Source organism: Cucumis melo, chromosome 5 (genome assembly GCF_025177605.1).
Source record: "Cucumis melo cultivar AY chromosome 5, USDA_Cmelo_AY_1.0, whole genome shotgun sequence".
In the NCBI taxonomy this organism is placed as follows: domain Eukaryota; kingdom Viridiplantae; phylum Streptophyta; class Magnoliopsida; order Cucurbitales; family Cucurbitaceae; genus Cucumis; species Cucumis melo.
The window spans coordinates 25,821,600-25,891,642 of NC_066861.1; the positions used below are offsets into that span (position 1 = coordinate 25,821,600).

Below are 70,043 nucleotides of genomic sequence, written 5' to 3' on the forward strand. Positions count from 1 at the left end.
GAAATATGATTAAAAAAAAAAGTAACTTTTTTGTTTTTAAAATTGACTAAAATTTTAATTCTTTAGTTAGGGACTATAAAAACTATGGAACGGAAGGTGTAAGAAAACAAACGCAAATTTTATAAAACCAAAAATCAAATAGTTGCTAAATAGGGTATAAATTTTTCTATATCCATACTTAGAGGGCTAACCATCTCATGAATTTTCTTTGCTTCATATTCTTGCTCCTCATTTTCCTTCCTCTCGTTTCTTATCAGACATCTGCAATCTTATTTTTCCTATTTGTAAATTCTTTCTATCGCTTCTCGATTCTTCTTCTCACTTATTCTTTTTGCGTGCTCATTTTGAAAGTACATATTCGACCTTTGGTCCATTCCTGAAAGAGACCATCCATACAAAATTTTATAAGAGAGTTGATAGTTGTACAAAACTACTAACTTCATTTGAGAGATGAGAACACTCACGTTTTTATTTATTTATTTAGTAAACTAAGTCATTCTTTTATTTCGAAGAAAAGTGAACAAAAATGCACCATCGTCTCTATAAAACTACAATATTACAAAATAAGTTTGAAAACAACTATATATTTATAATAAGTTTGGAAAAAACATGTTAACAAAAGCTTAGCTCAATTAACATCCGAGTATAGTGTATTGATAACCATGAGACATGCAATTTAAACCACATAACACCAATGATTATACTAAAAAAGTTCGAAAAGCATATTATCGATTAAAAAGATCATGGTTGTTGTGATTAAGGGGAATTGCCTAACAAAATAAAAGAAGAAAGAAAATTAGATGAAGAAGGAAACTTTCTCCTTGCGAATTCCTTATGGAAAATTCCCACTCGATCATTGTGAGAAATTTTGCAACGATGAGGAATGGAATGGAGGAGTAGGGAGTGGGAAAGTCATCATCGACCTCTCCTTGCCTTTCTAGATATCTATACTAAGGATGTAAATGTGTTGGGTTGAGTTAGGAATATTTTTTTTACCGACTCGAATTTTTCAGTCGGTTAAGTTGGCAACCTAAATGATCCAAGGATCTTCGACCTAGCACAACTTTTAAATATTCGGGTCGGATTGCGTTGTCGAGTTATTTATATCTTCTTCTTTTTTTTTTTTTTTTTAATGTATCTTGTTTATTAACTTAAAATATTTAAACTTGTCTATAACACATATCAATAACTACAAATTCATAAAACTCAAATGCTTTAAATATCAAAATCCAACATATGTAGTATAAACTTCATAACAATATGTATAAACGGTAATATTTATAAGTTATAATATATATTTCAATAATATTAGAAATTTTGGTTGGGTTGGGTCAACCTAAACTTTAGAAAATGTGACCTCATCCCACCCAACCTGAAAAAAAACATAAAAAAATCAACTCAACCTAATTCTTATAATTTGGGTTAGATAGTTCGAGTTGTTTAAGTTGTCGAGTTATTTGAACATCCCTAATCTCTTACTCTTAAAAAGAATGAAGTTCCTCAATCACATGAAAACTAAAATAAGTAAAACTCAAATGCACACAAATGTGTAGCAATCAATTAAGAAAATACCGAAAGTATGAAACTAAAATTAGAACTATTTTAAAAAATAGCAAAATGAACCAAAATATTTATAAAAATATCACAATATATCTACCATGGATCGATAACTATCAACATCATAATAGATATAACTAATAGTCTACGAAAGATCTCTCGTGGTCTATCATAAATAGATTTTGATATTTTGCTATTCATCTAAATATTTTAAAAGTTTTTTTAATTTAAAATAATTTCTCATACAATTATGATATTAAAAAAATAAATTAGAATAAAATAAAAAATTGTTGTAAATTGAAAATATTAAAAAATATAGTAAAATTTGAGAATCTATTAATTTAAATATTTGGGTTCAATTAGCCCAAAAACAAACATTAATTAATTATGATATTGTAATAAAGTTTAAAATGTACAAAAGTAATTTCTCAACGAGAAGGTAAAGAAGGGAAGGGAACTCCACTCTCTCCTTCGTACGTCTCCTCTGAATTCAAACCTCAAATTCTGTAACCGGCGGCGGGGCGCCGGCGAACACTTGTGGTTATCGCCTCGAGCAATTGGTCTGTGTTTTTTCTCGCCCCCATTTTCTTTCGGTATCATATACCTTCTTTCTTATCTTTCTTTTTATTTCAATCTCTCTGCCTTCATGATTCATTATTGTTGAAGTCTCTTAGTGATTGTTAGTAATTTCTTGCAAATCGAAAAACTGAACCCAGAAATCATAATTGGAAACCCTTTATACTTTATGTAAAGTAAAACACAAATCTTCTAATTTGAAGAAGCCACACTCAGAATATGAAATGTCACAGTTAAGACAAGTGACTTTTGTTGGCATTGTTAATTCTGTTAGAATCTTCCTTTGTAGAATCAAGTATTGTTTCTTGCCTTTAGAACAATCTAGCAGTGGGAATTAGAATCGAATCATCTTTAGAATCTTGATTTAGTGAAGTGATATGATAATTGATGAGTGCAAAGTTTTTACCCTTCATTGTCCATAGTCTTTATGTTTGATCGTACATTGTTTTCTATCGATGGTTTCATTTTGAATTGAGGTGTATGCTCATGGTAATTTCAGGATTAGCTCGTATTCTTTAGAGAAAAAAATGCCTCAAAAGCTCATTTAGCCTCTAAAATTGTTATACCCTAATTCTAAGGATCTCATGATTATCATTTCTGTTGATATTACAAGGTCATGATTAACGTTAGGAACATTGACTCAACTATTTTGGATTGGGTTTGCATTCATTTTATTGTTCCAATGACTGAATTCTGGGTTCTGGACAACCAACAATTGTTCTAAGCTTAGTTTATGAAATTGCCAATTTTTTATCTGGCCCAGGAAATTAGCAGATGGCACTTAGACGATTGTTAGGCTTTTCAGATGGCGAGATCATGAGATCAGATGCTAAGCCTTGTTCACAGTTGATGAAACAGACTGCTGGGTTATGTTCTGTTGAAGGAGCACTTGGATTCTGGGTTCTTTGTAGATTACATTATGGTCTGTCAAGTATTCTTTTCAGCTTATTTGGTTTGATGTGCATATCAAGTTTCGTGTCTTTCCTTTTTCCTGAACAACTTCTAGTGAACTCAAATGGCACTTCAATCAATAATTGTTTTCTAATAGATTCTACTATATTTACTTACTCCATTTGAATAGAAAACACAACGTTCTAGAATTGTCTTTAGATGTACATGGATTAAGTTGAAGCAGTTTTTTGGACCAACATGAAAATCTGGGTTGGTTAGGTTAGCTACCCAAAAGAGGAAAATAGGGTCTCCAACCCCACCACTAAATTTCGGGTTGGGTCCAAAAGAACAGTTGAGTGGGAGTTGAGGGAAAAAAAAAATGAAATCAAGATTAGGATTGTGAAGACTGAAAAAGAAAGGTAGTTGAAAAAAAGGGGAGATGAGAGATTGAGAAAAATAAGGGGGGATGAGAGAGATATGAACGCTACACAAAGATGGAGAGGTTGAGATGGAGAGACTTTGAATGAAACGAGGAGAGACGAGAGAGAGATAGAAATAAGGAACGTATGATTCAAGATGGAGAGAGATGGGGGAGATGTGAGTAGAGAATTGAGAAGTAGACGGGTTTGAGATGGAGAGAAAAAACATGAATGAACCCTAGAAATTTCTCGACTCAAAAACTGAACCAAATTCCGATTCTCCAAAAATCCAACCAATGCAAACTCAAAGAAAATTCTAACTCAACCCATCCCAAACCCAAAAATAAAAAATCTAACCCAAACTACTTTGGGTTGGGTAGCCTGGTTTGCTCGAGTTCTTGTTCTTGGGTCATTTGAACACCCTGGAGTTTTGTTAAGTATCATGACTAAGTTTACCAAGTATGAGTATCTCTGGAAGTACTTTTAAAACAGAAGTTTTTAAAAAATGTCTTTAATTACAACCACCTCAGAAAAAATGAAGTGCTTAATTATCAAACATCTGTGTTTGGTTCTGCATTCTTATTTGTACTTTTAGATTCTTTCTCATCAAGCACTTGGTTCAACTAAATGCACTTTATTAGTGTTTCTCACGAAACATTTAAGTGTTCTGGACTTTGTTACTTTCAAACTCGTGCTAGTAATCTGTGCTAGAAGCACTCTCATATAGCATATGCATGATAGTTCGCTGACATTTCTCACCTAACTTTTCATCCACGGCTTTTTGGCTGCAGTACTAGGAAATTGAAACATTTTTTCATGTTCTATGAAAATAGAAAACCATTGTGACTTTGTTTAAATCAAAACCAATATTTATCCACCCTTTCCTTTTAAAGTGGATTGCCTGTCATCCTAGGGGATTTTAATACTGTACTCGTAAGATGCACATACATCAAACTACTTTTTTTCACATATAAATGCATTTAACTTATTTACTTTAAATTTCAGAGATGTCCATTCCAAAGTCCAAAACTCTTAAAAATGACATGGCACTATGTTTATATTGTATCCATATCCATGCTTCTTTACTCATAGTCAAGCTTGTGTTGTGTGATAGGTCCAAGAATTACAGTACCTAGGAGTCTTCGTTGGGCAGCTTGTGGAGCAGCATCAATGAGTGCAACCTCGGCTTTGCTTGTCCGATTGTTTAGTCCAGAATGTGAACCCCAGAATATAGCTGCTTATGACAGAGGAAAGTTGTAAGGTAATTGACATTTATAGATTAATAACCTTATTGTATCATTAAACACTGTTATTCAGATGTTTCCTTATTAGGAGCTAACTGATGTAATTAGTTTTGGTTAGTTTATGCTCTTGTTATTGTTATGTTTTGTTGACTCTTATCAAGCCAAGGTCCATGTTTAGATTGTATGCGTGGCTTCATGCCATAAAACTAAAAAGGAGCGTTAGGCCTACCTTTGTATTCTTTTTTTCTCAATAAAAGTTAGTTTATGAGAAGAAAAAATGCTTCTAGTCATGTAACAAAGAGCAAATTTTCTAATTTGATTGAATTGGTGAATATTATGTTAACTTTTTTGCTTTCTTTATAGACTTAGCGTTTTGATGAACAAATTTAGGTTAACTTACTTTTTTCATCCCATGGTTTGGACGTTTGTGTATGTTTGTTTGAGCTCATATTTAGATGTTTGTTTTTGTCCAACTTTATAAATGGTTCCAAATCCTTATTTTCTCCACTTAAAACTTATCATTTTTCTCTTTATATATATTACTTGATCTTAAACTCTGATTCGAACCATCGCAGCAGTGAAGGTTTCACTAAATGATAGGAGCTTAAATGGAACAAACCGAACTACATAGATGAAAAGGAACGAAGTAAAGTAGAGATTGAAAGACCTAATAATTAGGAAGCTATTTATACATGAGTAAGATGTCACTGAAATATCTCATTAGTCGAGTGGAGAAAGAGAGGAAGATGATATGGAAACCATATATTATATATTGCTTTTTAGGGGCAGTTCTGGAATTATCTTTAAAGCAACTTCAATTCCATTTGTCGATTAGACATTTTTTTTGTAATGTTCTAAACAATATATCTCTCTTTCCAACCCATACATTAGTTGGGCACATATCAAATATTCCTTTTATTTATGCAAATATGAACCATGGACACACCCTCTCAACTATTATAGTGAAGTTGTTCATTGGCTTTCATTAACCAATCTCATTATTTAGTCAAATTATACACATTGGGATTGACAAACTGATAGGATGTAAGTCAGATTGCGAAACTCAGATTTTTTAATCTACATTCAACCATGTCTATTTATATATATTTGGAATGCAAAACAAATAATAAAAAAAGGAAAAACTTGACTTAAACTGTTTCTATTTGACATCTAACTGTGATTGGTACAATGAAAATTTTAACCAAATAGACACCTAAATTAATGAAATTTTTATAGATGACACAAGTTTTGTTTGTGAAAGAATATTTGGCTATGAACTATAATATGCTTCATTATATCATTCAAATTCCGATTTTGACTTGTAAAAGTTCTTCTCATGGACACAATATATTATTGTTAGAATAACATGTCGATTGAGCAAAGATAAGATAAGGATAGATGAGAAAAAAAAGATTATTTTTCACTTGCACAACCAATATACCAACTTTTAAATCACATAGTTGTCATCTATTTGAGATTACTCCCACCTTTATTCTCATTCTCATTTCCTTCCATCGAAATGATCCCAAAGTGATTTTGAATTTGTTCACGTTATCAATGTGCCAATATAATAGTATGGAACTGAACAATTGATCAATGAAATTAATCAAGTAACATGTATTATGTTTGAAAAATCACCTTTTTTTTTTTTCATTTTCTATGTTCATTTATCTTACTCATTAAGATAAATATATAGTGATGACTGGCGATACACTCATAGTTTCATCCAACCAATCTCCTATACCACCAATTTCCATACTATTTCATATAAAAGAATGCCAACAATATTGTGGATGTCTCTACAACGTAGCCCAATTGATATGAGCTTAAAGTTGTTACTCCCACTCATATATCGATGGATATTAAGACACACACAAGGGAAAAAAATGGATTATATTCTAATTGCACTAAATTATTAACATGAAAAACCCTAATTAAAATCAAATTAGGGTTATGAAAACATACCTTGGTAGCTCCGGTAAATGATTAGTACTCCCTCTGAACTTGAACTAGACCACCACTAGAGTTGATCTACTATCTCTGGGACTTACAACCAAGTTGTGGGACCCAATGAATGAAGTAATCGAGTGAGAGAAACAAATGGAAATTAGGTTAGGGTTGAAAATTTTTGATGTGTTTTTTTTTTCTATTTGTAAATCAAAATGAGTGGAATTATCTTAGCTCACTTGAGAGAGAGCCCAAAAGATCAACCCTTCAAACATTTTGAAGAAAAGAATTTATGGAAAACTAGAGAGAGAGCCCAAAAGTTTACAGGATGTTCTGAATTTTATATCTTTATATGAACGATTCAGATCACATCGTTTGTATTAGCTACAAAGCGGACTACATTCATAATGTCCCCACAATAAGACACTCAACTTTATTCTGTAGACCGTTTAGGTTGAAACTTTAGTTTATTAGATTCAAGTTATAGTATTCAGTTTTAAATTCCTTAAAAAGACAACTTTATTGAATAAAAATATAATTTAAATTACAACCCCGAGTTTTAGAATATAAATTCAAATAATATATAGAAAGGAAAAAAGATGTGAAAAAACATGGTAAAAAGGTGCAAACCTAACAGAAAGTCTAAAAGGAGATGAAAGCACCTAATTTATGTGTTGTTTGTGGGTGGGGATGACATAAAAGGACAAAGGCAAAACAATACCACTTGAAATAGTTTTCTCTGTTAATGGTGGAAGCCAAAATTTCTCCCTTTGTTCATAGCACTGTTCAACCCCACTTGTCTCTGCTCTCATTATTTTTCTCTTTATTCGCCTTGACGTTTTCTCCTCTTCCGTATTCTCCTCCCTCGAACAAAACCTTCCTTCTTATCGCATTTCTTCGACCCATTTCCCCATTTCCCCATTTTCTCGTTCTCCCTCGTCACTTTCCTCACTTTCTATCAATTTCAGCTTCACCCATCACTCTTAACCCTAAATCCTGCTTACCCATCTCCCTCCAATGGCTTCTCACTGTGAAAAAAACCACCTTCCCCCTGATTCTACCCCTCATCTTAACGGTGACGCCAATACCCACTTGCCCAAAAGGCCTAAAATTGCCCCCACTTTCATTTCTGACTCAGAAATTCAATCCGAGTTTGCCCATCATGACCCTTCTGTTGCTCGGATCAACAACGGGAGCTTTGGCTGTTGCCCTTCTTCTGTCATCTCTGCTCAACAACAATGGCAGCTTAAGTTCCTTCGCCAGCCTGATTGGTTCTACTTCAACGAGCTCAAAAAGGGGATTCTTGAATCGAGAACCATCATTAAGGATCTCATCAATGCCGAGCATATTGATGAAGTTTCTATTGTTGATAACGCTACCACCGCAGCTGCTATAGTTTTGCAGAAAATCGCTAGGGATTTTTCTGAGGGGAGATTTGAGAAGGGTGATGCGGCGGTTATGCTTCACTATGCGTATGGTGCTGTGAAGAAGTCAATAGAGGCATATGTTTCTCGAGCTGGTGGGTATGTAATTGAGGTTCAATTGCCTTTTCCTGTTAAGTCTAATGATGAAATTATATTTGAATTTCGTAAGGCTTTGGAGAGAGGAAAGGCTAATGGTAGGAAGGTTCGTTTGGCTGTGATTGATCATATTACATCCATGCCTTGTGTGGTTATACCGGTTAAGGAGTTAGTTAAGATTTGTAGGGAAGAGGGTGTTGACCAAGTTTTTGTTGATGCTGCTCACGCTATTGGGTGTACTGATATTGATATGCAAGAGATTGGTGCTGATTATTACACAAGTAATTTGCATAAGTGGTTCTTTTGTCCACCTTCAATTGCTTTCTTGTATTCCAGGAGGTCCCCAAATCATTCTGATTTGCATCATCCCGTTGTTTCTCACGAGTATGGTAATGGGTTGGCCATAGAAAGTGCTTGGATTGGAACCAGGGATTATAGTTCTCAGTTGGTGGTTCCTTCGGTTTTGAAGTTTGTTAATAGGTTTGAAGATGGGATTAAGGGAATCAAAAAAAGGAATCATGAGGCTGTTATTAAGATGGGAGAGATGTTGGCAGAATCATGGAAGACTCATCTTGGCTGCCCACCAAATATGTGTGCGAGCATGGTCATGGTGGGGTTGCCTTCATGCTTGGGCATCTCAAGTGAATCTGATACTCTGAGGTTGAGAACACACTTACGGGAAGAGTTTAGAGTTGAAGTCCCGATATATTACCGTGCTCCGAAAAAAGGGGAAACTGCCCCTATTACAGGGTATGCACGAATTTCTCATCAAGTGTACAACAAATTTGAAGATTATGTTAAGTTTCAAGACGCAATCAACGAACTTGTGCAAACTGGCTTCACCTGCACTCAACTCTCCAAATGACGACAGAGGAGGTAGATGTCCTTTGCTTTCATGAATATAGTTTATGCAATTTAGGCAGTTGTTATTACTCGGGATCTTATAAGGTAAAAAGGGGAATTGAAGTTGTTTAACTCTTCCCATGTTTGCCTAATATAATCCCATGATTGCAATTAAAGTCATGCTAAATCCAACAAATACGTAGTTAGAAAATTCTTTGTACGACTATTTTTAGTTATATGTAGTCAATCTTAAAGTGATACTCATCCATGATGTTTATTATATTTTTTTTATTTGATTGGGTACTCAAATAGGTCATTTCCATTCTATCTAATTGATTTTCTGACCCTTCCTAAATCCTTCACTTATAAGAAGGTCTATGGTTTCGTCTTTTCTTAATTATGCAATAATGAATCTGGCTGAGAAGGACAAGTGCTAGTGTGCTACTACATTCCAATTATGAATATTGGCTGAGAAGGACGTAGACTAGAGATCGATGAGGAACTTTTCCTTATTTATGACTTGATTTTAAGTATACCCCAAAATTTGTGCCTAATGAGAACTAACTTTGAATTGGATCCTTCGTTATTCGTTAAGAGTTCATTTTTTTTTATAGCCCGATCACTTTTTTTTTTTTTTTTTTTTATCATAACTACTTTCGTTGAGAAAAATGAAATTTCAAGAATTAATAAATGCATTTCTTTTTCAAGAATCATACTTTTAAATAATAGTTTAGTCATGCATAGATAGAGCCAAGCTTGGGGGCCTACATAAGCCGGGTGGAAGCCTGTAGGTCTGTAGATGCATCCTTTATTGATGTACAAGTTTTTAGTTTCTTCTTGACATTTTGAGATCTTTTATGTCCCACCTGTGGTTAGAATGAGAACCCAACAGGTTGGTATGCAATAATTGGGGGAGCAAGTTCTCATAGTCCCAATATTTAATTAAATTACATGTGAAATCTAGAAAAAAATTATTTCACGTGGGTAAATATCTATTTTGCTCCCTCTCGTGTAGTCGTGTTGACTGTTATTTGAAATAAGGAAGTCCTTTTCTTGACTTGGTCTACATGCTTTATACCTACCTTTTTAAAGAACTCGATTTCAATCTTAATGATGAAATGATGGTTGCAATTTTTGTTCAGATGTATTTTCTCTAAGGAATTAGTTAGTTGTCTAGTGACAAGTAACCTAGCAGCAGCATTTATCCAATTTCTTTAACACGTCTTTCAGTTTTTCACAGCCAGAATATTAAACTTTAGGGGAAGAAATAAGGCCTGTGGTGGCATCAAAATGGATAGACTGCTATATGGTATTAAAATATCTAAGCAACATAATCCACAATTTGTTTTGGTGTTGAGACTTGAGAGTCCAATAAGCTCTTTTTATTTCATTCATTTATGAAATTGTTCCTCTTCTAGAAAAAAAAAACTAGTTATAATTTGTCTGCTTCACAAATTGATATATGGGAGTTCCTACCTTTCCTTTCTAACCTTACTCTGTAGTCTGTAGCCCCTCTTGCTATTTGTTTGTCCTCTTTTTCCATGAATGTGTGATACCACTTGTGGCTTAGCCTTCAGGTATTCATATCAGCTAGTTTGATAGTTAAGAACTTTAGCTTAAAAACTATTACTTTCTTTTAATACATATAGTAGTTGTGATTAATATTTGCAAAACAGATTTTAGAAGATATTTCTAAGAATATTGATTAGTTGACCTGTTAATCTGTTATGTTATGTTATATTAAGATTATTGTTTACAGACCCATGATTTTCGGAAGGACAACTTTAGCTATTATAAAAACAAACTACTTATGAGGACTTTGAGAATAATAAAAAGGAACATAATTTTTTAAAATTAGTCAACCAACCATGTTTTTGTTGTCTTTTTGTTCTTAAGAAAAAAATGGTTTTAAAACACAACTTTCAGACACAACCCATCATTTGCTCCGTCTTCAAAAAATAATTTTCCAAAGGGAACAGCTGGGTGCTTCGAATTTGCAGTTCATAAATGATGATAAATTAGTGCCCTTTTGAATGCATAATAACTTTAATTTCTCCATACAAAACATATGTCTAAGAATTATTTATTAAGATACATGTCTTCTGTCTGAATAGAGGGTGGAAGGTGCTGGGAATAATCAGGTGCATCAATTTTTTCTAACTTTATTTCATGTAGTATCTTTCTATAAAAGAACAGAAATAAAAAGTCATGTAGTATCTTTCTGAACAGTTACATTGAACAGCGTTGCATCTTTGCTTCAGCATTCGGGTTGGGAGTTGATGTTGTGATAAAGTTTCTTGCATTTTGTGGTTCTCCATCTGATAAAAACAATCAAACATGTAAGATGGTATATAAAACTACTCCTGTATTAGGTTGTTTCATCGTATGTATGCTGTAACAAAATGCACAAACACATGTACATGTTTCAATTTGGCTATTTCTTTATGCCGATCATTTAATTTCGAGATACATTTGTTGAATAAATCTTGGACATGAAAGTTGCCATTAACAAGTAATTCTTGATCTCTGCATATACAGCGAAGGCTTATGAAAGCGGCACACGGTGGTTCTCTTCTGCTGTATAGCCATGGTTTTGGTACCATAGGCACACCCCGAAACACTTCAAAGGTGAATGCACCAAGCAGAAATAATGTCATTATCTTTTTAATGACTTGAAATGAAAGTCCTTGAGGACAGCTTAACTTGTGTATCAGGCTTCTTGATCAGAATAGTACATGTACATATTCGAATCTCATGTTTTCGACTCTTATTTAACTATTGAATGAAGTACTGTTTTCGTCATCCGAGCAAGGGTCATGTAGTGAAGACCAGACTGGACTGTAACTTTAGTAGTTGTTGAGCTGTGGAGTTTTTCGTGCAGCAAGTGCTTTTGTATTCTCCATTACTACAAATGACTGCTGATTTTGATGAGTTGCAGTTTCATACGATCTAATTCCCTTGCATTTCCAGCTGATGTTGGTGATATCTCATTCTTTAGTTATTGATGAGATTTTAGTTCAATGCTTTTTGTTCAGAGGGTAATTTAACTGTGTTTTTGGGGAACAATGATTTGTGAGAAAGAAGGTTTCATCCACTGTGGTTATATTTTCTTCACATAATGTACTGAACAATCTGATGAAGACCAAACTATCGACATTGATGGTGTTGGTGTAGCATTGAAGTTGTTTGAAAGCTGAGATGGGTGACTTAGTGTGCAGATGGATCGAGTTAGAACTGCATGGTGGCTGTTCATGGGATTTTGCATCGACATTTTGTTTAATCTGAGACTGTTGTGTGAGATTAGTACAATATAATTGAGTTCACTAAGACATGAATGAAAATATCTGGACTCCTACAAATGAATCTCTTTATATGTTACTTTAACCCTCAAACAATAACTTTCTTTTGCAATTCTAGGTCTGGTTTACCAATCTTTAATCTAAGATGAAGTAATCCCAATAGGATTCTATTGACGAATCAATTTTAATGGATCTTTATTGCAAACATATCAAAGTATTATCTATGATTGAAGTTGTTTATTTTATATCGCTTGTTATCACTATCTTCTAATTGTTATAGATGTCATTTAGTATAAATTGGTAATGACATCGCTAACGGTAGCAATGAATTTCATAATTCTCCTATCGTAACACTATCAGAAACATAGATCATCATGTAATTTTCAAATGCAATCATATTGGTTACTTTAAGCTCTGAAATTTGACTATACAGATGCATAGAAAGATCAAGGAAAAGTATAAATAAGATAATGTATTACATGAAGGGTTTATTACAAACATTATTCCTTCTTCAATCATTGAATGGTTGATATTTAAAGTAATCATTCTACACCAAAAGTTGTCTCTATCCGTCATAGGGAAGTGTCAAGTATAGTTGATTTCTTTATTAATATATGTTATTTTTTAAAAACAAAAGACATATTAACATATGATTAACACTTTACACATGTTAATTAGTGATTTTAGTGAGTGATTGATTTTGTAGATATAGATATGGAGTATCGTATCGCTAAAGTCCATAGATTTGTTCAACCAACCTTATGCTTTACAAATTTATTAAGGATAAATTACAAAGTTAAAGTCATACAATTTCAAGATTTGAGTTTATTTAGTCGTTGAACTTTGATATTTTGAAAATATATAATTCACTAAACTTGAAATTACAAGTTTTTGGCGTAGACGAAACATAAAATTTAAATTAATATCTAATAGATTAATTAAATATTTTAAAATAGTACAAATCTTTATTTAACTTATGATCTGTAAATCACGTATTTGATCTGTAAATCACGTATTTTATGCCAAAAGCGACCATAACACAAACCGATATACATATGTATTTGTGTTCAAGAATTTTGTGGATCAAATTTCCTTCCCCTATTGTACAACTACTAAAAGAACACATATCTTTTTAACTTATATCGTTATAAAATAAATATCTAGAAATCTATAAGACATAAACATAAAAGCATGAGCCTTTTAATACTTTTAAAAACCTCAAAATCAAATATAACACCAACATCAAATAGAACCAAGTCCACTTTTAACCTACGTGAAACATAATCAATCAATGGTAATCTAAAAAGTTCCCTCGATCAAAGATACATGAGATGTCCAGTTTAATTGTACTTGAAAATTACATGAGGATCCACCTACCATTATCGTTACTTTTACAAACACTACTATCGTAATAACATGCGAATTACAAATCTGTCATATTTTACTTGCATTTTACAAAGCATTACCATTCTATATATGATAACAAAAATAAAATATGAAAGATTTGTGATTAGAATTCATTACCATTTATCTATCAAATGAAATCTGGATTAAACGTCACCTACACTAATTGAGGGATAGTTGCAAATATAGCCATTACATTCAAAGTAATTAAATATATAACAACATTTTAAAACATTTATAAATATAGAAAAATATGTCAAAGTCTATCAATGATTCAAATATAAAAGTCTATCATTAAGAGTTATTGATAGATCTTATTAATATCACTCATCAACTATAAAAGTCCTAATTTGCGATTAAAATTATGGGTAATTATAATAGGTAGCAAATTTTAGAATAATTATTAAGTATGTAGCAATATTTTTAAAAAATTGCAAATATAACAAAGTCTATCAATGATACACTTCTATCGTTGATAGACTCTTATGGTTTATCAGTGATAGACCAACATTTGCTACATGGTCTATCGGTAATAGACTCCTATCATTAATAGATTTTGCTATATTTGCAATTATTTTAAAATGTTGCTATATACTTAATTATTTTGAATATAATTGCTACATTTGCAACTATACGTAACCTTTATACGTAACCTTTGTTTGAGGGGAATCTTTCAAATAAAGCCCAAGCCCAAGCCCATTAAGGTCCAAAAGATTTTGGTTTGGAATTTTGGCGCGCTTTGCCCGACTCGAATCAAACTCACGAACCACACAAATCTCAGCTTCGGAATAGTCAACTTTACCGAGCCCGAGGCTCGGAAGTTTTCCCCAGTTGCTTTGCTGTCGGCCTCTTCTCTCCAACTATTCGATTCAAACCCCAATACTGACAAAAAGCAAATTTCAAATCCTTCCAAATTTAAAAATAACCCAATTAATCAAAATCAAATCAAATGGGTTCCTAAATTCACTCCTTCACTGTCCGTAAAGCTAAAAGAAATCATCAAAATTTCCACTGATTCATTACCCTAATCCTTAATCCTTCTTCACCAAGTGTAAACACAGAACGACAACAATCCACCACTTGGCTACTCTACTGCTACTTCTTCTTCTTCTTCAACTACACAAGAGTTGGTCATTTTGATTTTACTATTGCAACTCTTGGGATCTCTCATTTCAACTTCAAAAATGGTGATCTCATTTTCTCTCTAACTGATATCTTGATCTCTGATTATGAGTTTGTTTTATTAGAAGAATATTCGTTGTGGGGTTGTGGGTTTTCATATTCTCTCTATGTTTGACTGAACTTTCCTGAGATATTTCTGGGTTTGTCTATTGGGTTGTAGTTAAATATGGGTTTTGAAGCTCTGTTGAAAATTTTGAGTGAATTCTTTCTTTCGATCATTTATTTTTTTATTCACTTATAGAAAATTTTATTTCCTTTGTCCACACTTTTTATTTAATGCACGCAACTACCCTCTTCCACATGCAGATGCATCGCTTTAGTTTTCACACTGCAACCCCGTGAGACCACTTATTGCGGGTCTCTGAGAAACTGCATAATTTCTTGGATGAACTTGTTTAGATATATCTTGAGAGGCAAATTTCTTTGCGTCGTTCGATCCAAATCTTATTCTCTCGATGTCTGTTCAAGAGAAATTTTCTTCGTTGCCATCATCAAGTTCTGCTCGAGAGGTTGATCCATTGTTGAAGGATTTGAATGAGAGGAAGCAGAGCTTCAGGCGAAATGTTGTGTCTTTGGCTGCGGAGTTGAAGGAGGCTAGAAGCCGTCTTTCGTCTCAAGAAGAATCGTTTGCTAAAGAGACTCAAACAAGGCAGGCATGTGATTTTTTGGATGTTTTGGGATTCTGGGGCATCTGGCTTTTTGTATCGTATTGTTTATAATTCATGCTTTTGACTCAATAAAATCGCTTCTTAGTTGTTTTTCCCTTGTGGGGTTTTTGATTGGTGTTGGAGTTCGAGTGATATTTTTTGAGCTGTTTTTGCAGGAAGCAGAGACTAAAGCTAAGACTATGGAACAAGAAATCGGGAGATTACATGCGGAATTGGAAGAAAGGGATGGAAAACTCAAGGCTTCTGCAACTACTGCCACCAAGGTTTCATTCCCAACTCTGTTTCTTACAAAAAAAAAAAATATTTTTCTTCCTTCTGGTAGGATTTAGGTTTGAATGATTAAACTTGGGCCGGTCCTTTGAAGTTGTATTGTTTTTTTTTTTTTTTTATAATTACTTTAGGTTATCATACTCTACTTGTGATTGCTTTACTTTTCTCTAATTGGTCAGATTGTGGTTATAAAGTTCCCAAAAAGCTATTCATCTAAGTCTCATCTCCCTGAATGCCTTTTTCTTTTTGCCCTCTCTGTTTTTCTCTTTTCTCTTTTGATGGGAGGAAAGTTGGAAAAGTACTATATTGTTACTTTATTATTATTATTTCCTTTCCCTCCTATTACTTGAATTCAAATAGTTGCTTGATTTGAATATGCAGTAGGTTAGTCCGAGGGAAAATGAAGGCAAAACTTAAATGAATCAGAATGGAGAGATTGTCAATTTATTTTTTAAATAGAGGAGTTATATCATATCGGACACCACATTTAAATTGATTAGGAATTCGGAAATTAATTAATCATCAATCCCTAATTTCTTAAAACCATCTTACGGCTTACCCTGTAACAGATGAGTTTTTTTTTTCTTTTTTTCCTTTTGGCTGAATTGAGACAAATTTATTGTTGTTCAGGTTTCTTTTTCTGGGATTTACATGGCCAATTGGGTGTTGTAATGAGCTTTCCTTTCCATTTATTAACGATTTCTTTTGATGTACATAACATAGGCATTGGATGCCTGATGGTGTATAGATCTTTCATTTATTCTTTCCTTCATGTGTGAAGAAGTAAATTGGGCTTTTACGAATTCTCCAATGAGTGGGTTGCTATTGCTAGATCTTAAGCTATGCCTTTGGGCCCCCCTCCCTTTAATGGATCTTTATGTTACCAAATTAACTATTTATATCAAGCTTAGATAAACAATATTTAATACAATAGGATGTCAATTTCTTTCTTTCCCTATCTGACAACCGTTGAACCGTTTTGTTCTTTTTTCATTTTTTATAATGAGTTCAGAGTAAATCAAATTCCCTACTACTACTATTATTATTATTATTATCATCTAAAAAGGGTTTTTTTTTTTGAGAAATGTAAGATAGACATTATGCTCTGTTGGAAGAAAAAAACTGATATTTCTTTTTACAATCTGAAATTTGCATCAGTTGCTCTAAATGACGAGCATGTCTTGTTTGTATCCTTCCTTGGTCATTAAATCTCTATCATAGCTTTATGGATATATGGAAAGGAATCTGATAAAATCCATTATTATGCACATATAGTGAGAGAAATGGCTGTTTGGTTATACCTTATGTTACAGTCTAATGTTGTATACAGAATATTATCCCTTGGACATGGCTGTTTGGTTTATTTCCTGTACCTTGCGATCTAAAGAGTATAGATATCGTTATGAGATTAGTAAAGGTTTCTTTTCATGTTATAAAGACATTTTGATCTTCTTGTTAAATTTGGAAATTAATAGTAATGACTTATTGCTGCCTTTGCTATTGTCTAGGTAAAAGCAGATATGTGTTTCATGCCACCAGATTAGATTTTTATAAACAACCTAACGATGCCTTTTCTTGAGGGTTTTGGTTTATGATTTCTTCCTTAGTTTTGTTGCAATGATTAAATCGATCCTCGATTATATTCACAAGAGTTCTTTCATGCATTATAACCCAGCACTACGAGTATAGCTTCTTAGAGTTGGCCTAATATTTATCATTGAGATATCTGTATATGTAACCAATTTGTTGTTCAATGCAGTATCTCCATGAGTTGGATGGATTAAGATTACAGCTTGCCGCCACTCAAGCGACCGCTGATGCGAGTGCTGCATCAGCTCAATCTGCACAGAACCAGTGTTTAGTGCTTTTGAAGGAATTAGATGAAAAGAACACTTCTATAAAAGAGTACGAAGATCGAGTAAAAAGGTTAGGAGAACAACTAGACAATCTACAGAAAGATCTCCAGGCAAGGGAATCTTCTCAGAAGCAACTGAAGGATGAAGTGATGAGAGTTGAGCATGATATTTTGGAAGCTCTAGCCAAATCTGGTGTGAGCAAGGATTGTGAATTGAGGAAAATATTAGATGAAGTTTCCCCCAGAAATTTGGAGAAGATCAATAAGTTGTTGATTGCCAAAGATGAAGAGATAGCGAAACTCAAAAATGAAATCAAGATGATGTCTGCTCACTGGAAGCTTAAAACCAAGGAGTTGGAATCACAGGTATGCAAACTTATTCGGCTATACTGTGTACAATATACTTGTATAATTTTTTGTATTCATTTATACATTTTGATTTTCTTATCAACAGTTGGAGAAACAACGACGAGCCGACCAAGAGTTGAAAAAGAGGGTGTTAAAGCTGGAATTCTGTCTGCAAGAAGCTCGCACTCAAACAAGGAAACTTCAAAGAGTAAACACTAAACCTTGTTTAGAATTTGATGTTTTATTAGCTGTAGTGTAGAAAAGACTTGCATTGAACATAAATTAGTTGATAAAACATTCTTGGGATTCAATGAATTAGATCAACTTGCTCTACAATAACAGAGGAAGGTGGGCTTTCTTTTTGGACCCACCTGCCTTTCATGGCCCAGACCATAAAACCAATGCTGAAAAACTGGCTTCCTCAACCTCTTCCAAAGATAATGTTTAAGTTTCTATTATTGAAGTAGGCCTCAGATGAAACTAAACTGTATTTGGTTCATAACAGATCGGAGAGCGACGAGAGAAAGCCATAAAGGAACTGAGAGATCAGTTGGCAGGAAAACAAGGTGGAGCCAGTCCTGCTGCAGGTGCCGAAAAGCATAACATTTGGGAGACCTCAGGGTTCAAGGTCGTGGTTTCGATGTCGATGTTGATATTGGTAGTATTTTCTAAGCGATAAAGTAAATCATTAGAATGTATAGTAGTAGCATGGATAGAAGTCATTTTAGAGGGCCTTGCTACAGTATAGGAGGTAGAATGTAGAGGAGAATTTCGCCCTTATTCTCCATTTAGCTCTAGGAAAATGTAGAAGAAAGACCATTAAAAAAATCTTTATGCTAATATGTTAAAGATTTATAGTGACAGTGGTATTTTCCCAAAATCACAGGAAGTGATTCTGTATTTATATGTAGAGCGTACCTTTTGATGAATGGTGCTTCATCTAATTTTGTTTTAGAAGTAAAACCTCATTAACATCATCACATTTAACATTTGGAAAGTTGATATAAACAGTCCAAAGGGAAAGAAAGAAAGAAAGAACTGTCTATAGCTTAGAAGGGAATCAGATTATTTTGTGGCCCATTTACTTAAAAACTTTCTTTTTTTTTTTTTTTTACTTGCAAAGATTCAAAATTTTTCGTTGAAATCTATCTTTTATAGTCTCATTAACAGGAATCTTTCACCGATAGATTTTTTTAAATGTATTGTTACACTTAATTATTAGTTTTTAAAAACTTTTAAAAGCTTTTTGGCCGACATGGTTAAATTGAAATACCAACCAAACGAGACCATTTCTTTTTTCTTTCCATTTTCTTTTGTTTGCTTCATTCTTCAACATCAAATTTACAATTCTTCAGCCACTTGACTTTCCTAACCATCATTCTCAACCTATTCAATTATTCCAATTTATATTCAATCAGGTTGAATAATTAAATAAGGCCCAAAGGAAAGTACATAAAAATAATAATTGCAAGATCTAATGTGTATACAAATTCAAGATATTTGGTATTAAGTACTAGGTGAGCTTCAGGGTGGATCACGAATTGCCTATATCATATCTAATGGATTGTAATTCAACTAGGTAAGACTAAATACTACCGATGAATTATTAATATACGTAACTCTATCAGGTATGACCACCAAATGTCTTAGTCCAAACTTGAAATAGTGTTCGAGGATGTTATCTATCCTATAGGCTAGCAACTCATTATGGCCACACATAGAAATTAGAATTGTAGTTGCTTTATTGAGACTATTGTGATTGACCACAACCATGCCAAAGTTCAAGCTATTATTCCTTCCATTTCTTCTGCTTCATTAGTTTTATTGTCTTCAAGAAATTTCCTTTTTGTTTGTGTGAATGAGTAGTGTTTTCCTTGTCATCCTTTTATTCTTTCTACAACAATAATTACAGAAGCGACATTTAGTATATTTTGTCGACACAAAATTCTTGTCTAACATAAGGTTGAAAACTATTGGACAATTCAATTCTTCGAAGCTTTAAATATATTTGATCAAAAAATATATATATTTAGTTGATACCACATCGATGCCTACTATTCTTGCTTTGTAAGTAATCTTCTGTCACAATATCCATTGCCACGTCTAATGTTGCCATCTCACCTTCGACTAAGCCGACATGCACTTAATCAACTAGCTAGCTGTTCATCCAAAACCGTGCCACAACATCATAATGAACTCCAAACCACCCCTTTCTTTACTACCTAAATTAATGCATTCTCAAAAATTACATTATTGAGACATCACTTCAATCAATAACTTCTTCCAAGCATACATAATCAATGTTAAGTCTAGTCAATGTTGTTACATCTATTTGAACGTAATAGTACAAACCTTTATCTTGTTGTAAACCTTCACCAACTTGCATTATTGTAGAACATAACCACAATTAACCAAAAGAATCCTCATTGAAATTATTTTGGTGGAAGCAATAATAACCAAATTCAATTACTGTCCTTTTCAAATGGTTGCATGAATATATATATGAATGATTTAAATTGAAAAATAAGGCATTTCTTTGAGGACACAATTAGACATCTACCAACCATATCTGTTGGTTGATTTTAAGTATTAACCACTAACACTTCTGGATTAGCAAATAGCACCACCTAACTAAAAGCTTTACTATTAATTAATTAATTAATTAATTAATTAATTAATTAATTCAAATCCAAATTTTCATTTTTAATCAAATAATTATTATTCAACTTAATAAGTATCTTAAGTTTCTTCCATATATTGACCCAAATGAATAATGATAAATAAATTGAACGTAATGGATACAAGGTCTAGAATGTCCTGTTGGTGGAGATTATCGATATCTTAATTTTATGAAAATATTGACGTGTTGATGAATACTCCTAACAAAATTATCAAAAGAAAACAAATTAAAATATGTAAATGATTAAAGAAATAAGTTCACGTGTTTATTATTTATATCGTAGTTTTGCTACAAATGCCTTCATTTGAAGGCTTCGAGATCCTACACGATGAAGTTGAAAAATTGTTATTGATAGTCCTTAAAGTTTATCTAAAATGTCAATTTAGTTTAAGTTTTCGACATTAACTTATGAGACCAACCATATGCTTGGATGCACCATCCATTGGACGACTTCTCAAGTATTATTTAGAAACTTTCTTTTCACTTAAAAAAACACATTTTTAAACATTTGATGACATTCCATGTAGACCCTTTATTCTTAACAAGTATCTATATATTTGACGATCATACAACTCCAAAATGAGAGAGCACTAAACATATATTATTGTGTGGTCAGACAGTGGAGATTATTAAGTAGCAAAATTAGCCTTTTAATGTAGATTATTAATGGATCTAATTACCACCATATACTTATGTTGCTTTTATATGGTCCATAACATCATTATTATTACTTCTTTTACAAAGTAATGAGTTTAATTAAGGAAAAATAAAAGTCAAAAGTGAGGCAGTTACCACCTAAAGTATATCTACACCTAGTGAGCAAATTAATTAGGAGCATACACCTAGATTTCTAGGTAATGATCTTTAACTTAATCGTAACTATGTTGTGACCTTTCTAAAGATCGAAAGTTCAAATTACATAATAGAATTTTAGTCAAAATGAGCTTATCTCAATTATAATTGATATCATTTTCATCTCTAGAGATCGAAGGTTCAATGTCATTGCTATGTACTAAAAAAGAAAAGTAGATATCTAGCTTTACGACATTAATCATTCCTTTCAAAATGGAAAGGCCGATGAGAAGTCATTATCACTACAATCAAAGTGAATCCTATGAAGAACTTTAGCCAAAATTTTCTTCTTACCCCTTCTTCTTGATTTATTTTTTTGACTCTTCAAATGCCTTAAAAAACGAATTATGATGAAAATTTCTTCACACTTTCTTCTTCTTCTTCTTCTTATTAGAGCTATCTCTAAGTACTGTTGTTGATCTCTGTTGCAATATCCAGTGATGTCTTCTTCACAAGTTCTTTTCGTGGTTCATACAGACCATGACTGCTTCTATGGCTTTAGAGGATTCTTGGCTGTGGCAAAGGGATTTCACACGTTGGCCTTGTAATCAACTACAACAAGCTCTCCAAGTAAGTGGATAAATCAACTTGGTTCTTCAGAGAGGAAAAAAAAACTTCTTTTTTTCTTTTTATTTTTTTTTTTATTTTTTTTTATTTTTTAAATTTTTATCTTGTTTCTTTCATTCATAAATTCATACGATCCTTGAGTCGAGGGCAAGAATAAAATTTGACTTGGTAATGCTTTATGTACTTTATATATTCTTTTTGACCTACGTCAAATTAATTAAACTAGTTATGTTGACTCTATGTCCCTTCTTCCTTCTGCCCTTAGTTGTAAATTTATTAAATTTTGGCTAAATCATACAAAATATTTATATTATTTATAGAGTGAAGTATTATACTTGACTTTTTATGAACATTTCAAACCCATCCTTAAAATCTTTAAAAATTCGTACAAAAATTGAGATTTGAAATAGTGTGGCGATAGAAACTTCTATTTTAAGCTATTGTGATATTATTTTAGGTTCTTTGAAACTAAGAAATTTCTACTCTACAATAATTTTGGAATGTTTATGAACAGTAAAAAATAATATTGCAACTTTTAAAAAGGTAAATTAGAAATATGCTTGAAACAAACCACAAAATTTAGACGTAATTTTTTATTTAGACTTAATTTTTTTTCGTTTAATCATGACATGCTAGAATAAGTACTTGACTGGTAGTTTTACTCGTACATATTTCAAACAAACATAAAGGACTAAGAAATTATTTCTCCACATTTGACAGGAATACAGAAGAAAACAAAGGCATGGCCACCAATGATCTAAACAAAGAGCTCTCAAAGAAAACAAACATATTTGGTCTAAAAGTATGGGAAGTCGTTGGAATTGGAGTTGGCGTTTTTATAATCTCAATCCTCTGTATTCTCTCACTTTGTTTAACCTCATTCAACAAGAAATCAAAAAAATCATCACCACCCAAATTTCCTCTTACTCAAATCCCATCTCATTCAAAGGACATAAAGGCAATTCATATAACAACGACTACTGATCACAAAAAGCCAACAACAACCCAAACGGGAAAATTTGAAACCAATAATAATAATTACAGTGGTGAATCAGGATCATTGTTTCATCCATTGAGTTATGGCTATGGATCACAATCAGGAGATGAAGGCAGCTCGGGAACTGTCACAACAACAACGATGTACCGACGTTCGACGTCGCCTACGACAACGACAATGACGGCTCCTTCGCCGTTGTCAGGTATGCCGGAGATGTCGCAATTGAGGTGGGGGTACTGGTTTACTTTGAGAGAGCTGGATTTGGCTACTAATTTGTTCTCAGAAGAGAATTTGATTGGAGAAGGAGGGTATGGAGTTGTGTTTAGAGGAAGGTTGTTGAATGGGACACCAGTGGCAGTTAAGAAGATTTTTAATGGACAGTAAGTTGTTTTTAAAATAATGATAATGTGACAAACAGTAAATATGATTATGCATAGTGTCATAGTACTACTAATTTTTTTGGAAAATTTTCTAGTAGTATGATAGTACCTACCTTCATATGCTCTTTCATGATTTGACACCCCATCAAATTATATATTCATTGCAGAATTTTTTTTATAAGAATGATAACGTGACATGTGACAGGTAATAAGTAGAAGTATACATCATATCGTAGTACTAGTAATTTTTTTAAAGAAACTTCTATTATTACGACAGTATCTACTATTCTTATTCATGATTTGACACGTTATTGATTGATATACAATTTATTATTTATTTATTTTGTAGACTCTATTGATTTCTTTCACTTTTGGTTTTATTGACAATTCTTTAAAAATGTTGTTATGTTTTAAAAGTCCTACCAACTGCAATTACCATATGACGACAATCAATGAGTAAAGATGTACGTAGTACTAGAATTTTTCTCAATTTTGAAAGGTAAATTTGACGTTTTCTTTTTCGTAGAGGCCAAGCAGAGAAAGAATTTAGAGCGGAAGTTGAGGCAATTGGGCATGTAAGACATAAGAATCTTGTTCGTCTTTTGGGATATTGCATCGAAGGGACTCATAGGTATCAAACACCTCTCTATATCTCTTACCTAACCATTAGTTCTAGAAAACGAAAAAAGAATTGGGTGCACTAACCTAAAAATAAATGTTAGTTATCAAAAGATCTGCGATCTGAAATAATTATAGACGGTACAATGCTTTTATACTTTTGTTCCACACTTTTTAGGATGTTGGTGTATGAGTACATAAACAATGGAAGCTTAGAGCTATGGCTACATGAAGGAATGGGAGAGAATACATATCTTACATGGGAGGCTAGAATGAAGATCATGTTGGGGACAGCCAAAGGGTTAGTAAAATCAAGTTCAATTTAATTTGAAGTTTTTAAGGACATAATGTACATCTTTCTTTGGGTTTTGTTTTAAACAACCTATATGATTATTAATTATTTTTGTCATGTCACAAAAGAATTGCATACTTACATGAAGCCATTGAGCCAAAGGTGGTGCATAGAGACATAAAGGCTAGCAACATACTAATAGATGAAAATTTCAATGCCAAAGTATCAGATTTTGGGTTAGCAAAGTTGATGGATGCTAACAAAACTCATGTCACAACAAGAGTTATGGGCACATTTGGGTATAATTCTTCTTCTATATATATTTTATTCTCTTTTAGATGATCTATATGTTACATATATATTTTTATATTGTTGTATGGCTTGGATCTATATATATACTATAGTTACGTGGCTCCTGAGTATGCATACACCGGACTTCTAAATGAGAAGAGCGATGTGTATAGCTTTGGAGTTGTGTTGGTAGAAACAATCACAGGAAGAGATCCAGTAGACTATGGACGTCCACCCAAACAGGTAGGTTAGATATATTAGAATATATTTTTTAAAGTGCAGGAAATAAAATAAAAGAAAGAGGATTATTATTTTGTAGGTGAACGTGGTGGATTGGTTAAAGATGATGATTGGAAGTAGGAGATGTGAAGAAGTGGTAGACCCAAAAATAATAGGAGTTGGAGGAAGGCCATCGACAAGAGGGTTGAAAAGAGTTCTATTGGTTGCATTGAGATGTGTTGATCCTGATTTTGACAAGAGGCCAAAAATGGGCCAAGTTGTTCGAATGCTTGAGTCTCAAGATCATCATCATCATTCATTATAATTCTCAACTTCGTTCTTTTTATGTATAGGATATATATTTGATTCATATTCACATTATTATTGGTTATAAAATATATATTATTTGTGTACTTTTTTAACTATTTCGATCCTAAAATGGATGGTGATTAATTGTGATATATATATATATATATATAGTTATAAAAACGAAAAACTAATATCGATGAAAATGGCTATATTGACACGATGTTTATCAATAAAAATAGATTTTAGTTAGTAAATTTTGGAGGCGAGTAAAAGAACTTTGTAGGGAAATTGCATGAATACCAAATTTTTAGAAATGTTTGGATATATACATATGATTCTCTTAAAAAGTAAATCTTTTTGAATATGAATTTTTTAGGTATGTTGTGCACTTTTTCTTTTTTTAACCCATTTAATTTTGTTAACAATATGGAATCAATCATATGATATGTTATTTTGATTGTTTAAGATTAATCTCTACATTTTCAATTTATGCTATTTGATTTGCTCATCGGGTATTTTTTTCAATGTTTTTTTTTACTATGTTATCATTTTCTTTTTAATTTTTTCTTATCATTTGTGTGTTTTTCTTTAAACTTTTGTATGGAATGGAAATTTAGATTTAGATTGAGTAATTTTTTTCAATGAAAAATGTCTCTTTTCCTAGGGAAATGTAATTACAAATATCTTAGAAATAGATTTTTATTTCTAAAAATAATTAGCTTTTATTTTTCTTAATAAAAATGCAAATATTATTTTTAGTTTGATTACCATCAACGATTTTATACCAAAATAATCAAAATTTCAATTCAAAAATTTTCTTAATAAATAAATAAATAAATGATTATCAAGCATAACTCATATTTTAACGGGGTCTTTTAAAAAATATACAACAAAATATTTACACTGTATAGAACAATTCAAAAAATGGAAAAGCCTAGAGGTCCTCTGTATAAAATACCAAAAATGTCCCGTCAACTACGTGGTCAACAACGCACGCATAATATATTTGCAATCGTTTAGATTTTATTGTTTGATACGCGATCGTTCACATATGGCTACAATTTAGTTATTGTTTGGTACGCGATCGTTTACATATGACTACAATTTATCTTTTCAATTCTATCGTTTAATTTGGTTACACGATTCGTTTAGATTTGATCATTTAGATTTGGGGATCCAAATCTAAACGGTTTTTTTTTTTCAAAATTCAGTACACGGTTTTTTTTAATTCTTTTGCTCCACGATCGTTTACTTTTAGTTACTCCAATCTAAATGATTTTTTTTCAAGATTGTTTATACACGATCTTTTATTTTTTTCTACCCGATCGTTTACATTTCACTACTCCAATCTAAATGATTTTTTTCAAGATTCTTTATACACGATCTTTTATTTTTTTTTACACAATCGTTTATTTTTTTACACAATTGTTTACATTTGGCTACTCCATCTAAATGATTTTTTTTCGAAATTCTTTATACACGATCTTTTAAATTTTGCTAATTTTTGTATATATTTGTTTAGATTTGGTTACCCAAATTTAAACGACATAAAAAAAAGAGGAAAAGAAGATGGAAAGAAATCACAGCGAAAAAAAGAGGAAAAGAAGAAATATGATAGAAAGATTAAACGAAGTAAAAAAAGAACCAGAAAAGAAAAAAGACAATGGAAAGAAATCGCAGCAAAAAAAAAAAAAAGAAGAGGAAAAGAAGAAATACGATGGAAAGAAATCGTAGGAGGAAGATGATGAAAGAAATCGCGAAGAAGAGAAAAAGATGGAAGGACAAACCTGAAATATTTAAAAAATGACTAATTTTATGAGTTTTGTTATATTGACTGTAAATAGTTTAGTATTTTGTTATATTTATGAAAGTTTCCCTATTTTATTTATGCACGTACAATTTATTTTTAAACATTAAGAAACACGCAGGAAGAAATTGTTAGAGTTATTTAATGAAAGAAAGAATAAAAATTTCTAAAATAAAATTTGTTTACATGCATATTTAGGTAAAAATTAGGGGTCTTTTAAAAAATATAAAAAAACGGCAAAGTATTTACATTGTATAGAACAATTTCGAAAATGGAAAAAGCTTAGAGGCTCACCGTGTAAAATATCAAAAATGACCCGTCAATAATGCACGTAATATATTTGGTAACGTAATTAATTGGGTACACGATCGTTTAAATTTGTCTACGCGATCGTTTAGATTTGAGGTTCCAAATCTAAAAAAAAATTTCAAAATTTTGGTATACGATCGTTTAGATTTGGCTACATGATAGTTTAGATTTGGGGTTCCAAATCTAATTTTTTTTTTCTAAAGTTTGGTATACGATTATTTAGATTGGCTACACGATCGTTTACATTTGAGAACACGATCGTTTAGATTTGAGGTTCCAAATTTAATTTTTTTTTTCAAAATTTGGTATACTATCGTTTAGATTTGGTTACACGATCGTTTAGATCTGCCTACCCCAAATCTAAACGATTTTTTCTTTCAAAATTTGGTATACACAATTTTTTTTAATATTCTTTATAGACGATCTTTTAGTTTTGGTTACTCTAATTTTTAAGATTCTTTATACACCATCTGCGTAAAAAAGAAAAGAAGAAAGACAAAATTTTTCAATATTCTTTATACACAATCTTTTAGTTTTGGTTACTCTAATTTAAATGTCTAACCAATCTTTTTAAGATTCTTTATACACCATCTGTTTAAAAAAGAAAAGAAGAAATAAGACGATACAATGCATAGTGAATGAAAAAAAAAGAAAAAGAAAAAGAAGAAACATGGTGTAAGTCGAGCTTCCTTATAATGTATCATAAACATCATAAACATACCAGTCATCATCGTCAATCATAATATCAGTCATCATCATCTATAGCATCGCATTATGCATCTTAGCTACCGTCAACGCATAATCGTAAATACATGCAGTCTTTTAAATTCAGTTCGAAGGTCCAATAGTAGAATCTCTTACCTGGAGATTAGCTAAAAATATTTCTTTGCTGACAGTAATTTCCTAATTAAAGTAGATCCTAAACAATAAGGGAAAATCAATAACTTAATTAGTTAAAGTTACCAATGGCTAGTATCTAAAATTTCCTAATTTAACTATCCAAAATTTAAGGTTGAAACCAATTCAACATGTGCTGTAAGCCGAGCTTCCTTCATCCACGCGCCTTCTATTCCTTCAACCGAGCCACACGCGTGCCCTTCTCCTCCTGCAGCCGAGCTGAAACAATATAGGAATATAGGAATGACGATTTGAACTTTATGATATATTGTATGATAAAGGTTATACAAACATATTTTACGTAGAATTTGAGTTAATATAATTTAGAGAGGGTTGTAAGAGTCAAATTTAATATGCTAGCTAACCGAGGCGAGCTTAGTTCAACTGTAATTCTTGTGATCTTCTATCCTAGTGGTGGGAGGTTCAAATCCCCCACCCTTAGTTATTGTATAAAAAGAAAAGCTATATTTAATAAATTTACGTTTTCTAAATCCTAATCCTTGAAGAACATAAATGTACAATTGTATTTTAGAAACCAAACTTGATCATAGGTTTACAGATCGTAGGCTTAATTCCTTCCTACCACATTTTGCATGTGTAATAATGCTTCTGAAGAAAATACTATACCATTTCAAAATTATACTTGTTCGTTCAACTCCCACTCCATAATTAGTGAATTCATCAAAAGCAGTAAATTAAAAATTTGAAATCCATATTTCATCTCACACAACATATAGAAAAATTTAAAATTCTTAAACAAGTGAATACCAAAAAAGAAAAAGAAAAAGAAAAAGAGTTTCATGGTTATCATATATGAATTAAAAGTTTGTGTCAAAGAAATACAATTTCACGATTGGAAGGTAATTAATTAAGAAAAATGTAAGGAAATGGATGGAAAGATGTGAGAGTGTTATGGAATAAAATAAGCAATTTGAACCATTTAATTTATACAACAATCATTTTAATTAATATAATAATTATTTTTAGTTCAAACTTATATAGCAATTTGAAAGTTGTTATCATATATTAGAATACGAAGCATCTAATGACGACATATTTAATTTGTAATTTTAGTTATTATATTTCAATTATTAGATCCATTGTTTTGTGCTTAATTATTCTCTAAATCGTGACATTCAAAATAAATATTTTACTTGAGGTTCTTCTTTTTTAGTATAAATAAATCCAACTTACCTTATAAATGTCAATTCAAACATACTATAGTAGATAAGTCATCAATTATCATTATCAATGTTGATTGTTTGATTCTCTCTCCATTGAACAATCCAAAATTTGGTATATCAAGGCAATGGAAGGGAATAGATGGAAAGAATTGAGGTTGTAATTGAATAACATGAGCAAATTAAACCAATAACAAATACAACCCTATAAATTCCACTCTCATTTTTACTTTCGTTCTCATCACTTCTAAATTGACTATGGCAGCTGATAGTGTAACTGAAGCTAGAATCGACACATTATGCCATCAAATAGAAGAATTTGGGTTTTGCAGTCAAACCTTCCATCAGAATTTGAAAGGTGGTTCTGCAGACTATGTAGGGCTAATTCAAATAGCAACCAATCAAGCCTATAGCAATGTAACCAATACACTTGGGTGTGTTATTTTTTAAAGAGAGAAATCTATTGAAATCTAAACACGTACTTAGTTGTCAAGCCAGAGAGTGTGTGTCTGGAAGTGCATGCTTTTTTCTCACAGACAAAATCAATTTGAGATTTTTTTTCTATTAATATTACTATTTTAAAAGCTTATTCACTAATATTATATAATAATTAATTTTGTAACATGTTATTAAAACACGGTTGTTTTGGTTATCACCCCTTGAAGATAAGGAGAAAGGACGTTTTACTCACACCCTCTCTTAGAGATGAAAAAATAAAATATATTTTCAAAAAACTTGCTAATGCCCTCTAGCCTACTAATGAATTAAGTTGATTATTTGTTTTGATGATCTCAATGTCTAATTCGTTTTTTCGTAAATGAATATTGTTAAAAAGATACATTGAACAACTTTTGAGAAGCACAACCGATCCAGCACTGAAGAACGATTTGATAGTATGTGAAAATGCATTTAAGATAGTAAAGCAAGCATTTGGTGAAGCACTTAAGTTGTTTTCACAAAGAGATTATAGAGGAATGTTGAGTGCTGAAAGACCTACACCAAGAGCACAAGCAAGCTGTGATGTAATTTTTAGTACACCACCAGCAAGACATAGCCCAACAATGGATGAAAGGAATAGGGAGATGAGAATTTTGATTGCCATGGCTATAACATCTGGCTCTAACATTCACTGATCTTAAATTTGTAATAGAGTTTATGTTTGTTCAGGACGTTTCTACCATGTAATAATTCATTTGATCGATGATCATTTGAGATTACAGTTTAATAAAGATTATCATCGGTTGATTATCAAAAATGAAAATGGAGTTTACATATATTGTCGAATTGTTATCATTGTTTCTCTACTTAACTATCTTATATATGTTGACTTAGTGCCAAAAAAACTATGGTCATGACCCATGAGTTTACATATAAAGAATTACGAGCAAATGTATGTATTCAAATATGTTTTGATAGCCACCTTGTTTTATTGAAAGTTTTTTTAAGTACGTACATCCGGGGTGGGGATATGAACCCGATACCTTTGGTTTTTCGATACATGCAGGTGTTAGTTGAAGGTAACCTTACCGATAGTATTTCGCTTAATTTAACGTGATAGGATGAGATGATAATAATGAATTCAACATTAAAAATTTAAAATAAATGTTAGGAAACGTGTGGACAATGTACAATTTGAGAAGGTTTATTTAATCATATCAAATAATAATTGATATTTTAAGCTAATTAGCCGAAATAATATAATTGCACATTTTTTATTTGATAATTACATTTGATATTATTTTTAATTAAGGAAAGTGATTTGTGGAGAAACTTTTTTAAAGAATTACAAATATAAAAAAATTTAGACAACCACAAGCAATAGCCTATATATCACCGGTGTACTCCAAAGAGTTGGATCAAAATGATGCTATATCTACAAACTTATTTTGCATTTTTTTAATAATGAGAGTTTATACTTTTTATTTTTAAAAATGATTTTTAACTATTAAACCTTTACACCAAAGTTTAAATAAATGTGTTAAGGCAAGTATCAATTTATATCTTGAACTTTCCATATATTGTATCAATTTAAACTCTAAACTTTTATAAATAAATAAATTTAAAACCTTGACTTTTGTAAGTTTATCTCCAAATAAAATATAATGGAAAGTTTAAATGGATTCAATTGTGAAAGTTAGAGTTTAAATTAGTACACTGCTTGATATGAAAACCCCAACAATTGGAATTAGAAACGCCCTTTTGGGATGCAACCTCCAATTCCCAATCCCTAAAATTAAACCCCAAAATCAATATGGTTTCAATGCTAAGGATTGTGTTAAACACAGATTGCCTTAGATCAAATATCTTAGACAAGAACAAATTTTTCACCCATGATATTCGAACAATCCACAAGATAGAATGATCATTCCCACTTGAATGTTCTTTTGCATGCAATTGAACACATGAACCGAAAAATTCAAGAAACTCTCTTGGCTAAATCATTGTTTTGAGTTTCGTTCTCTTTTACAATCAAAAGATCCAACTTAACTTATAATTAAACAATGTCATAATTTGAATACAACTCATTAGCGAATTCTTTATCAATTACCATTTCAAATGTCGATGGTTCAATTATTGATCTTTCACATTGAACTAAAAAATAGAAGATATTTGAAAAAAATGGAAGGAAGTAGATGGTAAGAAGTGAAGGTGTAATTGAACAACACAACATGAGTTAACCAATAACAAAGATGCAGTTCCTATAAATTCCACTCATATTTAATTTCCTTTTTCACTTAGCGAAATTCAAATATGACTTCTTTAACATGTTTTTTGTCTTCTCAATCGTGGCTTACCTTATTCATTATTTTCATTGTTTTCAATCGACTATGGCAGTTGATAGTGAAACTGAAGATAAAATCAATAGAAAATGTCGTACGTTGACATGGAGGAACTTGCATTTTACAGCCAATCCATCCATCAAAATTTGAAAGGCATGTGGTTCAACAGACTATATAGAACTAGCTGAAATAGTGAAGTATTGATCTTAGCCAACATGAAAGAAACTAGTACAGTTGGATACATTAAACAACAATTAAGAAGCGTAAGCGATCCAATAACGAAGAACACATTAATAGCATGCGAAAAAGCATATAAGATTGTGAAGGATGCATTTGGAGAAGGGATAAAGGGTCTCTCATAAAGAGAGAGGACTTTTGAATGATGAGAGGATAGCATATAGAGCACAAGCAAGTTGTAGTTAAATATTCAACACTATACACCACCACCCAAACAGAACCCACTTCTTAAAATTTATAGGGAGACGAGGATTCTCATTTCTATCTATGGCCATAGTATATCTGGTACTAACATTTTATTTTATTTTTTTTCTTATTTTTTACAATGATTTACAACTTTCTTAAGTACACATTGATTAAATGCTTAGCAAATTTCTAAAAAGAATTCTTTTTTTCTTAGAGTCTAGTATCATCTAATGTGAATTGGTAGATTACAAATAAAATGTGATTTTTTTTTTTCTTTTCATCTATGAATTCCAAAATTAGAAAAATGTGAATTTTGTTTTTAGAAATTGTGCTGTTAAGAAGTGTAAGTGATTCAACATTGAAGAATGCATTAATAGTATGTGAAAATGCATATAAGGTAGTGAATTTTGGAGAAGGGATACAGTCGTTTGCACAAAGAGATTATAAAGAAATGTTGGTTGAGAGGATAGCACCAAGAGCACAAGCAAGTTGTGATATTGGTTATTAACAAATAAAAAGTTCTAACTAATTAATTATTTCTCGCCTAAAAGTGCTACACTCCTTTAGAAAATACAACAAAAAAACAAAGCCAACTGAAAGTTGGATATTTCCTATATACTTATCCATCTCTCTTTTGGAGCAAATTAATTTAGGATAATCAACAACCCTATGCTTTCAACTTTCAAGATCTAATTCATAATATTTTACATTAATGTTTTGAAATGGATTTCCTTAAATTTAAACAATATACGAATGAGGATTTGAACTTATGATATTATATATCGTAAAGAGTTATAATGACGTATATTTAACATAGAACTTGAGTTAATATAATTTAGAGAGTTGTAAGAATCAAATGAAACTTATATTTAATGGTCAAAGCGAGTTTATAAGTCAACAGTAATCGAAAATTGAAATGAGTATCCATCTTAGAGGTGGAAGGTTTTAATCCCCCAACTCCCTATGTTTGTACTAAAAAAGCTTATATTTAATAAATTTAAGCTTTTCTATATCCTAACCCCATGAGACCATATATATAATTGATTTTAAAAACCTACCTTCATCATAGGTTTATAAATTGTAGGCTTAATTCCTTCGTCGCAAATTTTGGGTGTATAATGTTTTTGCAGAAAATGTTAATGTTTTTTAAGATGCTTGAACAACAGTCATTCATCTTAATTACCATTTTAAAATTATAGTTGTTCATCGAATTCTCATTCCACAATTGTTGAATTGAAAGCAAAATTTAGTTTTTGAAATTCATATTTCATTTCACACATGCACAAGGAAAAAACTTAAATTCTTAAACTTGCGAGGACAAAAAAAGAAAAATTTTTGTGCTTATATCATATATGAAAAATGGCTATGGATTAATTACCTTCTCAAGAAAATCCAACTAATTTAGAAAGGTATTTAAGGAAAGTGAAAGGAAATGGATTGAGAGATATGGAGGACTATTACCGAATAAAACGATTAGCCTAACCATTACTAGACACTATTCAATGAATAGGATTTTACCTTAATGTCTAAAAAACAATCATTTTAATTATATTTATTTGAGGAAAATGGAAGGAAATAGATGGAAAGAAGTGGGTGTGTAATTGAATAACAGGAAGTGACAAATAACAAAAGATACTCCTATAAATTCCACACTCGTCTTTCCTTTTGCTTTGCCAAAATTCAAATATGACTTCTTCAACATGTATTTTGTCTTCTCAATTGTGGCTTACCTTATTTATTGTTCTCATTGTTTCTCGATTGACTATGGCAGCTGATAGCGAAACAGAAGATAGAATCAATAGAATATGTCGTCAAATGGAGGAATTTGCATTTTGCAGCCAAACCTTCCATCAGAGCTTGAAAGGTGGTTCTGCAGACTATATAGGACTAACTGGAATAGCAAACAATCAAGCCTACACAAAAGCAACTAGTACATTTGGGTATGTTGAAGAGCTGTTAAGAAGTGTAAGTGATCCAACATTGAAGAATGCATTAATAGTATGTGAAAATGCATATAAGGTAGTGAAGGATGCGTTTGGAGAAGGGATACAGTCGTTTGTACAAAGAGATTATAAAGGAATGTTGAATGCCGAGAGGATAGCACCAAGAGCACAAGCAAGTTGTACCTCGATATTTAGCACTACACCACCACCCAAACAAAATCCACTTTCTCAGATTAATAGGGAGATGAGAATTCTCATTGCTATGGCTATAGTATCTGGCTCTAGCATTGGTTGATCTGGAATTCATAAAAACCTATGTTTTTTTAGGAGAGTTTTATGATGTAATAATCCATTTGATGATCATTTGCGATCACACAATAATAAAGATCATCGGTTTATTACCAAAACTAAAAATGGAATCTATATTATTGTTCAATTGTTATCATTGTTTCTCTACTTAACTATCTTTGGTTGACTTAGTGCTATAAAATTGTTGTGAGTTTACTAAAGAATTTTGAGCTTATGTGTTCAAGTTTATTGATGGCCACCCATACGTAGAATTTAATGCCATATATGAGTTTTCTAGACATCTCGGTACACATATGTTGTTGGATATAATCCGACAAGTTTGCTCAACAAATTAAAGAGTTTCTCCATGCATAAAACAGGTGCATTTATCTATAGCTTATGCTCGGTTACATGACCATATTTTGGTGGTTATCTTATTTGACATTCTTGAATTGCTTTGGGATATATTTTCATAATACCATTTTTAAATATATAAATATGTGTGTATATATATACATAAACTTTTGTTATTTTTTCTAGTACAAACGTTAAAAGGGGAAAATAGCTAAGGGCATTCAAATGTCAACTTCCAGCCAAAATACACGTCAAACGATTATTTCGTTATATTACACACTTAAACTTTGGTAAATACTTTAAATATAGCCAACATCAGGGAACAAACATGAACAATAATGTATATGTCATGAGTACTTCAATTGATCATACATAAAAATCAATAAATATTTGAAGAAAATTTTATATACATCAAACATACCAAATATAAATATCTAGACGCACACATTTAAACTAAAACCTAAGTATAGCTCCAACCATTTTAGACATTCGAACAAAAAAAGGAAAGTGTATATTTTTACGATTATAATTATATAAGTTAAAGCAAATATTTATACACTCGCATTAACCAAACGTCATTTTCAATTTATTTTCTTAATTTTTAAAAGGTTAATTTGAGCAAAACATAGTCAATAAAATAGTAATTTTACCAACCTCATGAGTTGATGGTTCGATCCCTACCTTAGAATTATTTTTGAATGAAAAAAAGAGACACATGCATGCATGATCAACAACAATAAAAAAACACAAAATGGGAAAAAGACTAATTTTTTTTATACATAGTTGTAACTATGACTGTTAATAGTGCGAGTGATTCTGTGGGAACACCCCTAGTCGTGCGAGTGATTGCAAATACACACTCCATAAACATATATGTAATAAGTAGGTACACTCCTAATCGTGCGAGTGGTCCCGTCGGAACACCCCTAGTCGTGCGAGTGACCCCATATACACAATATAACTGTCCTCTAACCATACATGTGATCCGTAGGTACACCCCTAAATTGTGGGAGTGATTTCGTAGGAACACCCCTAGTCGTGCGACTGACCCCATAGATAGGATCACAATAAAGGTAGGGTAAAAAGCTAAACAGACAAAGTTAACAAACACACCATAATCTAGAGCATGTAACATCATTAGAAACATCATAATATGACATGAATATTAATCATAACGTCCTTATTCATGTGATTAATATATCATGTATCATAAACATCATAAACATACCAGTCATCATCGTCAATCATAATATTAGTCATCATCATCAACATAATATCAATCATCATCTATAGCATCGCATTATGCATCTTAGCTACCGTCAGTGCATAATCGTAAATACATGCAGTCTCTTAAATTCAGTTCGAAGGTCCAATAGTAGAATCTCTTACCTGGAGATTAGCTAAAAATATTTCTTTGCTGGGTGTAATTTCCCAATTAAAGCAGATGCTAAACAATAAGGGAAAATCAATAACTTAATTAGTAAAAGTTACCAATGGCTAGTATCTAAAATTTCCTAATATAACTTACCCAAAATTTAAGGTTGAAACCAATTCAATCTTGATTGGGAAAAATCCAAGATTAAATCTAAAAAAAATTAGCCAATTGAACCTTTAAAGAAACCCCAATTAGATCCAAAATTAAATTAATAATTTTTATCAACAAATTACTAATCTAACTACCTTAACTTACCAAACTTAACCAAATAGAGGTTGAAAAATCATCTAAACCTTGATGAGAAAATTCATCACTTAAATCTTCAAGCTTTGCCAGACCAATTATAACTAAAACTGGTGAGGTGGCGGTGACAAAAGTTTGTCTTAGTGAAGAAGATGAAGAACCTTTCTCTTTTTCCTTTTCTTTTCAACTTAAGCATTCTAATGCTATTTATAAACCCAAATAATAACAATAATGTTTATTATTATTATTTCCTTTTTCTTTTTAGGATATATATATCATACCAAAATATACATATATTTTTATTCATATTATCTTTCTTCAATCAATTCCTTAAATACACAAAATCTTAGGCATTTATAACCATTAATAATAATAATAATAATTTATTTATTTATTAGTATTATTCTCTCACCAAAATCTATAATAAACATATATATTTATTTAACCCATTATTCTCTCTTCTAAATAAGTATATCATCTTTTCTCGCCCAATCAAATCAACCATCTCCCTCCTCGTGGATTATCTTCTTTTCCAAACAAATATAATTATATTCTGTCATATAATTAACTTCACTTTTTCATATTAATTATTTACGCAAAACCAAATAATTAATATCATATTTCACAAAAAGTCTAAATTATTAATTAAATATATATATACTCAATTAAATCCAATTCCACCAAAACCAACTTTTTCCTCCAAAATCTCAAATTAACTTACATCCTTAATTCTTTTAATCAATCAAATCTTTTCCAATAAATCACTAATAAATTCCGACAATTAAATTTTAGCGTCAATTTTTAATATAACACCCAAATAATTTAACATAATTAATAAAAACTCCTTAAAGATTTAGGGTGTTACATCCCTTTTCCCAATAATTATATTCCAATGTATAATTATCAATTTTCCTTTTAAATAAATCCAATTCATTCTCTTTCCTTATTTACCCAATCATAACAACTTCTCTCCAGAATCAATATTTATCTTTCTCTAGAATCAATATTTATATTTCTCAAAAATAATTAATTACAGTTGCCAGGTATGTTTTATGATTTATGATGATACTATGTTTATGACCTTGCTTGAATTAAACTAGATAAAGTATGAATGTTATAATTGTAATGTGAAAAACTTCAGCTAGATAAACTTTAGGAAAACTGTCGCCATGTAGAGGTACCCGTATAGGTGGTAGAAGAGGTAGAAGAGCTAGATGTACCCCGCCTGAAGAATAACTTACTGTGCAAGCTACCAACCATAATTCACCAATCACTCAGACATACCTCGATGCAATGGAGCAGAGATACCAAGATATGCTAAGAGATGCATCGACACAGTTTCATGCTGTCCAACAGACCCCACCAGCTCTTGCTAAAATCCCAGAACGTGCCAAATCGGCTATTAGCAAAGACTAAACATCTGAGAGATTTTAGGAAGTATAACCCTAAGACATTTGACGAGTCCTTGGAAAATCCCTAAAGGCCCAAATGTGGTTGGCTTCTAGGAGACCATTTTTTGGTATATAAAGTGCCCTAACAACCAGGAGGTTCATTGCACCGTGTTCTTTTTTACAGATAGAGGCACCGCCTGGTGGGAGAGTACAGACAGGATGCTGAGTTGTCACATCAATCAAATAACCTGGAAGTAGTTCAAGGAGAATTTCTATGCAAAATTCTTCTCTGCTAGCCTGAGATATGCTAAGCAGCAAGAGTTTCTAAACTTGGAGCAAGACGATATGACTATGGACTAGTACGATACAGAGTTTGATATGTTGTCTCGCTTTGCTCCTGAGGTAGTAGTGAATGAGACAGCCATGACTGACAAGTTTGTTAGCGATCATAGATTAGACCAACAGGGCTTCGTTCGAGCCTTCAGGCTAGCCACCCATGCTAATGCACTGCACCTAGTAGTGGATATGAGTTCACATGAGAGGGTTGATCTGTCCAAGGCTATGGGAAAAGGGTCAACCTCAGGTCTGAAGAGGAAGGCTGAGTTGTAGCCTACTATAGTGCTAGATGGATCTGGAAGCTTTGTGATTTACAGTGATACCTCTAAGAAAGGACTGGGTTTTGTTTTGATGCAACAAGGTAAGTTGGTTGCTTATGTCTGTTGTAAGTTCAAGAGTCATGAGCAGAACTACCATACCCATGATTTAGAATTGGCAGCAACGGTTTTTGCACTGAAGATATGGAGAAACTATTTGTAGGGTGAGAAGATACAGATATTTACTGACATAAGAGCCTGAAATAGTTCTTCACTCAAAAGGAGTTAAACATGAGATATAAAAGATGGCTTGAGTTAGTAAAGGACTATGATTGTGAGATTTTGTACCACTTAGGTAAGGCGAATGTGGTAGCTAATGCGCTTAGTAGGAAGGCATCACATTCAACAGTATTTATTACTGAGCAAGTTCCGTTGCACAAAGACTTTGAGAGAGTTGAGATTGTCGTTTCAGTAGAAGAAGTCACCTCACAGTTGGCTCAGTTGTCAGTGCAGTCAACTTTGAGATAGAGGATTATTGTTGCTCAGTTATATGATCCATTTTTTGTTAAGAAGCGCTGCCTAGCAAAGTAGGGCAAGATGAGGAGTTCTCTATATCCTCTAATGATGGACTTATGTTCAAGAAACGGTTGTGCGTGCCAGCAGAAGTGCAGTTAAGATAGAGCTTTTGACTAAGCTCATAGTTCTCCATTTCTATGCATCCTGGCAATACAAAGATGTACCATAACCTGAAGTGTGTTTACTGGTGGCGAAATATGAAGAGAGAAGTGGCAAAAGAGCCAACCCATGGCTTCTCCACAAGGAGACTAAGTGCATCTTCTCTTGGTTGATTTCTATCAGAAAATACTACGAGGTGTCGGACTCCAGACAAGAATCGTTCTGTGAAGTAAACCATCATTCTACAAAATAAGATCACCAGATGCAATTAATACTGGTGACATGGTCTTGGAACAAAGAATATGTGAAAGCAAAGTGGACGGAAAAAGGCGTTATGATATAGTTGCATCGTCTATCATGAACAAACCCTAAGAAACATGAGGTTGTCATGATAGAGTTGTATCGTCTATCATGAAAAAACCCTAAGAAACAGAAGGGCGTTGTGATAGAGTTGTCTCGTCTATCATGAACAAACTCTAAGAAACAGGAGAGTGTCATGATAGAGTTGTATTGTCTAACATGAACAAACCCTAAGAAACAGAATGACGTCATGATAGAGTTGCATTGAATTATCTTATGTTATTTTATTTTGGAATAAAATCTCAGATTTCACTTTTGAGGTATTTAAACATATTTTAATAATTTAATTATTTTAAATAAAATTAAAATTCAATTATTTTATGTTATATTATTTTGGAATAAAATCTCGGATTTCACCTTTGAGATATTTAAACATATTTTAATTTTTTAATTTTTTAAATAAAAGTAAAATTCAATTATCTTATGTTATTTTATTTTGGAATAAAATCTCGAATTCCACTTTGTGATAATTAAGCATATTTAAATATTTTAAAATTTAGATTTTACCCCCATTTTTATCTCAAATTTAAAATGGAGTCATAAATCTAACTTTATCCTAAGATTGAGATCTTGTATTTATCTCAAAATTAGATTTGGTCATTTTATCCCAAATTAAAATTGTTCATTTCAAATTCTTGTGCATCTAAGAACAAATTAGGGTATGCTAGAAACATCAACTTTGTCTCAAATTAAAATATGGTTCCAAATTTTATCAAAAAAAAATCATCAAATTTTTATCCTCAAATCAAAGTAAGTTGAGGATAAAACCTTAACCTTTTCTCAAATTAAGGATTGGTCATATTCCAACCTTTATTTCAAATTTAAATCAAACTCATGTACTACATTCATAGGTTGGTTAATTTGGTATATCAAATTGAGCAAAAAAAAAAAAAAAAACTCGTATTTGGACTTTAAATTTATCTTTTCAAGATTCACCCACCCATACTCGTCCATAAATCTCGAAAGGGTGCATTTGTTGAATAAAAAATTTTGGAACCAATTATAAATTGCCACGTCATTTACTAAAATAGTTGTATTTTGGATTAACTAAAAATTGGCATGTGTCCCAAATTAAATTTAAGGACTAATGATGTCACATGTTTTTAACATGACAATTGGATCAAATTAATTATTTTGGTTCAATTAAATATTATTTACTTGGGCTAAAATTCAATTGAGCCAAAAAATGAGCTTAATTCAGCCCAAAATTAAATATAACCCAAATCCATGTGACTTAGCTCATGGGTATGTCCATGGATCAAACCATGACCAAGTCCATAAAAACCCACTAGGGAACTTTATAAATAGAGGAGTTCTCTTCATTTGTGGGGAGAAATTTTTTTTGACTTTAGAAGGTCTAGAGAGAATTCTCCCAGAGATAGAAGACTCCTCAACTCCTAAAGTCGACCACCCTCGAAGATTGAAGCTCCGACCACCCTCCAAGATTGAAGCTCTTTTGAAGATACGAGCTTTCTTCCAAGACTTCAACTTCGCTTCTTCAAATCAAGCGTAAGAATCCAGCCGAAAGAGAATCAGAGGATCAAATTCTAGAGAATCCAGCCGAAATCTCGTGTGAACAGATGCTCCTATAAATTCCACACTCGTCTTTCCTTTCGCTTTGCCAAAATTCAAATATGACTTCTTTAACATGTATTTTCTCTTCTCAATTGTGGCTTCCCTTATTTATTGTTCTCATTGTTTCTCGATTGACTATGGCGACAATGGAACAAAATATAGAACAATAGTATATATCTTCAAATGGAGGAATTTGCATTTTGCAGCCAAACCTTCCATCAAATCTTGAAAGGTGGTTTAGCAGACTATATAGGACTAACTGGAATAGAAAACAATCAAGCCTACACAAAAGCAACATTTGGGTATGTTGAAGAGCTGCTAAGAAGTGTAAGTGATCCAACATTGAAGAATGCATTAATAGTATGTGAAAATGCATATAAGGTAGAAGGATGCGTTTGGAGAAAGGATACATTCGTTTGCACAAAGAGATTATAGAGGAATGTTGAATGCTGAGAGGATAGCACCAAGAGCACAAGCAAGTTGTACCTCGATATTCAGCACTACACCACCACCCAAACAAAATCCACTTTCTCAAATTAATAGGGAGATGAGATTTCTCATTGTTATGGCTTTAGTATCTGGCTCTAGCACTGGTTGATCTGGAATTCATAAAAACCTATGTTTTTTTTTAGGAGAGTTTTATGATGTAATAATCCATTTGATGATCATTTGTGATCACACTATAATAAAGATCATCGGTTTATTACCAAAACTAAAAATGGAGTCTATATTATTGTTCAATTGTTATCATTGTTTCTCTACTTAACTATCTTTGGTTGACTTAGTGCCATAAAATCGTTGTGAGTTTACTAAAGAATTTTGAGCTTATGTGTTCAAGTTTATTGATAGCCACCTATATGTAGAATTTAATACCATATATGAGTTTTCTAGACATCTCGGTACACATATGTTGTTGGATATAATTCAACGTGTTTGCTTGACAAATTAAAGAGTTTCTCCATGCATAAAACACATGCATTTATCTACAGCTTATGCTCGGTTACATGACCATATTTTGATGGTTATCTTATTTGACATGCTTGAATTGATTTGGATATATTTGTCATAATACCATTTTTAAATATATAAATATGTGTTTATATATGTACATAAACTTTTGTTATTTTTTCTAGTACAAACGTTAAAAGGGGCAAATAGCTAGGGGCATTCAAATGTCAACTTCCAACCAAAATACAGGTCAGTGATTATTTTCGTTATATTACACACTTATACTTTGGTAAATACTTTTAATAGAGCCAACATCAGGGAACAAACATGAATAATAATGTATATGTCATGAGTACTTCAATTGATCATACATAAAAATTAATAAACATTTGAAGAAAATTTTATATACATCAAACCTACCAAATATAAATATCGAAACGCGCACATTTAAACCAAAAATTAAGTATAGTTCCGACCACTTTAGACATTCGAAAAAAAAAAAGGAAAGTGTATATTTTTACGATTATAATTATATAAGTTAAAGCAAATATTTATACACTCGCATTAACCAAATGTCATTTTAAGAAAAGATATATTATTTTGGGAGAAGAGAAAAGAAGATTTGATAGGAAGAGTTATTGAAGAGAGAGGATATTTGTCTTTAAAAAAAAAAGAAAGAAGTGAATGGTATTAAATGAATTGAGAGAAGGTGTAGGTTTTGTTTTGAAAAGAATGAAAAATAAAGAAAAAGAAAAGAAAAAAATAATAATAATAATTATATTATTATTATTTTTGCCTTAAATAGACCTCTGAAGCATGAGACATTATTCATCTTCTTCATCCTCAAGAAACCATCATAAGACCTTAGTCGCGTTTCAGCCGTCACCTTGCTTGATCTCTTTCTCCATCATCGTGTCTCGTCATTTCCACCTCTCGTTTCCGTCGTTAGCCACCTTGAAAGCCGACCGTCGATATCTTCGTTTGCAAGCTTGTCGCTTTCTCCGTCTTCATCTGTCACCGACAGCATCGTCATCAGCTCCAATTTTCGATCGTCGCGTGTCGTCCCCCATCTGAGTTGTTCTTCGCATCCTAGTTGAGTCCACCCGAACCGCCACTCCTTTGCGAGCCGCACGCAAGCCATCAACAATCGAGCCGTATGGTGTAAGATGAGCTTCTTTCAGCCGCAAGTCAAGCCACGCACCTTCTCCTACTTCAGTCGAGTTGCATGCGCATCCTTCTCCTTCTATAGCCGAGCCGCGTGCGTCGTCCCCTCTTCCTAGTTGAGCTGCCAAGCCATTTTCAAGCCACTAAGCTTATTTTTTGTCCTTTTCCCATCTATTTTGGTAAGTTTTTAATGGGTTTTGGTTAATACCCATGAGATATTAATTTTAGACGTTAAATAACCTAATTTTGGATTTAAGTTGGAATTTACTTTAAGTTGGATTATTTTTCTGAAAGGATTTTTAGTTGAATCTTGGAAGTAGTTACTTGAGAATCTCTGCCTAAGGTTGAGTTGGTTTCAACTCTATTTGTCGGTAAGTTGGAAACCCTAATTAAATTTTGGTAGTTAGTTAACAAAATTATTAAATTAATTTTGTCTGTATTTAAGACTTGATTGTTTGGAAAAGTTTGACAATTCTGTTAGGATTATTTTTTGTTAAGCTAATCTCGAGGTAAGAGATTCTTCTACTAGACTCTCGTAATGAAGTTAAGAGTTTGTATGTGACTGTCCTATTATGTATTAATGTAGCTAAAATGCATAATGTATTAATGACGTATGATGATGACACCGATGACTGATAGTTATGACTGAGTTATGTTGATGATGATGATTGATAGTTATTACTAAATTATGTTGATATGATGACCGATGATGTTAATGATAATGCATGAAATATTAATATCATGATTTAGAACGTTATGATTAATACTCATGCCATGTTTATGATGTTATTATGTGCTACATACTGTGGATAGGGTGTTCTGTTAACTTTGTCTATTAGAGTTATACCTACATGGGTGTCCCTAGGGATCACCACCTTTTTATGACTGTGTGGTCTGACGGGATCACCAGTCTCATGAGATGTTATGTATATGAGTGGTCCAACAAAATCACTTACAGTCGATTGTTTTAAGTATTCCTTTGGGTTTACTAAATACCAGTTTGTCTTAGGTGTTCTTTCGAGTTTACCAAAGACCAGTTTTGTCCTAGGTGTTCCCTGGGTTCACCGAAAACCAGAGATGTTCCTACGAGATCATTAGATTGCGTATGTGTAACGCCCCAAATTGAGGTAATTTATTCTTAATTATCTTAAGTTTAATTCAATTGTTGAAAATATTTTAGGTGTTATTTAGTTTAGTTGTTGGAAATCTTTGATTTGTAGAAATTAGAATTAATTAGATATTTTGGGAAAATATCTAGTTAATTGAATTTGGAATTTATGATTTAATTTGTTTGTCTTAATTGATTTGTGTTTGAGGATTTGTATTGGAAAGAATTTTGGGATAATTATATATAGGAGTATATAATTAATTGAAGTTAAAGTTAAAATAATTATATTATGAAGATAACGTAATTATTTAAGGTTATATATTAATTTTTGGAAAGATAAGGTGATTGGAGAGAGGGAAATTTGAGTTTTTTAAAGAGATTTAGTTGGTTTTAAATGAAGAGAGAGAAGAAGTTGTTTTATTTGGAAAAGATTGAGGAAAGAGAAAAGATAAAAGAAAAATAATAATAATTTTATTATTATTATTTCTTTTAAATAGACCTCGATTTACATGATTCTTATTCATCTTCTTCCTCAACACAAAAGAAAACCTTAATTTCTTTTCCTTCAAAAACCCAAGTCGCCGCCCGCCACTCACCTTCGCCACGCGTCGTCCATTTTCGTCTTCTCTGTCGTCTATCGTTGCAAGTCGCCGCGTCTCCTCCTTTTTCAGTCGTCAATCATCTTTCAAGTTGTCACCGAGCTTCGTGTTCGTCTGTCATTGTTTCGCCCATTCTCTGTCGATCTGTCAGCCGTCAAACAGATTTTCCATCGATTTGTTAGTCACAAGTCATGCACGCGAAGTTTGAGCCACATACATGAAGTCCGAGCCGCACGTGCCTGTGCGAGCCACTGAGCTGTCCACGTGAACCTAAGCTAGCTACTGAGCCACACCTTCTTCTTTCCAAGTCGTCTCCCCTTCTAGCAACCACCCGAGCCGTTTCTTTAAAGCCAAGCCGCCCACCTATATTTAACTATTCTTTTTCACCTAATTGGTAAGTTTTTGGTTGAACTTTAAGTATGCCCGACCAATATTAATTTTGGACCCTAACTAATTTAATTTTGGATTAATTGGTTAGATTTTAATTGGATGTTTGAGCTGTGGAATTTTTCCCAACTAAGGGTAAATTGGATTCAACCTCAACTTTGGGTAATTAGTTGAATTAATTGGATTTTTTTTATCCTTAAGCAACTATTCATTAAGTTATTGAACTTAACTATTTACCCTTACTGTTTAGGATTTATTCTTAGCAAGATTACCTTGCTGTCAGGATTATTTTTGGATTAAGCTAATCTCCATGTAAGAGATTCTTCTACTAGACCTTCAAACTAAAGTAAGAGCTTGCTTGGAGGTAGCTAAAATGCATAAGATGCACAATGAGTTTATGTTTATGATTACTGACAGTCATGAGAGAATTTATGTATAAGATGCACTACAACTGACTGATAGTTATGACATGAGATATGTTGATGATGATATTTGATGATGTTGATGTTTATGCATGAAATATTAATCTTGATTAAGAATGCTACGATTAATATTCATGCTATGATTAATAAATTAAAATTTTAAAATCCATATTTCATCTCACACACCATATAAAAAAAATTTAAATTCTTACACAAGTGAATACCAAAAAAGAAAAAAAAATAGTTTCATGGTTATCATATATGAATTAATGGAAGAGGTGAAGACAAAATGAGATGCAATAGAGTGATTAGGGGTTGGTGCGAAGACGAAAAAGATGAACAAGAATGGAAGAAGTGAAGACGAAGTGATGTAGCAGAGTGATCAGGGGTTGGGGCGAAGACGAAAAAGACAAAATGAAAGGACGAAATGACGAACATACGAAGAAGCAAAGAACGAAGAAACTCATTTTTAACCTAACCGGTTAATTTTAGACCCGAACCGAACTGACTCGAATCAATTCGGTTCAATAATACTGATGTTACAAACTAGTCCAACCCGAACCGAACCAAATCAGTTCGGGTCAGTTTTTTCCAGCAAAAACAAATCAGGGTGATAATGACCTTGTAGAAAATTGTGTAGATCACAAATCCCTTCTTTTCCTTCCTTGTTAACTCAATTCAAATTTTCTTTTTTTCTTTTATTTAAACTTTAAACCCTATCTAACTCACATCTCTAAGTTACGACATCTTCACACATCTTATCTCTCTATCTCCTTAATTCTCATGAAAACCCTTGATCATCCCTCTTGTCAAATGATCACCATGAACGATGAGGATAAGTTTATATCAATCTTTGATTTAGTATATTTGACAATGGAAACTATAGGGGAGTGCTCACTCTAGTTAGAAACCGATGGTATGAGTAATTAATCATAAATAATGATATTAAAATTATTGTATGTCCTATATTATATTTATCGACCTCTTACCATTTTACTGCATTATTTCTAGAATGTTGTTGGGCAATTGGTGCTACAAGGGCTACAGAATCTCTTTTTAATATCACAATGGGTAGAGGTACTATTGGTTATCTCCACAATTTTTTGACAATCTGAACGAAAATCTAACCGAAATAGATTAAATGACCTACGACTCAACACCCAATAATACAAACTCTTTCTCTCAAATCATTCAACATAGATCTTACGTTGACTTTTTCGTATCCCTTGACGCCCCAAGTTTTACACCATGAATTCTTAACAATCCAAAACCCGCAAAAAAATTCAACCAGAATTACCTATCTCAAAACCCACCAAATAATACGTGAAAGAAAGTATCTTACTGTGCCAAACCAAAGAACAAACGCATTGTATTAGTGTTGTGTTTTGGACTAGATAATTATGGTAGAAAGTTTCGGTAGAATGTACGTTGAATGATTTAGAAGAAAAAGTTTGAAAACATGTAAGCTTGCTTTAATGGGTGGTTGTGTCGTAGCAATTCATCAGATTTTTTTTCGATTAGATTTTCGTTCAGATGGTCAATAAAAAGTTGTAGAGATAACTTGATAGTACCCATCGCCCACCCAGATATAGTAAAAAATTAAAAAGAAAATGATAACATAGTAAAAAAAAAATACCCCATGAGAAAATCAAATAGCATAAATTTCACCCAGTTTAACAACCTAGATTGAAAATGTAGAGATTAATCTTAAACAATCAAAATAACATATCATATATGATTGATTCCATATTGTTAACAAAATTAAATGTGTAAAGAAAAAGAAAAAGTGCATATGAAAAAAAATCATATTCAAATAAATTTTCTTTTTAATAGAATCATATATATAGATTATTATTAGGGCTCTGACAAATATGACAATTATAGTATCATAAATTAGGCCCATAGCATATTATTTTTACATTTGCAAAAATAACAAAATTGAACCCTAGCCCGCATTTTAAAAATACAAAATTACGAAACTACCCTTATACCAATATATACAGTTGATACACCAATATATACCATTGATACATCAATATATACCGTTAATACACCTGATTTGTTTTGCTGATGTACTGCTTGTACACTTTTTTTTTTTACTCTTTAATACTTCACTGATAAATATTATGAGTTTGAAACACTTGATATGTTGTTGATACACTCAATCAATTAAATACCTTGAAGCACTAAGAATGATACACTTTATATATCGTTGATATACTTGTTATTGTTTGCTTATACACTTGATAGATTTGATACACTTGATATATTTATTACACTTAATCACTTGTTTCATTGATACATATTATTAGTTTGAAACACTTGATATGTTGTTGATACACTTGCGAAACTGTTGATACACTCAATCAATTAAATACACTTGATGCACTAAGCATGATACACTTTATGTATTGTCGATACAACTGTTATGATATGTTTACAATCTTAAGAACATGTTAAACATCATTATCGTCTATAGTCAACAAATTAAAACTGAAAATTCAATACATGACTCAACCTGAATTTCAGTATGAATCAAGTTCACAAAAGAATCAAATGATGATATCACTTCATCAACCAAAACACAATTTGTTTTGTAATCCGCGTAGTAATGTTGCTCATCCCATTGACCAATATGAAAAACAATTACTGTCAATTTAACCATAACTACAATTAACTGCAATAATTTTGGAAAAATAAAAAACACGTAGTAAGTATATCAGTCAACTAACACATATAATATAAGTATATCATACCACTAATATAAAAAACTAATACAAATTTAAAAAAAAAAAACAGAACCGAATGTAACTAAATAAAATCAAACTGATCTACGAAGCTCCTTTCGATAAAAGATGTTAGGAACAAATAAAAGAGATGAGGAAGAACAAATTGTAGCCCTAATTTTAATAAATGATATATGAGCAATTTACAGAAATAATATTAGGCCTTCAAAAAAGGGGAAGAAATACATACATAATTCTTGTTTTCCCTGAAGAAAAAATGAGGAGAATAGGAGAAGAAGACAAGGAGAAGATGACAAAAAAAAAAAAAGAGCAGTGACGAAGAGGGAGAAATTTTAAAAAATGAAACTGAAGAGAGAAGAGGACGGTGGAGAAGAGGCAAAAGAAGACGAGGAAAAGAGAAGTAGGTGAATAGGAGAAATCGTGAAGAAGAAAACGAAGAATGAAGGAGAACAATAAGGAAAGAAACGAAAGAGGAACAATAAGAAAAGAAACGAAAGAGGAAGAGAAAACATCAGAGAAGGACAATTTTGGAATAATGAAAAAAATAAAATAAGAAATATCAACCAAAATTAAAAAGTTGCTATATTTGCAAAATTGAAAAGGTTAGTGCTAATATTACTAAATTAGATTTTTATCATGACAGCCAATGCAATTTCTCTTATTATATACGCCTTCGATAAAAACATAACAAATTAGAAAAAATGAACATAAAAGAAGCCTTAGTATAATTTCCTACATTATCAAAATTATTCAGGGAAGAGCAAATCACCATTGGTTCAGACCTGCAAATTCCCGGGGGAGACTGCCAGATAATTTCGATTATGAGCCAATCTCAGTAACATAGATTCAACAAGATACTGTGAGCCTCGAGATACAACAGAAAAAAATTCAATACCAAACACACAAGCAAGTTCCGAAGTTCTATTTATCTGCAGGATACACATTGTGATATAGTAGTCATCATGTGAATGAAAGAATTTGCTTATGTAACTAAATAGATGCATAAGAGAAAGTACAGTTTAGAGATACAAACTAAAAGTATATAGGATGAAGAAGGGAGGAAAAGATAATGCTGAACCAAAACCAAAGAACCAACCAACAAAGCCAAACTTTTAACACTTCTGGTTTAATTTGAGCAAACGGTGTCTTTTAATTTTGTCAATGATAAGTTCTGTTAATCCAGCGACTGTCCCAAAAGCTAAAGGTAATGTGTGAGAGCAAATTCTATACCAAATCTACTTCTAATACAAAATAACTTATCCTGTCAATGGGAAAAATCATTTTTCCAATGTTTCCACTTTCACTGACAAAGATTCTTTGGGAACTCTTTGTGATGGATAGTGGTACACCATGCTTGTATTGGAAATGCATGCAACATGATCCATGAAAGTTAAGAACATATAATGAACTGTTTTGAGAGTCACCTGACCCACCCCTTTCCAAATACACACGAAAAGAAACTCTAAAAACTTGGAAGTATTAAAAAATGAAAGTTATATGGCCAGCCGATACAGTAACCTACATACATATACATACATACATATATATATGTGTTATTAATGTCTATGTAGTTCATGTGATTTATTGTCCTAACTGCTAAAATCTTCATTCTTGTTTATCTGCTTTTATCTCAATAGTTTCTAGGAATTATCCATCTATTCACTTTTTGTTTCTCAATCTTTTGAAAACCTAATCAAATAGACATTTCTTTAAGTACAAACATATTGTAGGGCTAACTAGAGAAATAACATTCTTTTTGGTAAGTTTCCTTTTAGAAAATAGCAATTATATGTTTTTAGGTTAAAATTTTAGCAAAATGAACTTGGATTTTCAAAAGTCCATCCTCATAAAAACAAAAACAAAAAAATTAAAAAAAATCTGTAAGTTGTGTTTTTATTGATGGAAACCAAATTAGAGAATTTTATTAATGACAGTTATGAATATAAGAAGAGAAGTACTCATGATTGATCCTAATTAATAAAAATAAAAACCTAATTCAATTCTAATCTAATAAATAAAAAAAACTAATCCAAATCCTAATCCTAAGTGGCTGTTTTGGGAGAGAAAGAAAATAGTGATTTCCACGTTTGGGCGGGGAGGGGGAAGAAATAGGTTTATACCCTCTATTATTTCTTAATCCATCTCAATCCTTCTCTTTCTACCTCCCAATCCCTCTCAATCCGCGTGCTATATTCCTTTATCAGTTCACACTGTGCTACAGAAGATGTTGCAAAGATTAGTACACATATTATTTATGATACAATATAGAATGGTTTTGTTTGGAGTTTTAAACGTCTTTTCTTTGAGGTTTAACCTATATTTACATCTCCACAAGTTCCATGATGGGCATAGCTGTCGCCTATCAATGTTCATGTCATCCTTTGTTCAGAATGTATTTAAACTTGTATGGACAAAGTTAGAGCTTCAGTTTTAAACTACAAAAAAGAGCCTTCCAACTTCTATGCTCTTAATTTCCTCAGTTATCGTCTCTTACTTTTAAGAGGAACTATCCAACAGATACTAATCTTTCTTCTTTCAGCTGTGTTTCCTCTGTGTTTTCATGGCATTAGTCAAGTAAAATAAGAGTAAGAGTGTTACTACAAAAAATGTTCTATATAGCCTCATTGCATTCTTTCCTTTTTCTTTTTCTTAATAAAAGGTTGATTTTATCCAATGAAAAAAGAAAACCCCTCATGGATTTAGGCATATTCAGCTTCTAATATGTAATATTCAATCAGAAGTTTTACCTGATACAATTTGGTAACCAATGACTCTAATACTCATAAATAACATGGACGTCTGAATTCCCAAAATATGTATTTTTTTTACTTTTTCAAGGTGAAGCAAACTTTTTAGGAGGAGTTGCATCAGTGAAATGGGTAGCAGGATTTAGTGCCGAGGCAACAAAAAAGAGGTTTTTCGAGATATATCAAAAGAATAATCAATTTGCAACATTTCCTCCTTTTATTGGCTAAGTATATGTTTTATTTTTAATTTATTTAATACTTATATATTGTTCTAAAAGTGTTTTCAGTTCTTCATGTATTAATATTTTTCAATGATACCAATTCTGTAACCGGAAGTTAAATGTAGTTGATGGTAAAAACTTGTGACATTATACTTAGTTAATTAGCAAAACTCTGAAAGAGGAACAGGCTCCCTACCCCTCTAAAATTGTACAAAGTTAGCAAAAATTCCTGTCTTTTCCCCTATACTTAGCAACTAAATTTAGAAAGTATCGTGGTGTGTAAGTTTACAACAAGTCACATGTAACGTACAATGACAGAAACGACAAAATTGAAATGTTAAAAGCACAAGAGACTAGATTGAAGCTTTATAAACAATTTGAAAGAGTCTAAAATGTATATATATAGTCTATTTTCTTCGTCTGAAATTTTAGTGATATTTTACCTATATCCTTAATCTAGATTAAGGATTAGAATTTTCCCATAAGTTAATTTGTTGGAATTGTCTTTCTATTTTTATTTTCTTCTCTATTGAAGCAAGCTGCTAGTGTTATCTAGCCATTGACTTGTTAAACCCACAAATATGATGTTCATTTATTTTTCAGAAGGGAAGTGACGTCTAATGTGAAAGTGAGGTGTGATGCTCTTTCTGATCTTGCTGCTGCTGCTTTCTGACCGCCACTCGACACTCACGTTGGTCATGGCTGTCTACAGATATATTTAATTAAGTATTCTCAGACTAATTCTATTTTAAATGTTTTCTTAGCGTTGAAGTCTTCAACTCACCAAGCTGATATGTGGCAGCGTGTATTCTCAGATGGGCAGTTCAGCCTGGCATCTGCAAAAAAAGCTATACAGGTAGCTCACTCTCAAGAGGTAACTGAAACAAACCCTCCACACTTTGAAAATATGTGGAAGTCCACGATCCCAAAAAAGATGTAAGTTTTTCCTTTAATCCCTTATTCATGAATGCATAATACGGCAGATAAACTTCAACGACACCGACTTCTTAAGTGGAATCTCAATCCTAGCTGGTGTATCCTATGTAAAAAGCACGTTGAAGATTTCGACCATCAACACTACTTGCTCTGTTGCCAAAAAAATATGGTCTAAGGTTTCTCTCCTTCAATTCTAAACGCAAAACACGTATACAAGTTCGGCTTCCCTTTGCAAACATATTACTCGTTATAAATAGAAAAATAGAAAAAAGGTCTATTTAATACTGTTGAAAATTAAACATGTTTTAAATAAATAAGTTATATGTGAGTTAATTTATATAAGTTAGAGAAGGATGTGAGTTAAAAATGTTAGAGTTAATTAGTAAGAGTTTAACCCTTCTTAAATGTAGGATTTAATTTGTTGTATTTAATTGTGATATGAGTTATTCTTGTGACAATCCTATAAATAGGATTAGGGTGTAAGATTAACCCGACAACCCGAATAACCCGGACTATCCAACCCATATTATGTGGGTTGGGTTGGGTTAAAAATTTTAAAAAAATTTGGGTTGGGTTGGGTCTCGGGTTGGAGGGTTGAAAATTCGGTTCAACCCAACCCAACCCGAATTAATATATATATTAATATTATTTTTTTTAATAAAATATAAAGTTAAAAGAAAGTTAGAAGCCCTAGACTCACGCGCCGCCTCTCTTCCTCGTCTCTCCTCTCTCGACTCTGTTTGTCTCTCATCCTCGTCACGACCTGGCCTCCTTCGAAGCAATCCTTCGTCTTCTCATCCTCGCCTCTCGCTGTTCGTCTCCGGTCTCTCATCCTCACCGCCCTTCTATTCGATCTCATCTTCGCCCATAGACCCACGTCATCCGGATCCGATCATCTCACAACCTGTTATAAAATGTTTGTTATGTTTTCATATAGATCATGATATAAAAATGACCTTTACACATAACCATTTCTTTAACAAAATGGTGTGGATGTGATTGCAAAATTGATTGGTTATTTTGTAGATAGATGATGAATAATGAACATGGAAAGTGAGGTGAAAAGTGAAAATGGGCAAAATAGTGTGGTCATGTTCGTAGTTGATGACTTTGTTGAGATGTAGAAATGAAAAAAAAAAAAAACAACCCGACAACCCAACCCATATTTTATGGGTTGGGTTGGAAACTAAATTCGGGTTATTTGGGTTGCCAACCCAACCAACCCGAAAATATGGGTTGGGTTGAAAATGTCTCCCGATCCAACCCAACCCAACCCGATTACACCCCTAAATAGGATTGAAATTTTGTAATCTAAATCATCCAAGTGTGAGTTTAATACATACAACAAATCTTCCAAAAATGTTTTTGTTTTCTATCAAATATTCTATTTGGTGATTATTTATTTGGAGTGTTCATCAAACGCTTCCAACAAAGTGGTATCAGAGCTTGAGTTTGGAGTAAAAAAATTGGTTTTGCAAATGGCAAACAACAATATAGTTCCCTTTCAAGTACCTCGACTTACGAAAGAAAATTATAGTAGTTGGTGTATTCGAATGAAAGTTCTACGGTTCACAAGATGTGTGGGACATTGTTAGTAATGGTTGTGAAGAACCAGAAAGTGATGCAGCTTTGAATCAAGCTCAAAGAGAAACTTTACAAAATACAAGAAAAAATGATCAAAAGGCTCTCACCATCATTCATCAAGCCATTGATGATAACAATTTTGAGAAAATTTCTGAAGCAACTACTGCATATCAAGCATGGAAAATTTTGAAGAATACGTATAAAGGAGTAGATCGAGTCAAGAAGGTTCGCCTTCAAAAATTGAGAGGTGATTATGAATCACTACATATGAAGGAGTCTGAATCAGTTTCAGATTATACTTCAAGATTGCTAGCAGTAGTAAATGAAATGAAAAGATTTGGTGAGACAATAAGCGATGAGCAAGTAGTAGAAAAGATACTTCGCTCATTGGATGAAAAAATTAACTTCATCGTTGTAGCTATTGAAGAATCAAAGGATTTGAGTACAATGTCCATCGATCAACTTATGGGTTCTTTACAAACCCATGAAGAGAAGCTTCTTAAGAAGAACAAGCAGATGACTGAGCAACTTTTTCAGTCAAAGTTGAAATTAAAAGACAAGGAAGGCAGCCTAGAAAAAGGAAATCGAGGTCGAGGACGTGGTGGTAATCGTGGATGTGGTGATTTCAAAGATCGAGGTCAAGGAAGCTATAGTCAAAGAAAATTTGATGAGAGTAATTCAAACTTAAATTCATCAAGAGGTAGAGGAAGACAACATTATTCGAGGTCAAGTGGGGAAAGATCAAATAATGACAGGAGGTATGATAAAAGACAGGTTAAATGTTATAATTGTCATAAATTCGGCCATTATTCTTGGGAATGCAGAAATAGAGTTGAAGAAAATGCAAATTATGTTGAGAAAGATGAAGAAAGCGGTGATTCCTCATTGTTTCTAGCATGCAAAGGTGTGGAAACATGTGAAAACAGTGCATGGTATCTCGATAGTGGTGCAAGCAATCATATGTGTGGAAGTAAATCAATGTTCGTTGAACTTGATGAATCTGTTGGTGGTGATATCGTATTTGGTGATGCCACAAAAATTCCTGTTAAAGGAAAAGGTAAAATTTTGATCAATTTGAAGAATGGGAAGCATGAGTTTATCTCTAATGTTTATTATGTGCCTAATATGAAGAACAACATTTTGAGTTTGGGGCAACTCTTAGAGAAAGGCTATAATATTTTGATAAAGGATTATAGTCTTTTGATAAGAGATAATCATGACAAAATTATTGCTAAAGTGCAAATGACGAAAAATAGAATGTTTTTATTAAACATTCAAACTGATGTTGCTAAATGTTTAAAGTCATGTTTGAAAGATCCCAATTGGATTTGGCACTTGAGATTTGGGCATTTGAACTTTGATGGCTTAAGATTATTAGCCAAGAAGATCATGGTGAAAGGGTTGCCATATGTCAAACATCCAGATCAACTTTGTGAAGGTTGTCTTCATGGAAAACAATCAAGGAAGAGTTTTCCACAAGAATCATCTTCGAGAGCAAGGAGACCACTCGAGTTAGTTCACACGGATCTTTGTGGACCGATCAAACCAAGTTCTTTTGGTAAGAATAATTATTTCTAATTATTTATTGATGATTTCAGCCGGAAAACTTGGGTTTACTTTGTCAAGGAGAAATTAGAAGTATTTGGCATGTTCAAGAGATTTAAAGCTCTTGTTGAAAAAGAAAGTGGTTATTACATTAAAGCTTTGAGATCAGACAGGGGAGGTGAATTCACTTCAAATGAATTCAAAACTTTTTGCGCAGAAAATGGAATCCGTCGATCTATGACAGTTCCATTTACTCCTCAACAAAATGGTGTTGTTGAAAGGAAGAACCAAACAATACTTAACATGGCTCGAAGCATGTTGAAGTGCAAGAAGATGCCAAAAGAATTTTGGGCACAAGCTGTTGAGTGTGCAGTGTACTTGTCAAATTGTTCCCCTACTAGAAGCTTATGGAACAAAACTCCTCAACAAGCATGGACAGGAAGAAAACCATCCATTGGTCATTTGAGAGTATTCAGATGCATGACTTATGCGCAGTAAGCTTGATGATAAAAGTGAGAAATATGTGTTTGTTGGCTATGATGCAAGCTCAAAAGGCTACAAGCTTTATAATCCTGTTACAAAGAAGACGATCGTAAGCAGAGATGTTGTGTTTGATGAAGAAGCATCATGGAATTGGAATGACAAACTAGAAGATTACAAATTTTTGTTTTTTCCCGACGAACGTGATGAGCCTTGTGACATTGCTTCTCCACCAACATCACCAATCACTCCACAACAAAGCACATCTTCATCATCTGCAAGTTCAAGTGAAGGGTCTCGTGGCATGAGAAGCTTACGAGACATATATGATGAAACTGAAGAGTTAAGTTAAAGTTTTAATAACCTTACTCTTTTTTTTTTATTTGGTGACAGTGAACCTTTTAATTTTGAAGAAGCTTGCTATGGATGATTTTATGACTTTTTTATGGAAGATTGCTATGGATGAAGAGATAAAAGCCATAAAAAAGAATGATACGTGGGAACTTTCTACTCTTCCAAATGGAAAGAAAGCAGTAGGTGTCAAATGGGTGTTCAAGATAAAAAGAAATGAAAAGGGAGAAGTGGAGAGATACAAAGCAAGATTAGTTGCAAAAGGATATTCTCAAAGAAAAGGCATTGATTATGATGAAGTATTTGCTCGTTTGGAAACTATAAGGTTGTTAATTGCTCTTGCTGCACAAAATAATTGGAAGATCTTTCAGATGGATGTCAAATCAGCATTTTTGAATGGATATCTAGAAGAAGAAGTCTACTTGGAACAACCTCCTGGTTATTTTGTGAAAGGCCAAGATGATAAAGTTCTAAAATTGAAGAAGGCATTATACGGATTGAAACAAGCACCAAGAATGTGGAATAGCAGAATCAACAAATATTTCCTTGATAATGGGTATTTGAGGTGTCCTTATGAACATTCTCTTTATATTAAGGTTAATGGTCATGGAGATATTTTGGTAGTTTGTTTGTACGTGGATGACTTAATTTTTACAATAAATTGTGCAAGTATGTTTGAAGATCTCAAGAAGGCGATGACCCAAGAATTTGAAAAGATAGATATAGGGCTAATGTAACGACCCAACTCTTTATACTAAGCTGAGGTCGTTACTAAAACGGAAACGATGACAAGAGACACTTTTTGAAACGAGGGAAGACTAAATTTTCATTAAAAAAAGGAATATTAAAACACTGAAACATAAACGCGGAAGCAAAACTGAGTCCCCATATGGCATGTCACGGATCCTTCTCTGTCGCTCGCCAGCTTTCCTCTACCTTTACCTTCGCCTGAAATGTTAAACATAGAAAGAGTGAGTATAAACATATACTCAGTAAGGGACCTACTACTAGTCCCGCTAGGTGTCTGTTAACTTCCCATTAGAGTCCTGAAAATGGTACCCAATCTCTGGCACGTTCCCGAACACGTGCAACATGCGCTCCCGCAGGAACGAAAATCTGGTCTTCGGTGTCCCGAGGGAGCACCTAGGACATGCTGGTCTGTAGTGAACCCGGGGGTAACACTAAGACAATCGGGATGCGAGGACCCCGTCGAATCACTCGAATCATATCTATATACATGCTAGACTGGCGTCCCGTCGGACCACACAGTCCTAAATAGGTGGTGATCCCGAAGGACACCCATGCAGGTACGACTCTAATAGACAAAGTTAACAGAACACCCTATCCATAGCATGTAGCATAACATAACATCATAACATGGCATGAGTATTAATCTTAACGTCCTTAATCATGTGATTAATATATCATGCATTAACAATCATCAACATCAATCTATCAGTCCTTAACATAACATCAGTCATCATCATCAATCATCAACATAATAATCTCAGTCATCATCATCAACATCAACTATCATCATAATCTCAGTATAATCATTATCCTCAAATTATGCATCTTAGCTACCATCAATGCATAATCATAATTACATGCGGTCTCTTGAATTCAGTTCGAAGGTCTAGTAGGAGAATCTCTTACCTGGAGATTTTAGCCAAACAAAGGTACTCCCTAGTTGACAGTAAAATTCTCCAATTAACTTGATCCTAATCATAAAAGGAACACTTAGTATCTTAATTAATGAAATTAGCAATTGGCTAACATCCAAAAATTCTCCCAAATTAATTAACTTTCTAAAAAAAAGGGTTGAAACCAATTCAACCTTGATTGGGAAAAATCCAAGATTTAAATCTTAAAAAGTTTAGCCAATTGAACCTTTAAAGAAACCTCAAATAGATCCAAAATTAAATTAATAAAATATTAATTTACTTTTATTTGCTTACCAAGGTTACTCAAATGGAGGTCGAAAAATCCTCTTAATTCATCACTTTAAATCCTCAAGCTTCCAAAGAGACCAATCTTAACTTTAACTGAGGCGGCGACAGCAGAGGGTTATCTTAGAGAAGAAGATAAAAGAACCTTTTTCTTTTTCCTTTAATTCCATCTTAAGCATTCCAATGCTATTTATAGACCCAAATAATAACAATAATACTAATTATTATTATTATTTCCTTTTCCTTTTCCTTTTAGGATATATATATATATATAATACCAAAAAAATATACATATATCTTTATTCCCATTATCTTTCCTAAATCAATGCCTTAATCTTAGGCATTTATAACCATTAGTAATAATAATAATACTTCTTTATTATTATTATTTTTCTCTCACCAAAATCTACAATAAATATATATTTATTTAAACCATTATTCTCTCTTATAAATATATATCTTTTTCGTCCAATCAAAATCAATCATCTCTCTCTTCATGAATTATTTTCTTTTCCAAATAAATATAATTATATTCCATAATATAATTAACTACACTTTTCCAAATTATTAATTAAATATATATATATCCATATATATATATACTCAATTAATTACAATTCCACCAAAACTAACTTTTCCCTCCAAAATCTCAAATTAACTTAAGTCCTCAATTAATTTAATCAATCAAATCTTTTCTAATAAATCACTTATAACTTCCAACATGAATTATCTTAACTCAACCATAACAACTTCACTCCATAAACAATATTTATCTTTCTACAGAATAATTAATTATCATCCACAATAATTAATTATTATTTACCTTTCTTCCAAAATAATTAATTATCTTCCACAATAATTAATTATTATTTATCTTTCTCCAAAATAATTATCCTTTTACAAATAATTATATTTTCCCAAAATATAATTATTTTACTTTTTCTCCCTTACCAAATATCTTTTCTCCAAAATACAATTACCTTTTCCTTAAATAGTTATATTTTAACAAATATAAATATCTTTTCCTTTAACATAATAATTATATGTATATAACTTTCAACATGAATTATCTTAACCCAACCATAGCAACTCCACTCCATAATCAAGATTTATCTTTCTACAGAATAATTAATTATTTCCCACAATAATTAATTATTATTTATCTTCCTCCAAAATAATTAATTATCTTCTACAATAATTAATTATTATTTATCTTTCTCCAAAATAATTATTAATTATCTTCCACAATAATTAATTATTATTTATCTTCTCCAAAGTAATTAATTATCCTTTTACAAATAATTATATTTTCCCAAAATATAATTATTTTACTTTTTCTCCTTTAACAAATATCCTTTCTCCAAAATACAACTATCTTTTCCTTAAATAATTATATTTCAATAAATATAATTATCTTTTCCTTTAACATAATAATTATATATATATATTTCCACGTATACATATAATTATCAAATCTCCAACAAACTTTCCACCCTACGATTTAATTAAATAACGTCCATAATTATTTAATTAAATTCAACTTCAACAACACTAAAAATCCACAACTTTACTTAATCCTCTTAACCTACCATTTAATAAAACTCAACAAACACCACGTGTCAAAACCTTTAATTAATTAAATATTCATCCAAGAAATATTTAATTAATTTTAATTTCCACATAAATCAAATAATTCTCATTAAATGGATTCAAAATAACGCCCAATAAATTAAATCTAGATAAACAAAATTAAGATAACTGACTCCAAAATTATCTAAATTTTTGGGGCATTACAGCTAATGTCATATTATCTTGGCATTGAAGTGAAGCAGTCAGAGGAAGGAATTTTCATCTCTCAAGAACGAAATACTAGAGAAATTCTAGAGAAGTTCAATATGATGAATTCTAAGCCTGTTGCAACTTCGATTGAAACTGGGACCAAACTGTTCAAACATGAAGAAGGAGATGATGTTGATCCTTCATATTTCAAAAGTTTGGTTGGGAGTTTGAGATATTTGACTTGCACACAACCAGATATTCTTTTCAGCATTGGATTGGTGAGTCGATTTATGGAATCTCCTACAACTACTCATTTGAAAGTGGCGAAGAGAATTCTTCGTTACCTCAGAGGTACGCTTGACTATGGGTTGCTTTATTCTTCATCTAAAAAATTCAAGCTTGAAGGCTATTGTGATAGTGACTGGGCTGGAGATACTAATGATCGAAAGAGCACTAGTGGATATGTTTTCTTCATTGGCAATACTGCATTTACATGGAGTTCTAAGAAGCAACTTATTGTGACATTATCCACTTGTAAGGCAGAATACATTGTTGCAGCTTCATGTGTTTGTCATGCAGTTTGGTTAAGAAATTTGTTAAAGACAGTTGGAATTTTGCAAGATGATCCAACTGTGATTCATGTAGACAATAAGTCAACAATTGCTTTAGCAAAGAATCCTGTGTTCCATGATCGTAGCAAACACATTGATACAAGATTTCACTTCATCAGAGATTGTATTTCAAGGAAGGAAGTTCAAGTTGAATATGTCAAGACTGAAGATCAAATTGCAGATATTTTTACGAAGCCACTCAAAGTTAATGTGTTTAACAACTTAAGAACTTTGCTTGGAGTTTTTCAAAAGAAATATGTTTAAGGGAGGATGTTGAAAATTAAACATGTTTTAAATAAATAAGTTATATGTGAGTTAATTTATGTAAGTTAGAGAAGGATGTGAGTTAAAAATGTTAGAGTTAATTTAGTAAGAGTTTCACCTTTCTTAAATGTAGGATTTAATTTGTTGTATTTAATTGTGATATGAGTTATTCTTATGACAATCCTATAAATAGAATTGAAATGTTGTAATCTAAATCATCCAAGTGTGAGTTGAATACACACAACAAGTCTTCCAAAAAGGTTTTTGTTTTCTATCAAATATTCTATTTGGTGATTATTTATTTGGGGTGTTCATCAAACGCTTCCAACAAATACGTGACGACAGTTTCTCTTTGGACCATCTGGCTGGAAAGGAACAATGCTCTTACTGGCTTATGGAGTACTAGATCAAAGTTGTTTTCTGTTTATGATCTACCCCTATTGCACTAAACATTTCTACCTTTACTTGATTTTGGTTCTCCTTTGAGCTTCTCTCTAGTCCTTTTTGTAATATTTCCTGCTCTTGTAACAATTTTTCTGATATTAATGAAGCGGGAATGATGAGATGTATGGGGGCATCCGCTGACCGATGTATCTTTTTCAAAAAAAAAAAAAAAACTCAGCAAGCTGATATTAGCTTCTTCTCTCACTTTATAAGCTTGTAATTTGGATAATGATCATGATTTTATAATAAATCTTTACATAAATGAACAATAAGGTGCACGTGATGAATTCCATACTCTTCTTCATTATTTACACAAATATATTTTTTTAAAATAATAACTACCATGTGGCAATTTTTCATTGTGTAGTTACATACGGTGTAGATTGCATCCAATAGTCGTTAAAAGATTGTTATAAAGGAGAATGAATTCTCATTTTTTAAGTTTTAAAGAGACTAAATTTGTAGTTTAAGAGTTGAACTTTAACTTTCTTTGTAAAGCAAATTGAGCTTTGGAGAGTCCAATCACAATCTCAATCCAGGAATCTTGTTATCAACATGGACAAGAATTATATCAAATATTATATTTATCAAACCTCTAACATCTCCCCTTCCCTTTGCATTCTTGATCTGCGTTATTCTTACTTATATCAAATCAAATATGATTGATCTGCATTATTGATCTGCATTATTCTTACTTGGGGTGCTGTTGTGCCATGGCGGCTACGGGGCCGTCGAAGCCTTTTATAATGTTACAATGAATAGATGTTCTATCCAGTTATCTTCACGGTTTTTAATAGATTATCTCAAATGAAAATACAGATAAAACAGATTCGAAGAACTTCTATGGCTCAACGCCAAGAAAGGCCTATATGTTCATTATGATAAACGGAATTGTGGAAGAAGCAGAATATGGATGTAAAGGAAGAAGAGATGACAACCGAGAATGTGTGAAGGTACGTATATTATCCTATCAACTTTAATATTTTGATTTGGTTCCATTTTATCTACCACTTTTTTTTAATAGCCATCCCTCTTCATTGACCATTATAAATGGATAAAACGAACATCTCATGTAAGGCACATTATACGTCAACAACCAATTACGGCTAGAATAAGTGGTCTCCTGAGTTTTTAAGGTTGAAAAATTTAAGTAAAGATTAAATATAAATCAATAAATATATGTAAACAAACTTTATTAATTTATGTTATGAAAATTATCAATACAACAAAACAGAAAAACATATATGTATATAGATCTGAGCCCAACGAATTCACGTTGTCTTCTTAAGACAAATTTACTCACCCTAGTGCTTGAGTTTTTAGAGTAATTGTCTCCCAGGATAGAACAGATCACCTTTCTTCTAAGAGTAGCACCCCTTCTAGAAGATCAGCGAACAAAACTTTATGGATCTACCGAACGTGAAGATTGTGGATAACGGAGAGAAAATAGTTTTTGGAAGAAGACAAATGATAATCAAAATTTTTCTCTTCTTCAACCAAATAGAAAAGGACTTATTTATAGACTTATTCATGGTCATTCGAAAAGTCGTGTCCTTTTTTCTATAACACTTTTCACGAAGCGATGCACCCACTCATGTTGCATCCATTCATGAAAAAACACAAATAATTATCGGTTTTCATGAAGTGATGCATTCATTAATGATACATCCGTTCATGAAGAAACACGAACAATAACATAATAATAACCATTTATTCCAACAATCCCCCCCCATAAATGGTAAGTTGACAAATGAAAGAAAAATAAGCATTCGGTATTTTCTAATGGAGAACTTGCATGAGGATAAGTAGTATAAACTTTGAACTTTCCCTAGTGAACATCAATCGAGTTAACTTGGTTAATTAGTAGACATGATGCCTTGAACTATCAACCGTTCTAGAGTAAACTAAAACAATAGATATCACACAACTTCTCATTATAACAAAGTTTGTTCTCATGATTGTGTTCGTTTCGGCCTTGAACATCGCCTGGTCTCATGAGTGTTTTAGAGAATTCGCCTTAAAATTCTCATAGAAGCGGCCCCTTCATACTCACATAGGTGATTCTTGTACAGAACATTGTATACGCTTTTTTTTTTATTATTATTATTATTAATTATCACTTACATATATCATTAAAAGCACGATGCTTACCCTAAACTCATACTAGCATTACTTCATCATTCACGGAATGGGTAAAAGATGTTAATGCAGTGCTCATTCTGTTATCTAGAGATCGATTTTCCCATTGAACCTAGATCTTGGGATCTCCAGTCAACTAGGTTGGGTTGCCTCTCTAGGTAACTTCATATTATAGGCTTTAATCCCATTCTTTTTTATGAACTTTCAACCAACTCTCTAGTTAGGCCTTTAGTAAGTGGATCCACAATATTATCTTTTGACCTCACGAAGTCAATTGTGATAATTCCATTAGAGAGTAGTTGCCTGATTGTATTATGTCTTCGCCTTATATGTCGATACTTACCATTATACATAATATTTCGTGCTCTTCCAGTAGTTGTCTGGCTATCACTATGTATACATATTGCAGGCACCGGTTTAGACCAATTAGGAATATCTTCTAAAAAATTACGAAGTCATTCTGCTTCTTCCCCAGCCTTGTCTAGACCTATAAATTCAGATTCCATTGTAGATCGTGTTATACATGTTTGTTTGGAAGATTTCCAAGATACAACCCCACCGCTAAGGGTAAAAATGTAACCACTTGTGGATTTGGAGTCTTTAGTGCTTGATATCCAGTTAGCATCACTATAACCTTCAAGTACAACAGGATAACAAGTACAACAGGATGACAAGTACAGCAGGATAACAAGTATAGTGTAATCCACAATTTTTAGTATGCTTTAAGTATTCTAAAATTCTCAAGATAGCTTTCCAATGATCTTGACCTGGATTACTTGTATAGTGACTTAACTTACTTACAGCATACACTATATCAGGACGTGTACAACTCATAATGTACATTAAACTACCAATGATGCAAGAGTATTCTAATTGTGCTATACTATCTCCATTATTTTTTACCTAAATGGAGACTAGCATCAATTGGGGTCTTTGCAATCACAATGTCATTTTTTTTATATTTCTTCAATATTGTATCAACATAATGTGATTGAGACAGCATTAACCCTTGTGGGGTTCTAGAAATTTTAATACCTAGAATAACATTTGCGACACCCATGTCTTTCATCTTAAATTTATTGACCAACATTTGTTTGGTAGTCTTAATAATGTTGATATTGCTACCTATAATTAGCATATCATCAACATACAGGGACACAATGACATGGTCATTCTCATTGCTTTTGACATATACACATTTGTCACATTCATTGATTTTAAATCCATTGACAATCATTACACTGTCAAATTTTTCATGTCATTGTTTTGGTGCTTGTTTTAGTCCATAAAGAGACCTAATTAATTTGCAAACTTTCTTTCTTGACCGGGGGAAACAAACCCTTCAGGTTGTTGCATGTAGATCTCTTCATCTAACTCACCATTTAAAAATGTTGTTTTGACATCCATCTGATGTATCTCAAATCCATGCAAACCTAATATTGCTATGAGCATGCAAATGGAAGTAATTCTAGTAACTGGTGAGTATGTATCAAAATAGTCAAGTCCTTCTTGTTGCTTATAACCTTTGGCAACAAGTCTTGCCTTATATTTATCTATTGATCCATTGGTCATCATCTTTCGTTTGGAAATCTATTTACAACCAAGTGGTCTACTTCCTAATGGAAGATCAACTAACTCCCAAGTATGGTTATGCATCATGGACTCAATTTCACTATTCACAGCCTCTTTCCAATATAGAGCTTTAGGAGAGGACATGGCCTCTTTAAATGTTTGAGGTTCGTTTTCTAACAAATATGTTAAAAAATCAGACCCAAACGATTTTGAAATTCTCATCCTTTTACTTCGTCTAAGGTCCTCATCCTTGTGTAACTCATCATTTGATCTATTTTGAGATTCACTCGTTATAGCATCAAAAGAACGTTTTTGTAACCTTGCTTCACAAGACATTTTGTATGGAAAAATATTCTCAAAGAATGTTGCATTCCTTGATTCCATTATAGTATTAACATTTATATCAGAGATATATGATTGATGAACTAGGAATCGATATGCACAACTGTTGATAGCATAACCAATAAATATGCAATCAACAGTTTTTGGTCTTATTTTAACCATTTTGGGTTTAGACACTGCAACCTTTGCTAGGCACCCCCACACTTTTAAGAATTTGTATGAAGGTTTTCTTCCTTTCCATTTTTCATAAGGAATATTTTGTGACTTCTTATGAGGTATCCTGTTTAATAAGTAGTTTGCTGTCAACAAAGCTTCTCCCCACAAATTTTGGGGTAAACCTCAACTTATAAGCATTTCGTTCATCATTTCCTTAAGTGTTCGATTTTTTCGTTCAGCAATTCCATTGGATTGAGGTGAGTAGGGAGCAGTAGTTTGGTGAATAATGTCATGTTCTGAACAAAATTGTTCAAAAGGAGGATCATATTCACTACCTCGATTACTTCTTATTGCCTTAATTTTTATGCTAAGTTGATTTTCAACCTCTTCTTTATAAAGCTTAAACACTTCAACTGCTTCATCTTTGCTTTTCAGCAGATAAACATAACAATATTTTGTGCAATCATCTATAAAAGTAATAAAATACTTTTTCCCACCTCTAGTTTGCACAAATTTCAAGTCACAAATATCACTGTGAATTAACTCTAAAGGTTTGGTCATTCTATCAGTGGAATGAAAAGGTGTTTTGGTCATTTTTTATTCCACACATACTTCACATCTATGACTTGTATCGAAAGTGAATTTTGGAATCAAGTTCATATTAATCAGCCTATGCAAAGAATTGAAGTTGACATGTTCTAGTCTGTCATGCCAAACAAATGACTCAACAATATAAGCAAAAGTAGATACTTTATTATTAATAATACTTTTGGGTACAACTGTGAGTACATTTAATTTAAACAGACCATCACTCAGATAACCTTTTCCAATGTACATCTCATTCTTGGAAAGTACAAATTTATCAGATACAAAAACCAACTTAAATCCATTCTTACTAAGTAATGAACCAGAAATTAAGTTCTTGCGAATGTCAGAAACATGAAGCACATTGTTGAGAGTGAGTTCCTTCCTAGAGGTCATCTTAAGAATTACTTTTCCTTGTCCCTCGACCTTTGATGTAGAGGAGTTACCCATAAATAATTGTTCTCCATTAGAGATTGACACATATGAAGTGAACAAATTCTTGTTGGCACAAATATGACGAGTAGCACCAGTGTCTACCCACCATTCCTTGGAATTGCCCATCATGTTGCACTCTAAAATGACTGCACAAAGGTCAATATCTGCAACACCATCTGATACTTCATCAACTTCTATGATATGAGCTTGAGCATGTTTTTTTTTTAAGTTCTTTGGCTTACGACAATCCTTAGATTGATGTCCCATTTTGTTGCAGTTGAAGCACTTGTCATTGAACTTTCTCGTGAATCATGGTTTTTTATTTGAACCTTCACTAGAAAATTTCATTTTCTTGTTACTTTGTGGTCTATTTTCCACAATGTTGGTCTTGGGATCTATTATACTATCTATAGTACACTTCTCTGCCTTTCTATTATTCTCTTCAATCCCAAGTCGAACTATAATTATAAGTTCCTCAAGTTTTATCTCTTTGCATTTATGCTTGAGATAATTTTTGAAGTCCTTCCATGAGGGTGGAAATTTTTCAATTATTGATGCTACCTGAAAAGACTCACTCAAATTCATATTCTCAGCATGTATATCATGTAGGATTACCTGAATTTCCTGAACCTGACTCATTACAGTTTTGGAGTACACCATTTTGTAATCTAGAAATTTTCCAGCGATAAATTTCTTTGCACCAACAACTTCAGTTTTGTACTTATTCTCTAATGAAGTCCGGAGATTTTTTGCTGAATGAACACTACTATACACATTGTATAGCGTGTTGTCCAATCCATTCAGAATGTAATTCTTGCAAAAATATTCTACATGTTTCCATGCATCAACTGCAAGTTGCTTTTCTTTATTAGTTTCTCCCTCAGATAAAATGGGAGCATCCTCTGTGAGAAACTTTGCCAGATTTAAAGTGGTCAGATAGAACAATATTTTTTGTTGCCAACGTTTGAAATCAACACCATCAAATTTTTCAGGTTTCTCCCCATGAGCAACACCAGTTACAGGAACTAAATTAAAGTTTGTTGAAGTCATATCTTCAAAACAAGAAAATTTTAAATAAGTAATTAAAGCAAATCTCTCACATACAAACTAATGCAAAGAAAAAAAATAAAACTCACTCAAGTTAATATGCTACTGTGATATTTGAATTAAAAAGGAACAAATCTAAACAATATATATAAATATATATAACAAACTAATTATATATATTTATGAATTAAACAAACTAAGATATTTAACAAAAAATTAAACAAAATCTAAACAAAAGAAAATAATACATAAGAGATGTATCCTTAAAAAAAATACATAAGTGTTTTGTTGTGTGAAGGATGGAAAATAACTATGAAAAAAAATAGAAGAATTTCTAAATAAAAAAAATACGAATGATGAAGAAAGTCACTATGATTGAACCATTATCAACATATATAAGACCACTGTGAAGAAAAATAAAAAAAAATATATTGTTTTGATTGAAATTCGAACTAAAGAAGATATACTAAATTTGTCTTAAGATTGTTATGAAAATTATCAATACAACAAAACAGGAAAACATATATGTATATAGATCTGAGCCCAACGAATTCACGTTGTCTCCTTAAGACAAAATTTACTCACCCTAGTGCTTGAGTTTTTAGAGTAATTGTCTCCCAGGATAGAACAGATTACCTTTCTTCTAAGAGTAGCACCCCGTCTAGAAGATCGGCACACAAAACTTTGTGGATCTACCGAACGTGAAGATTGTGGATAATGGAGAGAAAATAGTTTTTGGAAGAAAACAAATGATAATCAAAATTTTTCTCTTCTTCAACCAAATAGAAAAGGACCTATTTATAAACTTATTCGTGGTCATTCGAAAAGTCGTGTCCTTTTTTCTATAACACTTTTCACGAAGCGATGCATCCACTCATAATGCATCCATTCATGAAAAAACACAAATAATTATCGGTTTTCATGAAGTGATGCATCCATTCATGATACATCCGTTCATGAAGCAACACGAACAATAACCTAACAATAACCATTTATTCCAACAATTTATTGATCTTTTGTTATCACATGGTATTTACAAAGGACCTCGTAACCTATTTTATCTTACCAAGATTGGTAACAACCATAGTATATTAGTGGTAGGTTTTGGGTAAGTAGGTCGGGTAAAGAATTTTGGATAATTAAAAACTCTTGGGGTAAAACCTGTGACAGAGAGGGATATGGAAGAAAAAGCACACGCACTTTGTTGAATGATCGAGGAGAGAGAATTTATTTGTTAAGTAACCTTGCATTTCTTGTAGAAATCAAAGAGATAGATTAGGATTTGTTGTTGTAATTATAGCCATCTTTTTCAATGAAATCTTCCTAGTTGAAACTTTGGATTCCAAACCCCTTTTGATTTCTCTTCTGTTAATTTTTTTGAATATTTTCATTATTAGTAAATCAATGACAACTCAATGGATACATATTATGTATACATATATCTCACCCTTTCTATTGAAAGTTTGAAAAAAAAATCATCCATAAGTGAAAATATATTTCTCCAACACATATGTAAATGATGGAAAGGGTTGGGGACTTGAAAAATGTCGACACTGGAGAGGAAGACGATAAAGCTTTACCTGTTTCATTGAGAAGAACAATGCTTGATCACAAGAACTCAACTTCCATTTTTGCCTCTGTTTGAGTGTTTCACGTTGACGCCTAACTTCAAGGAATTAGGGTTTGAGAAGAGGAAGGAGAAAAGGGAGCTAGGGGTGTAAGAATAATTCGAACAACTTGATAACTCGGACTATCCAACTCATATTGGGTTAATTTAAAATGTGGGTTGGGTTGGGTTGAAAATTTTGGTTTTTTTTGGATTGGGTTGGATCTCGGGTTGGGGTTGAAAAATTCGGGTCAACCCAATCCGAATTAATAGTTTATATATATATATATATATATATATATATATATATATATATATATATATATTTATTTATTTATTTATTTATATTTATATTATAGATATTTTATTATTTATTTAATATTTATGGATAAT

General features: G+C 32.2%; 6 protein-coding genes across 14 annotated transcripts; all 6 read left to right on the forward strand.

The window, feature by feature from the left end:
- The first annotated feature begins 1,961 nt into the window (after positions 1 to 1,961).
- LOC103493937 (uncharacterized) lies at positions 1,962 to 5,676 on the forward strand. Of its 3 annotated transcripts, none has more exons than XM_008454913.3 (4): positions 1,962 to 2,117; positions 2,897 to 3,055; positions 4,558 to 4,704; positions 5,263 to 5,676. In XM_008454913.3, the coding sequence occupies exons 2-3, from the start codon at positions 2,908 to 2,910 to the stop codon at positions 4,701 to 4,703; spliced, it is 294 nt and encodes a 97-aa protein (XP_008453135.1). In that variant the 5' UTR covers positions 1,962 to 2,117; positions 2,897 to 2,907; the 3' UTR covers position 4,704; positions 5,263 to 5,676. The 3 variants fall into 3 exon arrangements, with proteins under 3 accessions (XP_008453135.1, XP_008453144.1, XP_008453150.1); XM_008454922.3 differs by having other exon boundaries at positions 5,266 to 5,676; XM_008454928.3 differs by lacking the exon at positions 5,263 to 5,676 and having other exon boundaries at positions 1,984 to 2,150; positions 4,558 to 4,977.
- A 1,640-nt stretch (positions 5,677 to 7,316) lies between these two features.
- LOC103493954 (probable L-cysteine desulfhydrase, chloroplastic) lies at positions 7,317 to 11,950 on the forward strand. Of its 6 annotated transcripts, none has more exons than XR_007820954.1 (3): positions 7,340 to 11,138; positions 11,227 to 11,336; positions 11,536 to 11,950. XR_007820954.1 is itself a non-coding variant. In XM_008454937.3 (2 exons), the coding sequence occupies exon 1, from the start codon at positions 7,652 to 7,654 to the stop codon at positions 9,017 to 9,019; it is 1,368 nt and encodes a 455-aa protein (XP_008453159.1). In that variant the 5' UTR covers positions 7,317 to 7,651; the 3' UTR covers positions 9,020 to 9,030; positions 11,536 to 11,950. The 6 variants fall into 6 exon arrangements, 1 of the variants encoding a protein (XP_008453159.1); XR_007820953.1 differs by having other exon boundaries at positions 11,240 to 11,336; XR_007820955.1 differs by having other exon boundaries at positions 11,259 to 11,336.
- Positions 11,951 to 14,578: 2,628 nt separating this feature from the next.
- Positions 14,579 to 18,952, forward strand: LOC103493971 (nuclear envelope-associated protein 2-like). 2 transcript variants are annotated; one of them, XM_008454958.3, is made up of 6 exons: positions 14,579 to 14,887; positions 15,189 to 15,535; positions 15,706 to 15,813; positions 17,580 to 18,041; positions 18,130 to 18,231; positions 18,529 to 18,952. In XM_008454958.3, exons 2-6 carry the CDS (start codon positions 15,338 to 15,340, stop codon positions 18,700 to 18,702), a joined length of 1,044 nt encoding a protein of 347 aa, XP_008453180.1. In that variant the 5' UTR covers positions 14,579 to 14,887; positions 15,189 to 15,337; the 3' UTR covers positions 18,703 to 18,952. The 2 variants fall into 2 exon arrangements, with proteins under 2 accessions (XP_008453180.1, XP_050940596.1); XM_051084639.1 differs by having other exon boundaries at positions 14,638 to 14,887; positions 15,189 to 15,539; positions 15,710 to 15,813.
- A 2,907-nt stretch (positions 18,953 to 21,859) lies between these two features.
- Positions 21,860 to 25,380, forward strand: LOC103493978 (probable receptor-like protein kinase At2g42960). Its single transcript, XM_008454969.3, has 7 exons — positions 21,860 to 22,125; positions 22,843 to 23,499; positions 24,026 to 24,130; positions 24,296 to 24,418; positions 24,538 to 24,708; positions 24,814 to 24,943; positions 25,020 to 25,380. Exons 2-7 carry the CDS (start codon positions 22,865 to 22,867, stop codon positions 25,242 to 25,244), a joined length of 1,389 nt encoding a protein of 462 aa, XP_008453191.1. The 5' UTR covers positions 21,860 to 22,125; positions 22,843 to 22,864; the 3' UTR covers positions 25,245 to 25,380.
- A 4,300-nt stretch (positions 25,381 to 29,680) lies between these two features.
- Positions 29,681 to 30,555, forward strand: LOC127149591 (putative invertase inhibitor). Its single transcript, XM_051085363.1, has 2 exons — positions 29,681 to 29,856; positions 30,258 to 30,555. The coding sequence occupies exons 1-2, from the start codon at positions 29,681 to 29,683 to the stop codon at positions 30,553 to 30,555; spliced, it is 474 nt and encodes a 157-aa protein (XP_050941320.1).
- Positions 30,556 to 34,389: 3,834 nt separating this feature from the next.
- On the forward strand, positions 34,390 to 34,863 carry LOC103499305 (putative invertase inhibitor). The gene has a single exon (XM_008462287.1). The coding sequence runs from the start codon at positions 34,390 to 34,392 to the stop codon at positions 34,861 to 34,863; it is 474 nt and encodes a 157-aa protein (XP_008460509.1).
- Positions 34,864 to 70,043: the final 35,180 nt, after the last annotated feature.

What these genes read in the sequence shown, in the direction of transcription:
- LOC103493937 (XM_008454913.3), top strand. Translation starts at nt 2,908, where the DNA reads ATGGCACTTAGACGATTGTTAGGCTTTTCAGATGGCGAGATCATGAGA. An exon ending in TCTTTGTAGATTACATTATG is followed by an intron (nt 3,056 to 4,557) that starts GTCTGTCAAGTA and finishes GTTGTGTGATAG; the next exon opens with GTCCAAGAATTACAGTACCT.
- LOC103493954 (XM_008454937.3), top strand. Translation starts at nt 7,652, where the DNA reads ATGGCTTCTCACTGTGAAAAAAACCACCTTCCCCCTGATTCTACCCCT.
- LOC103493971 (XM_008454958.3), top strand. Translation starts at nt 15,338, where the DNA reads ATGTCTGTTCAAGAGAAATTTTCTTCGTTGCCATCATCAAGTTCTGCT. An exon ending in CTGCAACTACTGCCACCAAG is followed by an intron (nt 15,814 to 17,579) that starts GTTTCATTCCCA and finishes TGTTCAATGCAG; the next exon opens with TATCTCCATGAGTTGGATGG. An exon ending in CCAAGGAGTTGGAATCACAG is followed by an intron (nt 18,042 to 18,129) that starts GTATGCAAACTT and finishes TCTTATCAACAG; the next exon opens with TTGGAGAAACAACGACGAGC.
- LOC103493978 (XM_008454969.3), top strand. Translation starts at nt 22,865, where the DNA reads ATGGCCACCAATGATCTAAACAAAGAGCTCTCAAAGAAAACAAACATA. An exon ending in ATGTTGGGGACAGCCAAAGG is followed by an intron (nt 24,419 to 24,537) that starts GTTAGTAAAATC and finishes ATGTCACAAAAG; the next exon opens with AATTGCATACTTACATGAAG. An exon ending in AGAGTTATGGGCACATTTGG is followed by an intron (nt 24,709 to 24,813) that starts GTATAATTCTTC and finishes TATATACTATAG; the next exon opens with TTACGTGGCTCCTGAGTATG.
- LOC127149591 (XM_051085363.1), top strand. Translation starts at nt 29,681, where the DNA reads ATGGCAGCTGATAGTGTAACTGAAGCTAGAATCGACACATTATGCCAT. An exon ending in AATGTAACCAATACACTTGG is followed by an intron (nt 29,857 to 30,257) that starts GTGTGTTATTTT and finishes ATTGTTAAAAAG; the next exon opens with ATACATTGAACAACTTTTGA.
- LOC103499305 (XM_008462287.1), top strand. Translation starts at nt 34,390, where the DNA reads ATGGCAGCTGATAGCGAAACAGAAGATAGAATCAATAGAATATGTCGT.